Source organism: Monodelphis domestica, chromosome 4, assembly GCF_027887165.1.
Source record: "Monodelphis domestica isolate mMonDom1 chromosome 4, mMonDom1.pri, whole genome shotgun sequence".
Taxonomy (NCBI): domain Eukaryota; kingdom Metazoa; phylum Chordata; class Mammalia; order Didelphimorphia; family Didelphidae; genus Monodelphis; species Monodelphis domestica.
The window spans coordinates 354,922,139-354,988,492 of record NC_077230.1 but is presented as its reverse complement, the minus strand read 5'-3'; the positions used below and the strand labels follow the sequence as shown (position 1 = coordinate 354,988,492).

General features: G+C 39.5%; 3 protein-coding genes across 3 annotated transcripts; 1 reads left to right on the top strand and 2 right to left on the bottom strand.

Moving 5' to 3' along the window:
- Positions 1–2,720: 2,720 nt before the first annotated feature.
- LOC100023877 (olfactory receptor 52N5-like) lies at positions 2,721–4,243 on the bottom strand. Its single transcript, XM_001375265.4, has one exon. It carries the CDS (start codon positions 4,200–4,202, stop codon positions 3,255–3,257), a length of 948 nt encoding a protein of 315 aa, XP_001375302.4. The 5' UTR covers positions 4,203–4,243; the 3' UTR covers positions 2,721–3,254.
- A 6,999-nt stretch (positions 4,244–11,242) lies between these two features.
- LOC100023848 (olfactory receptor 52N1-like) lies at positions 11,243–13,499 on the bottom strand. The gene has a single exon (XM_001375241.4). The coding sequence runs from the start codon at positions 13,454–13,456 to the stop codon at positions 12,491–12,493; it is 966 nt and encodes a 321-aa protein (XP_001375278.3). The 5' UTR covers positions 13,457–13,499; the 3' UTR covers positions 11,243–12,490.
- A 12,046-nt stretch (positions 13,500–25,545) lies between these two features.
- On the top strand, positions 25,546–64,329 carry LOC103106591 (uncharacterized). The gene is made up of 13 exons (XM_007491153.2): positions 25,546–25,682; positions 30,596–31,013; positions 31,504–31,581; positions 32,332–32,559; positions 33,264–33,286; positions 33,404–33,501; positions 35,494–36,037; positions 59,722–60,139; positions 60,812–60,889; positions 61,504–61,731; positions 62,188–62,210; positions 62,311–62,408; positions 63,484–64,329. The coding sequence occupies exons 2-13, from the start codon at positions 30,600–30,602 to the stop codon at positions 64,044–64,046; spliced, it is 2,793 nt and encodes a 930-aa protein (XP_007491215.2). The 5' UTR covers positions 25,546–25,682; positions 30,596–30,599; the 3' UTR covers positions 64,047–64,329.
- Positions 64,330–66,354: the final 2,025 nt, after the last annotated feature.

Here is a 66,354-nt window from a genome sequence, read left to right as displayed (position 1 = left end):
TTTCTAGCATTTAGCCCAGTGTCTGGCACATATCAGGCACTTAATAAATGTTGATTGATTGTTTGATTGTTTGATATTGTATTCAGTGGTGGTATAGTTTATTACGGAGAGTTTTTCTCTTTCCTTGACATAGCAAGAGACCCACTGTCAAAGTTATGGGGACACAAGAGACTAGTTGCATATATAAGCATGAGTTAACAAAATCATAATCCTAAACCTATCAGCCTTGAGAATTAGAAAGTAATCATGGAAGCAGCTAGGTGACTCCGTAGATTGGGAGCCAGGCCTAAAGATGGGAAGTACAAGGTTCAAATACAGTCTTAGATACTTCCTAGCTGAATGAATCTGGGCAAGCTATTTAACTCCAATTGCCTAGCTCTTCTGCCTTGAAATCAACAGCAGAAGGTGAGGGTTTTGAAAGAAAGAAAGAGGAAGGAAGGAAGGAAGGAAGGAAGGAAGGAAGGAAGGAAGGAAGGAAGGAAGGAAGGAAGGAAGGAAGGAAGGAAGGAAGGAAGGAAGGAAGGAAGGAAGGAAGGAAGGAAGGAAGGAAGGAAGGAAGGAAGGAAGGAAGGAAGGAAGGAAGGAAGGAAGGAAGGAAGGAAGGAAGGAAGGAAGGAAGGAAGGAATCTAAACTCAAGCAAAGCATTGCAGAGTGTTTCACCAATATATGAGCAATACAGACTTTTTCAGCGACTGTCTACAAGAACAAGGGAGAAATTGTTCTAGAATTTGGAAGGATTAGTGCCTAGGAAAAATGTATATACATTCCAGAAACAGAGTCTACTAAAATAAAGTTTCATATTTCACAGAGGTCACAGAATCATAATTTTAGAGCCAAATAGGACCTTTGGGAAATGATTTATTCTAACCCCTTTATTTTATACATGTGAAAACTACGACCTGAGACATTAAGTGACTGCCCAAGGTCTTGCACCTAGAAAGTTTCAGAGCTAGGACTTAAACCCAGGATCCCAAGTCCAGTGCTCTTTCCATTAACATTCTATTATTATATCTCTGTAATGGACAAATCATCTGATTTCCAGAAGGTGTCAAATGGTGAACTTATTTGAAAAATCCAGGGAACCTTGCCAAGATGCCTAGTTCAGAGATGGAAAGATAGAAGTATTCAGGCTAGTGGATTGAATGTTCAAGTTTATGCAGAAAATAAAGGAAGGAAAGGAAATATATTTATTTAGTACCTAGTATGTTCTAGGGGGCATAGTGGATAGCACACTGGGACTGGAATTAGGAAGACCCTGGTTCAAATCTGGTCTCAAACATTTACTAGCTCTGGGACCCCGAGCAAGTCACTTAACCTTGTTTGCCTTAGTTTCCTCATTTGTAAAATGAACTAAAAAAAAAGAAATAGTAAATCACTTCATTATCTTTGCCAAGAAAACCCCAAATGAGTTTTGATGAGTTAGACAGGACTGAAAATGACTAAACAACTATGTTCTGGGCACTGTGCTAAGTGCTTTATAAATACTATTTCATTTGGCCCTGGGAGACAGGTGCTATTATTATCCCCATTTTACAGGTGATTGAATTGAGGCAAATAAAAGGTAAGTAACTTGCCCAGGGCCATACAGCTAGTACATTTCTGAGGATAAAATGTCCTCATGTCTTCCCAACTAGTTCTCTATCCACTGTGCCACCTAACTGCTTTTACACATTTTTTTTTCTATGCTTCTATTAATTCTCTGAAAGATTCCTGAAAATGGGACTTTGTTATCAACTACATATGTACTTTTTGGAGAAACTCATACTTTTCAAGACGTGCTTCATAAGCATACAATAGTTATAAGAATAATAAATGCTACATCTAATTTTGTGAGGTTTCTGTTGAAAAATTCATCTCCATCAACTTTTAGCTGATTCACAAAAAAAAAAAAAACCTTGAACAGATGTAAGTCAATTGTATTTATTCTTTATTAATTTATTTCCCAGCTGCCATTTCCATTCCAGGAAATGTACTCTGTCCATCATTCTCATTACTCCCCGACCCCCACCCCCCACTTAAAACTGGAACTCTGTGTTGTGAAAGACTAATTTTCACCTTACTGCTCAAAGCCAGTTCTCAATTTTATCACCATTTCCAAATCAATGTGCCATTATTGTATTCCCAACTCCTTTCCAGTTTTTCTTTATTTTAAATGCACTAGAAACTCCACAAAAGTAGTTATGAAGATCAAACCAGAAAATGTACATAATATGTCATGAATGTGATTATTTTTTTCATTTTAACACTTGACTTAACCAGGTTACTATATTATTTGTGCATAATAAACAAAACAAATTCTATATTTGTTTTTTGCTTAAATAGGAATATGCTTTTATACTTTCATTTCTCTCAGTAACTTACCATTTCCAAAACCTTATACAGTCAACATGAGTTACTTTAAATGTACATCATTATTCAAATAGAGAGCTATTAAAAGCATCTAGCACATAGGTAGATTTAATAGGCTTCTGCTTGATGCCCTTATTCTTGATAAGTTAAACTTCATTATGTCTCCATTTTTTAAATTTGTTCTGATTATTTCGTTATAGTCTTTTGGAAGCATTTGGTTAAATTTTATTGAGTTGTAAGTTGCATAAAGAGGAGAAAACTGGATTTGACATTCAGAAGTACATCTCTTTCTTTTAACAACAAGATTATAGAATCAAACATTTCTCTTGCTAAAAAAAAACAAAAAAATCTTCTCTCTATCTCTCTCTGTCTCTCTCTCCCTCTCTCTGTCTCTCTCTCTGTCTCTCTGTCTCTCTCTCTGTCTCTGTCTCTCTCTCTCTGTCTCTCTCTCTCTGTCTCTCTCTCTCTGTCTGTCTCTCTCTCTCTCTCTCTCTCTCTCTCTCTCTCTCTCTCTCTCTCTCTCTCTCTCTCTCGGTGTCTCTTGTATTTAAAAATATATTTCATCTGAACTTAAGAGAGAGATGGAGTAAATAGATATTTTTCCCTTCTTTGTCAATAGCCTAAGGATGATGGCATGCTACATGTTATTGTTTCATTTTGTTTTTATCTAACAAAACTGGATACAGAGGACTACAGGTGATATATATGAACAATGTGGCAGGACATAGGAACAAAGGGCTGGAGGAGGCATGGTTGAGAATTTCAAATGGTAGGTCCAGTTTGGGAAAATGAAACACATGAAACACGCCAGAAAACTCATAGAGCTAAATTTTAGCAAAGTATGAGTCTCTATTTTCATATTCTATGGTAAATTCATTTTCTATAGCTTTCAAAATATTTCTGCTCACCTCTCCTCACAATGGAAGAACCTGATGACGCTTTCTCGGATCTGTTTGGTCTTCACCCCATAAACAATGGGGTTCAAGGTTGGGGGTAAGAGCAAATAGAGATTAGCCACAATTATGTGGAGAGATGGAGGAATAGTATGGCCCCCAAAACGGTGGGTGAAGAAGGTGAAAAAGGCTGGAACATATGTAATGATGATGGCACAAATATGGGCTGTACAGGTACTGAAGGCTTTCTGCCTTGCATCTGTAGATGCCAGGCTCACCACAGCCCGGAGGATCATGGTATAGGACACAGAGATACAACATATATCAAACACACCAATTAAGAGGGCAACCATTAGACCATAAATAACATTCACCTTGATGCTGGCACAGGATAACTTCACCACCGACATATGGTCACAGTAGGTGTGGGAAATGATATTGCTTTGGCAAAAGGGAAGACGTTTGACCAAGAAGGGGAAAGGTATCATCAGTATCATCCCCCGCAGGAAGGTAGCAAGCCCAGCCTTAGCGATGATGGGGTTGGTGAGGATAGTGGCATAGCGCAGGGGGTAGCAGATAGCCACATAGCGGTCCAGTGCCATGAGCATGAGTACCCCAGATTCCACCCCTGTGAACCCATGAACAAAAAACATTTGGACTAGGCAGGCATCAAACTTGATCTCCTTTAAATTAAACCAGAAGATACTCAGTGCATTGGGGAGGGTAGTGGTACAGGTGAGGAGGTCCGTGAGTGAGAGCATTGCCAAGAAGAAGTACATTGGCCTGTGAAGTGACTCTTCATACTGGATGAGATACACAAGACCAAGGTTACCCACCAGAGAGATGGCATACATGACACAGAGAGGGAGAGAGATCCATATATGTGCAGCTTCCAGACCAGGAATGCCATTCAAGATGAAAGAGTCTGGGGCCACATAGGAATTGTTGAAAACTAGCATGCTTGTCTTCAAGAAGTCCTTGTGGCTTCACGAGAGATTCATTTTCCTTTGGGGTGGTTAGGAAAGAAAATTGGGAAAATTAACATGGAATTAAAAACTTCTTAAAGAATCCAGACATGTTCTTTTCAACTTTAACAGTAAAAAAACATATTCTCAAGCATAGATCAGACCACCTGTGGGAAGGGGAATTCTACCAGATAAAGTTCTGTTCTTTGACCAGAAAAATAGAAATGAAATTCAAGGTTTTCATACCTTAATAATAATTTTAACTATGAAATACTTACAAAATGATGTCCAGAGAACCAATATCTTGTGTTCAAGGGAGCAGGTCCCTTGAGTAGTCAGGAGTACAGGCAGATTGAAGACAGGATCCCAAGGGCTGACTTGGCAAAACATCCTCATGTGAGGCCTTTGGAAAGGTTTAAAGAAAAAGCAACCTGTGGGATAGAAGTGGAGCATGCTATTAATTTGAGAGATATGAGCTCTAAAGGTAAAAGAAAGTGATCTGGGCAGTCAACTGAGAGCATGATCCAGAAAGTCATTGAAATTAAAAAATTGCATCTTTTTTTTGGGGGGGGGGGAGGTGGCCTATACTCCAAAATAGGCTAGTAACTTTTTTTTTTTCTTTTACAATTAGCAAATCTTTATCACCAACTTTGGCTTCTTCACTGTGTTCCAAGCCCACATTGTCTTAACTGCTTACTGGCCATCCACATCTACTGTCAGTGTCCCATTAGCTCCTCAAATTCAAAGGGACCCAAAATGAACTAACTTTCCCCAAAACTATGTTCCTATTTCTAATTTTATCCAAACAATATGCCTATTGTATCATTGTGGAGAACATTTGGGAAAAGATCAGAAGATCATTTGAACAGTTGAGGAAGTAATAAAAGATTTTATCATTGGAGGGTAATTCCATTTGGACACAAAGCATAAATATGAAAGAAAAACTTTGGGAAATAAACCAAGTCTGTCATGGAGGCATGCTGGGAGAACTTTAAATATCTATATAACCACAGAAGCTCTCTCTGACCAAAACAGAGCAGCTAATACTTTCTTGACTTGAATTGGCAGAGGATGACTACAAAATCTTTGCATGACACTGTTAGAAAGGCTAAAGTGAAGAATGCATGAAATTTAAGAAGTAGTTCTAAGAGTAAGAAATATGGGTTTTTCTTAAGCCTTATTATGGGAAAGAAGAGAGTCAAAGACTGATAGTTTAGCTGTGTCAGGGTGAATTAATGATGGAGAAAAGACTTAATTGTGAGGCTTTTATTTTTATAACCCTTGATTTCTCTGGCCTCTCAATTTCAGGATGCAGCACCTTAGGACAAGGACTTTTGTTATCAATGTTATCAATAAACTGGGAAAGGTAGCATGGCGAAGGGCATAGTAGATTGGCCCTGAAATTATGGAGACCTGGATTTACTTCCTGTTTATATAACCATAGATTACTTGATCTCTCAGGGCTCCCAGAAATTTTCTGAGGCAATAGATTATAGACAAATTTGCCTATCTGCTGAGAGTATGGGTAATCTTTTACCTTGGACAAACGAAATCACAAAACTGATTTTAAAAGAACAGTACAAGCTAAAGATTCTCTTTAATAATAAACTAATAAAGAGATGAGAAAATAAATTTCATGGATAGAAATATATTTAGACTCCAGAGCACAGAGCATAGAACTGATACTAAGGCAAGAGTAGTAAGGACTAGATAACTGGAGTTAAGAGATTTGACCAGGGTCACACAGCTAGGAAGTGTCTAAGGCCAAATTTGAACCCAGGTCCTCCTGACTCCTGGCCTGGTGCTCTATCCACTCTGTGCCACCTATCTGCCTCTCCACTGACTTTCAGCCTCAAGTAGTTTGCCCAATTCTTTTCCTCATAGACCAAAGCTAAAAGAAAATCGCATATTTTATCTAGCTCCTGCCTCTAGAGAGAACTATACCTAATTTCATTTAGGGAGAGAAAAAGAGAAATATTTCAGTCTTCCAATCTGTGATCTCATCCATATAGACCTTCCCTCCATTGATATGGACCAAAAACTTATGTTATAAGGAAGAGAACTTTTATGTCCTTTCCTGGATAGTCCCAAATCTGCCTTTTAAGATTACCTATTTTTCTCTGAATCTTGAATCACTGCAAATCCTGTGGTCTTCTTTTTGTTTCTCCTTCTTCATTCAGAAATCAAGACAAACCTCTTCTTGTGCTCAGGTATGATAATGTATGCCTATAGAAATGTCATTTCCCTGATTATTATTCACCTCAGTGAGGCATTGTGAGATTACTTGGGTCATACATTCTGGGCTCCTTGGGAAGGATTTACCTCTAGACCTGCAGTTTTTGAGTTATCGACATTAATGATAAAATGGGATGAACATTTTAAACAAAGATGATCGTCTCATTTCCAAACAAAAATCTCTTACCCTTGTGAAGAAAGAAAACGATGTGAGCACTGTCCATGCCAGGGAAAATATCCAGCATGGTCTGAAGTGGCATCACCTGTCCTTATAGGACTTGGTCTGGAGTCTCTAGCCAATCTGTTTCTTTTTCATCCCAAGAAAGAGATACTCCCTCATGTATTCCTTAAGACTAATGGAACCTCCAGTGGGTGGGGAGATAGGATAGAGCATGGCATCCTGAAGGCTTTGAAAGGACTGATAATGATGACTGATATTTATATTTTTAAATTTGCAGGCATATAAAGGCATATAGGTGCCTTGTGAATATATGTATATACATGTATTTATATATTAATATATATGTGCACATATATATATATAAATCTCATTTGAGCCTTACAATAATTCTGTGTGATATTGCTGATATCATTAATCACAGAAGGGTATTTTTTTAAAAATCCTTACCTTCCTCCTTAGAATCAATACTATGTAAGGGCTAGGCAATGGGACTTGCCCAGGATCACACAGCTGGGAAGTGTCTGAGGCCAGATTTGAACCTGGGCCTGGCTCTCCATCCACTGAGCCACCCAGCTGCCCCCAGAAGGGTATTTTTTGTTGGGAAATTTTCCTGTCTCTTTCCCTCTAATCTCTTTCCACATACCATTAATCAGGTCTACAGGGGGCAGCTGGGTAGCTCAGTGGATTGAGAACTATACCTAGAGACGGGAGGTCCTAGGTTCAAATCCAGCCTCAGCCACTTCCTAGCTGTGTGACCCTGGGCAAGTTGCTTGACCCCCATTGCCTAGCCCTTACCACTCTTCTGCCTTGCAGCCAATACAAAGTATTGACTCCAAGACGGAAGGTAAGGGTTTAAAAAAAAAATCAGGTTTACCTAAAACTCCTTATGAAGACTGAGGGAAATCTCAGAAAATAAGAGATTTCTCTTATCCAAATACCTGAAACCCAATGAAACAAAGATAGGACTAAGAGTCTTGGATGTCCTACTCAGGAAAGCCATAAAGCCCCCAAATGGTAAATTTAATCAATTTCCAGTGGGCCATCTGTGGAGTCAGCTATTTCCCCATCTCTGGATCTCCTTCTTTAAGAAGGCTACTGCAAGAATGTAGGAGTCAATTCAATTTAATTTAACAAGTTCTTATTAAGCCCTAGAGGTTATAAACATAATAGACCCTGCCATCAAGGATCTCACATTTTATTAGAGGGAAACGGCATGTACCCATTTAAGAAAATACAAAATTCATATAATTTCTAGGTGGAGGACATGTCTGTGAAGGGTATTTTATTGACAATAGAATAGGGACTCCAGAAGACACACTGGAAGAGTGGCCTTCCAAGGAACATCCTTGACGAGGATAGGGAACATGGGAGGCATAGGGCTACTATCGATGGGTATGAGGGAACGAGGACAGGTGGGTCAGGGAAGGAAGTTTAGGCCTAAGCAGACTTCAGCTTAGACTCATGGGGATTCTGAGTTTATTATAAGAAAGCAGATTGGTGGTAGTTTACATAGAAGAAAATGGCAATGTTGACTTGATTATCAACTTTTGAGTAAGAGGTTGGGGATGAAAGGTCAAGATTCTGCCTAGAGGTCAAGATAATGGTTAATAGAGTCTTGGGGCCAGGCTGACCATACAGGAGAGAGATATATTTGAGGTCCTCACTCTCCAATTTATTTTCCAAATATCCCCATAATTTTGAAATATAAGTATCTCAAATATCTTAAATACTTTTTCTTCTTTTTAATTCTTTACCTTCTGTTTTAGAATCCATACTATGGATCCATTCCAAGACAGAAGAGTGGTATGGGTTAGGGAATTGGAATTGTGACTTCCCCCAGGGTTCCACAGCTAGGAAGTATCTGAGGCCAAATTTGAACTCAGGATATTTCTGTCCCTAGGCCTGGCTCTCTATCCCCTGAACCACCTAGCAACCCCTAGGCATATATTTCTGACTTTGCTCCAAAGAACCATGAACAATGGAGACACAGAGGAGGTTCCACCTGCCTAGTTCCTGTGCTCCAAAGTAATTTGTTTTTATTTTTCTTTTAATTTTTTATTTAAAAAATATTTTTCAGGGGCAGCTGGGTAGCTCAGTGGATTGAGAGCCAGGCCTAGAGATGGGAGGACCTGGGTTCAAATCTGGCCTCAGACACTTCTTAGCTGTGTGACTCTGGGCAAGTCACTTGACCCCCATTGCCTACCCTTTACCGATCTTCTACCTTGGAGTCAATACACAGTATTGACTCCCAAGATGGAAGGTAAGAGTTTAAAAAATTTTTTTTTAATATTTTTTTATGTTTGCATATTTAATTTTCTTTCCCTCTCCTCTATCCTCACCCCTCCCAGACCCAATAAGTATTTCCACTGGATTATAAAAATGTTATCACATATCTATTTCCATGTTATTCTTTTTTGCAATAGAACAATCTTTTAAAATCAAACCCCCCAGTGGGCAATTGGGTGGCTCATTGGATTGAGAGCCAGGTCTAGAGTTGGGAGGTCCTAGGTTCAAATCTGGCCTCAGATACTTCCCAGTTGTGTGACCCTGGGCAAGTCACTTAACCCCCATTGCCTAGCCCTTACCACTCTTCTGCCTTAGAACCAATACACAGTATTTATTCCAAGACAGGAGGTAAGGGTTTTAATAAATAAATAAACCAACTCCCCAAATCATTTATCCATATAAATAAGTGATAAGTCATTTGTTTTTCTTCTGTGTTTCTACTTCTATAGTTCTTTCTCTTGAAGTGGATAGTGTTCTTTCTCTAAGACCCTTGGGATTGTCTTGTATTAGCAAAGTCCATTACATTGTATTGCTCCACAATGTTTCACTTTCTGTGTATAATGTTCTCTTGGTTCTGTTCATTTCATTCTGCATCAATTCATTGAGGTTCTCAGTTCATACAGAAATTCTCCAGTTCATCATTCCTTTCAGCACAATAGTATTCCATCATATCAGATACCACAATTTGTTCAGCCTTTCCCCAATCAAGGGACATCCCCTCATTTTCCAATTTTTTGGAATTTTCCACCACAAAAAAAAAAATGCAGCTATGAATATTTTTGCACAGTTTTCATTATTATCTCTTTAGGTGCAAACCTAGCAGTGGTATGAATAGATCAAAGAGCAAGCATTCTTTTAAAGCCCTTTGGGCATAGTTCCAAACTGTCTTCCAGAATGGTTGGATCAATTCAAAACTCTACCAGCAATGCCTTAGTGTACCAATTTTGCCACATCCCCTCCAACATTTCTTATTTTCCTTTACTTTCAGATTGTCCAATCTGCTAGGTATGAGGCAGTACCTCATAGTTGTTTTGATTTGCATTTCTCTAATTATGAAAGATTTAGAACACTTTTTTATGTGCTATTGACAGTTTTGATTTCTTCATGTGAAAACTGCCTATTCATGTCCCTTGACCATTTGGCCATTGGGATATGGCTTGATTTTTTTTTTTTGGACAGTTGACTTAGCTTCTTATAAATTGGAGGAATTAGGCCATTGTCAGAGGTTTTTGTTATATTTTTTCCCCCATTTTGTTGCTTCCCTTCTAATTTTGGTTGCATTGGTTTTATTTGTACAAAACCCTTTTAATTTAATGTAATCAAAATTATTCATTGTACATTTTGTAATGTTCTCTATCTCTTGCTTGGTGTTAAATTATTTCCTTTCCCATAGATCTCCCAGGTATATTCTTCTATGTTCACCTAATTTACTTATAGTTTTCTTCTTTATATTTAAGTCATTCACTCATTTTGCATTTATCTTGGTGTAGGGTGTGAGATGTTGATCTAAAACTAATTTCTCCTATACTATTATTCCAATTCCCCAGTAGTTCTTCTCAAATAGTGGATTCTTTTCCCAAAAGTTGGGATTTGGGGGATTATCTAATGCTATCTTGATGAGGTCATTTACCCCAAATCTATTGCATTTGTCCACCCTTCTCTCTCTTAGCCAGTGCCATATTGCTTTGATGATCACCTCTTTATAGTACAGTTTAAGATCCGGTACTGCTAAGCCTCCACCTTTACATTTTTTTTTTATTAGTTCACTTGAAATTCTTGATCTTTTGTTCTTCCAAATGAACTTTGCTCCAAAGTAATTTAGGTGCCATTAAATTTAGAATTCTGAGATGAAATGATCATCTCATTAATTTGCTTATCAATTATGGATACAATTGGCAACTAGTTGGTACAGTGGATAGAATGCCACGTCTGGAATCAAGAAGATTCATCTTCTTGAGCTCAACTCTGGCCTCAGACACTTACTATCTGTGTGAACTTGGGCAAGTCACTTGATCTTGTTTTCCACTTTTTCTTCATCTGTAAAATGAGAAAGAGAAAGGAAATGCAAACCACTCCAGTATCTTTGCCAAGAAAACCCTAGAGAGGATCATGAAGAGTTGATCAAATAACAAAAATTATGGGTAAAATAGAAGAGTCAATAAAGACTGAAACTTTTCTTTTGTTTTTAAATTCAATTTTCTTTTTTTCCAATTATATGTATAAATAATTTTTGACAATTGTTTTCTGACATTTTGCAATTCAGATTCTCTCCTTCCCTCCCTATCCCTCCTCCATGAGGTGGTAAATAATCCAATATAGGTTATACCAACCAGTGTTTTCATGCAATATATATTTTGATAGTCTCCATGTCATGGCTAATACATCACACATACAACAAAAAACTCATGAAGGAAATAAAGTGACAGATGATTGATTTGCTTTGGTCTGTGATCAGATTCCAACAGTTCCTTCTTAGCTGTGGATAGCATTTTTCATCATGAATCCTTTAGGGTTTTCTTGGACCCTTGTTTTGATAATAATAGTTTAGCTCTGAAGCTGAAGCTTTTCTAATCAAAGAACCTCCACAAGAAAGAAGCTGAGCCCACAGTGGACCTTTTCCACATAGTAAAAAGGCATGTTTCCATTGGGATACTCAGAATGTTCTGTGTTCCCTGGTTTTTTTGTTTTTTTGTTTGTTTTTCTAAAAGGAACAGAAGTAGCAGAAGTCTGTATCTTAACATAAATCTCACATCACAGGAAGGATCTTGTAAGACTTGGGACCATGCCTTACTCAGGTGATAGCCTCAATCTGTCTGAAAGAGAGTGTGATAGTGAAAAGGACATTGGAGTTACAAACAGAATATATGGCTTTTAGTCTCAATTGTACCATTAATTAGAAGATACTCTCTTTGGGCATACCATCAAACTTCTCAAGCATTTTTATGCTCATCTGTAAAATGATGCTCATCCTTGTTCTGATTTCCTTACAGGGTTATTATGAAAGATCATATGACATGACAGATATTAAGTTTTGTTTGTTTTTTCCTCTAAAGTATAATCTATATGTATAGAATGTATTATTTTCCCTTTGATTGGTATTTTTTATTCAAGGATATTTTGTTTTCCCCCTTACATGTAATAACAACATTCAGTATTTGATTGGCATTTTGTTTTTTTTTATTTCAATTTATTTTATTATTTTTAAAATTATTATTTTTTAATAACACATTTCCACATTAGTTTTCCAAAGTGATATGATCCATTCTGCCTCCCTCTCTTCTTTCCTTCCCCACTCCTGGAGCTGACAAACAATTCTTTGATTGTCATTTTATTTTATTTTTATTTATTTATTTTATTTTAGGACCCTTACCATCCTTCTTGGAGTCAATACTGTGTATTGGCTCCAAGGCAGAAGAGTTGTAAGGGCTAGGCAATGGAGGTTAAGTGACTTGCCCAGGGTCACACAGCTGGGAAGTGTCTGAGGTCCAATTTGAATCTAGGACCTTCCATCTCTAGGCCTGGCTCTCAATCCACTGAGTTACCCAGCTGCCCTCTTTGATTGTCATTTTAAAGAAGTTCCTCAAATGCTTTGAGAGGAAGCATCTTTTTTCTGAAAGAAGAATCTAATGACACAATTCCGAATCTGCTTGGTCTTTACCCCATAGACAATGGGGTTCATAGTGGGGGGCAGGAGCAGATAGAGATTGGCCATAATGATATGGATGTGTGGTGGTATGGTGTGGCCTCCAAAGCGGTGAGTGAAGAAGGTAAAGAAAGCTGGGACGTAAGTGATGACAATGGCACAGAGGTGCGCTGTGCAAGTTCCAAAGGCCTTCTGTCGGGCATCTGCGGATTTCAGGCTGACCACTGCTTTGAGGATCATGGTGTAGGAGATGGTGATACAGAGGATGTCAAAGCCCCCAATGAGAAGGGCAACCATTAAGCCATATACAGCATTGATCTTTATGTTACCGCAGGACACCTTGGCCACAGACATGTGGTCACAGTAAGTATGGGGGATGAGATTCCCTCGGCAGTAGGGCAACCTCTTGGTGAGGAAAGCAAAGGGAATGACCAGCATCACACCTCTAAGGAAAGTAAGGAGCCCAGCCTTGGCGATGATGGGGTTGGTGAGAATGGTACCATAGCGCAGTGGGAAGCAGATGGCCACGTAGCGGTCAAGGGCCATGAGCATGAGCATCCCAGACTCCATCCCTGTGAAGGTATGGACAAAGAACATTTGAACCAAGCAGGCATTGAAGTCAATCTCCTTGAGGTTGAACCAAAAGATAAAGAGTGTGTTGGGCAGGGTGCTTGTGCACATAAGCACATCTGTGAAGGAGAGCAGGGCCAGGAAGATGTACATGGGCCGATGCAGAGCGTCCTCAGAGTAGATGAGATACATGAGGCCAAAGTTCCCTGTGATGGCAATGACGTACATGGTGCAGAATGGGAGGGAGATCCATCCATGTGCTGCTTCCAGCCCTGGAATGCCATTGAGGATGAATGAGCTTGGGGTCAAGCTGCTGGTATTTGGAACTGACATGCTTGTACCCAGAATGTCATGATATATGGCCCAAAACAGAACAGTCTCTACAAATGGAAAGAAAAGAGGAAGCTAAAGACCTCCTGTTAACTGCATGTAACACATGAAAAAGTAGCTATAATACAGTATACTCTATGAATCAGTCAGTCAGTAAACATTTATTAAGCATCCACTATGTGGCAGGCAATGTAATAAGATCTGAGGATACAGAAACATGTAAAAGACTTGTCTCTGCTCTCAAATAGTTCCCAGTCTAGTGAATGAGATAATATGCAAAGGAATATGTAAAAACAAATTATATGCAGGTGATATTGAATGAATGTATAAATATTAAATATAGCCTGCACATATCTTTATATATGGAGATATATATTATATATAGATATCTTAATTCTAGTCCTTTCTTTCTATTGACTATCTCCAAAAGTGAAGATAATACATAGAAGGAAAGCACTAAAATGAAGATATATAGGATATATTGTAAAATTGTAATTATATCTCAATAAAAATATTATATTTTATGAAGTTTATTAATGATCATTAGAAATCAAGGAATAAAGAAGATACAAAGTAAAAACCACGTGCCCATGGCTGATCAGCCAGTTCAAACACCTGCCTTACCACCACCAAGCTTGGGATTGGAAGTAAAGAGGTGGGACCTTCCACATCCCCATCTAATATCCCCTATCTACAGGAAGTACATAATGATGAGAAGTCAGTGGGCTCCTGGGAAATGTAGTTCTTTTTAGGGTAACAGATTTTCAATTATACAATATATAAATATATATTATATCTGACAAATTGAAGATAATCAATGGAAGGAAAAAACTGGAATTAAGAATGGTAGGGACAGGCTTCCCCTAGATGGTAGGATTTGGGCTGGGACTTGAAGGAAGCCAAAGAGACCGGGAGATATCAGGAGAGAGAATTCCAGGACTTTGGGACAGTCAGTTAAAATGCCCAGGGTAAGGGAATGAAGGGTCTTGTTCAAGGAACAGCAAGAAGGCCAGGTATAAGGACTTAAGAAGACAGGAAAGGCAGGGGGAAAGACAAATTCTAAAGGGCTTTGAACTCCTAAGAAAAGATTTTATATTTGATCTTGGAGATGATAGGGAGCCAGTGAAGTTTATTGAGAAGGGAACAGGCAGGGCCTGTGCTTTAGAAAAGTAATTTTTGGCAGGTGAATGGAGGAGGAACTGGAATGGGGAGAGACTTGGCAGGATCAATCAATAGGGCTGGTTATGTCAGAAGAGAGAAGAGTGTCTATAGACAGAGAGATGTTACAAAGGGAAAATTGTCAAGCCTTGGCAATAGGTTGGATGTGGCTAATGAGAAGGAGTGAGGAACAGAGGGATGGAGGATGATACCTAGACTGAGATCCTTGGTGACTGGTGAGTGATACACACATGTTGAAAATAGACCTATGGGAGAATGGTGGTGCCTTTAACATTAATAGGGAAGTTAGGAAGAAGAAAGGGTTTGTTGGGAGAGAAATGAGTTCAGATTTGGATATTTTGAGTTCAAGATGTCTAAGGGATGCCCATTTTGAGATGACAGATAGGCAGTTGGAGAAGAAAGACTAGAAGTCAGCAGAGAGATGGTTACTAGATAACTACAACTGCCAATCATTAGCTTGGAGATGATAAATGAATCTGTGGGAGCCAGTGAAATCATCAAGTGAAATAATGTGAAGAGGGAAGAGAATAGATCCCAGAATAAAGCTCTGTGTGGAAACCAAAGGTTGATTTCTATGGCCTGGATAAAGATTCAACAAAGAAGATTAAAAGGGGGTTAGTCAGAAAAAAAGAAAACAACAACAAACAAAAAAACCCACCTTAATTGTTGATCATGTTGGCTTTGTTACCCCATCTTTTTTCCTCTTTTTGAAATAATATGAAGTAAGATATTCTTTTTCTGTCTTTTTTCTTTTGTTAACTATTTGCTTTGTTTAAAATGGCTTTATAAAAGGGTTTACCTTCTTTCTTGGAATGGATATTAAGAATTGGTTTCAAGATGGAAGAGAAGTAAGGGCTAGGCAATAGAGATGAGTGACTTGCCACCCCCCACCCAAAAAGGACCAATTATAAAGTGGGAGGAGAATGAAGAAACAGTAATGTCATGAGAGCCTAGAGAGAAGATAGTATCAATGAGAAGAAGCTTTCCACAAATGGCATCTTTTTTCCCAGTAAAATTTGAAAAATTGAAAAAAATTCCTCAGGTTTGAGGAAGGATGAAAAAATTTGGAATTACTGTTGTGGTAATAGGTTAGTGATTTAATTAGGGAAGGGTAAAATAATTACTTTGCAGCAATGAGGGCCCCCGATGAAATTATAAAACAAATTTGTTATGACCCTGTTTGTTTTGACTTGAATTTGTTATAATCCAGTCAGTAGTTTCTTTATTTTTTCCAGCTTTGTTGTTCAGTCATTTCAGTCCAGTTTGACTCTTTCTGACCCCACTTGAAGTTTTCTTAGCAAAAATATTGGAGTGGCTTGTATTTCCTTCTACTCATTTTATAGATAAGGAAACTGAGGCAAACAGGGTTAAATGACTTTCTTAGGGTCACACAGCTAATATCTCCTCACATAATAGAGATGGCTGCTGATGGAGGGAGGGATCCAAGGCTGAGACTTTGCAGAAAATCAACAAACAATAAGAGGTCAAGGCTCTAAGAAAGTGTAGTGTTGAACTGGTTCATCGAAGAAGCAAGATGAAAAAGGGAGAAAAAATGTGGACTGTGGCCTGAGAAAGAACTGAACAGTGGAGGGATTCAAGGCCAAAGCATGGAGGAACAGTGTTTAGATTTGCAAGGCAGAGGGATAGATGGAATGGCACTGCATAATAATTAGATAAGGGGATTTTCTGAGTTCATAAACATTTGTAGGAGATAACAGAGATAGAGTGGAGGGGTAGGTCCTGTAAAATGAGAAATGATTTATGAAGTTGGGATGTTGAAGGAGTATCAGTATGAAAAATGAAGCAAATCCCTACTATCAGGTCAGGAGTGGAGGAGGAAAGAAATACTATGAGCAAGGAATCAAAGTCATTGAAGAAAGGGGGGTGTTTTTAGGGGTCATGAGGTATCAGAATTTTGATTGGGTGGTAGATATGGATTGAGTGAAACTTAGAGAAGAAATTACAGTAAGGATAGTAGAGGGAGAATCAGGAATTCTCAGGAAGGAGCAAGGAATATTCCAATTCTTTTCCCTTGACCAGTGAATCAAGGAGAATGAGGAAAAGTGTGGCCAATTCTGGAAAGGGAGACCAGGGAGGCTATGTTATTCAGAAATAGCCAGAAGATGGAAGGAGAAGGAAAAGAAAAATATTAAAATGAAAACAAGTTCCTAGCCTATGGGACAGGAATTCCAGGGAATACAGTGGAATAGATGAGCAACTTTAGAGTGGGATATTGGGGGGGAATGTGTTGTGGGGAATGGGAATAAGGAAGGGGGTGGTAAGAGATAGGTTTGAATGATACCTCTAGGAGTTCAGAATCATTGGGAGGGATGGGTATGACTAAGGGGAAAGTGCAGATGAGAATCATAAGCAAAGTGCTATGACAGGTCAAGGGAGGTCTGATAATTTTTGTTTGGTTGGTCTTTGACTTTGAGGGTCAGCAAAGACTTTGAAGGAAAGGAAGTATTTGGTGAGGATCCAAAAGAATGGACAGATTGCCAACAGGTAGAAATGACCTAGAGGAAGAAAATTCTAGACCTAGAGCATAGAATAAGCAAGGTTAGAAAAGTTAGGAATACGGGAAATCAAGAGCTGTTTATTTTGGGAAGTACGAGAGATGAGATGAAAAATTATTATAAGATGGGTATGTGATTTGGGGTTTAGGTTTTTAAAAATCGCTCTAGCAAAAATAAATAATATGGAAATAGGTATCAAGTGATAATATTTGTACAACCCAGTAGAATTGCTTGTCGCCTCTGGGAGGGAGGAGGAAAGAAGCAATGAAAGGAAAGGCAACGAATCATGTAAACATGGAAAAATATTTTAAAATAAAAATATTTTAAATTATAAAATAAGATTGGAAATTAAAGTTGTGGTCATATTATGAAGAGCCCTCCCTGAATGCCAAGCCAAGATGTTTGTATTGTTGTTATTGTTATTGTTGGGTTTGGGATTTTTTTGGAGGGGGGGTGGTTAGACAGTTGTGAGCCATTGATATTTTTGGGCAGAGGACTGATATGAGCAGAACTTTGCCTAAGAAGTGTTCATCTGGCCACAATTTTGATAGTGGAATATAACTGGAAAAATACAGATTCAAAAAATCCAGAGGCTATTATAACAGTATAGGCAAATAGCACTGAAAATCTGAATTTTCCAAGAAATTTCCCAGAAAAATATTGGAGTCTCAATAAAAAGATAAAGTATATGCTAGAGTCCTGTCTGAGTTCCACTAAGGCATTCCTCCATGCTTTACAATAGCCTTGAATTCTTAAAATCTATTCCTAAAGAATAAAATTATTCACATTATGTCCTACTAAGAGAAAGGAGTTTCTACTCCAGTGGTGGTCTGTGAACTTCTTCCAGAATCATCCTAGTTCACTATTGAGAAGCTTAGCACAAGGCACTGGGCTCTCAGGTGATAAGAAGGAAAAATAATTCTTCTTAGCAACTTCTCAGATTCTATGCTGTGGCATAAAAGAGTCATGATCTACTGTAGTGTTTAATCAAGTTAATGAATTTACAAATCCTTGACCTAATGCAGAATTGAGAAGACTGGATGTAGAAGGTAAAAAAGAAACAAGAGTCAGAAATACTGTTTTCTAAACAACTAGACTTCAGGAATAATAAATATAAGCTCTTTAACTGTCAAAGATAAACTCCTCAACGTTCGAGTAGACAAAGGCCAGGGGAACTTTCCTCACCTGTTACTCTCTGGCAGGATTGGCTCACCTGTGCTGGGGGCAATATAGAGGGAAGATAACTTTATAATGTTCTGTTCTAAAGTCTTTCCAAAATCCTTCTCATTCTGGTTTGTCCTGTTCTATCCCAAAACACAGACTAGCTGTAGCAAAAGCAAAATTTTCTACTAACCTCTGAGAGCCTTCACATAACAGGATTGATTGTGCTTTTTATGATGGCAGAGGAAGATGCAACAGAACCAACCCTTTTCCCTACTCCATCACATAATGACTTCAAGGCCAGATGGACCATAATTGAATGAGATAGAACCTCAAACTCAAAAAATCAACTCACACTGAAAGTATCAGAGGATAAAATGGGGGGCCTTTGCACATGCCCAGGGCATACTTGAGTCAGGGCTATGAGATGCTCCAAGACTAAAGAAGGCAAAAAAAATCCCTTCCCTAGAGATGGGGCCTGTGGGGACACTGATACTCTGGGGATACATATTGTTTATTCCAGGTTTCCTCACTACCCCAAAGGAAAGCAATGTCCCAATTGCTATTTTTTACTAAAGGGGGAAGGGGGAAGTCAGAATTGATATGCCCAATCTCTATGGGCTCAAATGTGTTTTTCCCAGGATATCTCCATGGCTCAATTGTTCTTGGTGCATATCTATTGTGTCAAGAACCAAGAGGGATTTGGGGTCAGAATCTATTTAAAATCTAAGAAAAAAAAATTCTTCATAAGCAATGATTAGGATTTTGGTTTCTCTTCTGCCTTCCCATAGCAGCAATAATGACCATTGTGGGTATATGGATAGAAAAAGGAGTACTCTGATACCTCACATTAAATTATTGAGTCCTCACACCAAAGCTGTCAGATGGAGGAGATGACTCATTCAATTTATTCAATAAATGAGGAAAGTGATGATCAGAAAAATTTAGTGAGAGGCAGCTGGGTGGCTCAGTAGAACAAGAGCCAGGCCCAGAGATGGGAGTTCCTGGGTTCAAATCTGGCCTTAGACACTTCCTAGTTGTGATTCTGGGCAAGTCACTTAACCCGCATTGTCCAGCCCTTACTGCTCTTCTGCCTTGGAACCAATATACACTATTAATTCTAAGACAGAAATATAAGGGTTTAAAAGAAAAGTTTAGTGAATTGCTTGACAGGTATTAGTGGTAGAGCTGAGATGGAGCCCATTTCATTCTTTAAAAGATGGAAGAAATAGTAGAGGAAATTGCTATTTTGATAATGACTTTGAACTTAAAACAGGATCATATAATCCATGCTCTAGATATGGGAGCAACCTTAAGAACCATCACCTTAGTCAATCCTCTGCGTTATTTAGAAGATGTATATATTTTTATATACAGTCTCCTGGTTCTGCTCACTTCATGTTGCATCAGTTCATCTAAGTCTTTCCACTGAGTTGTGATTTAATTTCATTACTCTAAATCCTTCTGTGTTTTTTTTTCACTTAAACAAAATTTGAACCACTTCTCCAATGACTATTTTTGCTCCTTGTTTTCTTGCTATTGATGAATATATTTTGCTTACTAAATATATGGAGAAACAGGAGCTAAACATACTCAGATTAAGCTAATGCAAACCTCCTGATCATGGTTAGGACTCTCATGTCCCAGAGAAACCAGAAAAAGTATTTTGAGTTGTTTTGTTTTGTTTTTAATCTAATCCACAAAAGGGAATTGTAATCCTAGCCTGCAAATATCTTATGTATAATAAAGAGTTATAACTCTAAACCAAAATACCTCTCTTAATATAAAAGGAAAAAGTGCTTTCTCAAAAAAGGGGGGGGGGGGTTGGCACAGTTAGGTGGCTCAGTAGACAGAGCCCTGGGCCCAGAGTTGGGAGGTTCTGGATTCAAAATCTAGTCTCAGATACTTTCTAGTTATGTGTTCCTGGACAAGTCACTTAACCCCATTTGCTGAATCCTCGCTCTTCTGTCTTAGAGTGGTCACTAAGGCAAAGAAAGGATTTAAAAAAGAAAGAAAAGAAAAATGCTTTCTCAGTCACAACCATGCTATTCCCTACAAATACAGAAATTGCAGTCTCATTTGCAGATGTGGAATAAGACATTCTAGATCCCAGATCTATCCATAAATCCGTGCTAAGCTCACACCAGATTCTTTTGAACTAGTTCACACCAGTGGACTCTGAAAAGGAGCAGATGAAAGCATTTTCTTATATCCCTTCTTTTGGGTCAAGCTTGTTCTTTGCAATTTTACAATATTCCATTTCCACTGTTAATGGCGCTATGTTTTAATGTTTATGTGTTGTAGTTATTGTGAATATACTGTTTTCCAGGCTTTGCTTATTTCATTTTGCATGAGTTCATGAAAAACTTTTTATACTTCTTTATATTAATCTTGCTTCTCCATTCGTACAACATTGCATTCATGTTCCACAATTTTTTTTGGTCAGGAAAAGCCAAATTAATCAGGGCAGTCAGGTGGTTCAATGGATACAAAGCCAGGCCTGGAGATAGCAGTTCTTGGGTTCAAATGTGACCTCAGACATTTTCTAGCTATATGACCCTGGGCTAGTCAGTTGAGTCTAATTAGCCCCCTTCTGTCTTGGAACCAATACAAAGGGTTTAAAGAAAAATAAAGCCAATTAATCAATGGGCATATACTTTATTTCCATGTCTTTCCTACCACAAAAAAAAATTATAAACATTTTTGGTTTTTATGTAATCTTTCTTTTTATTAATGAAATCATTGGGATATATCTCATCAACAGCAGAATCTCTTATTCAAAGGAAAAGGACATTTTGGTCTCTTTGCATAATTACACATTGCTTTACAAAATATTTCACTAACTCACAAACCAGCTCTCTATGAATGAATCAGGGAGTCTATTTTCCAACAACATTCCACTACTGATTAATGACATCTTTTAGCTTCTGGCAAATTTGCAAGGTATGAGGTAAAATCTAAGGGTTGTTCTGATGTGCATTTCTTTATTAGTGATTGTCAGAATTCTTTGTTAACATTTTCTTTTCTTTTTCTTTTTTAAACAAACCATTTCCTTCTATCTTAGACTCAATACAGTGTATTGGTTCCAAGGCAAAAGAGTAGTAGGGCTAGGCAATAGGGGTTAAGTGACTTGAGGGTCATGAAGGAAATACAAGGTCAGATTTAAACCCAGGACTTCTTGTGTCTAGGTCTAGCTTTCAATCCACTAAGCCACAGAGCTGTTCTCATACATTTCTTTTAAACACTCTGAGTTCATGTCTCTAGACCATTTATCTATCTATTGGGAAATAAATAATGTTAATTATTTACATATATCAGATACCAAAATCTTATCAGAGAAATATGACACTAAGATTTTTTTTTTCCCATTTGATCAGATTCCCTTTTTATCCTAGACACATTATATTTTATTTGTGCAATTCTAAGATTTCCTCTCCTGAAAGAGGATGATACTTTGTGGTCCCATCTGGGAGGCTGCTTGGATTATAATCTTTCTCTCTTCTCCACCTCCTGTCCTTATCCTGGGGACCTTCAACTTCATATTGATTCTCCCTTTAACACCCAATTTCATAGTTCTTCACCTTACTTTTTTCACAGGACTCCCTTTTCCACCTTACCTCAGTCACACACAATGATGCCTTAAACCATTAATCTCATCATTAATCACTTCTTTTATCTAATCACAGTCCATTAGCATCCCACTCTTCCCTCTTCCTTAAAAACTTTTTGTTATTCATACCTTGGTCTCCAGTCCCTTAAACCCTCAGTTCTTTCCTAAGCCATTATCCCTACACTAACTACATACTCTTCCTTTCCCCATTTTGATACTTGGTCAAATTCAACCATATTCTTTCTGCTAATCCCTTGTTCCTTTGTCATTTTGCCAATCTTGCACTCTCAGTTCTCAGTTTTGGGTCATTCCAACCTTAACGAACAAAAGCACTAAAACTTTCTGATAGATTCCCTTATCAATTTCTTATATGTGTTAAATTAGGAGAAAAATATTAAAATGCAATCGATATTTCAATGTTAATAAAGTGATTGTGACCATTTCCCACATCTCCATGCCTTTTCACTGGTCCTCCCATCATCCTTGGAATGAGTTCCCTCTTCAACTCTTCTTTACAGAATCTCTCTCTTCCTTCAAGACCCAGCTCAAAACCCACCTTCTACATAATGTCTTTTCTGATCCTCTCATTACTAGTATCTTCTTTCTCAAATTAGCTTTTATTGAATATTGTTCCATTCATTTAATTTGTGGGGGGTATTCAGGAAGGACTAGAACCTTTAGTGTGAGGGCTTGCCAGACCCTTTCCAGGGCTGCTTTTCCTCCTTTGGTGTCCACCTGCCCCCCAGCTCTTGTCTATGACTCCAAGAAGCCATAGCATGCACAGTGGCTACATCCAGGGAAACTATCTCAGCAAATGGGCTAAACCAGGTTGAGGATAGCCTACAGTCCTCCAACTTCTCCTGGTTGGAACAATTTGTTCCAACAGACTTGGAGGCAGCTGAGGCAATCGCTCAGACATCCAAGATGTCAAAATCATCCACTGCATCAGCAGTTATATTGACTTTCATCTCGCCACTAGATTGTGATGACTGGAAGAAAAAGTAAAACTGATGACTTTCTATAATTCTGCCTCCCTTAAATTCAATTCAGTGCAAGTCAAGACATCATTGGTCCTCTTTGAAAACTAAGAATGAACAATAACATTTCATTTCCAGTAGAAAAAGCCATTCACTTTTCTAATGGGGGGGGTGGTGGAAAGGATGAAAATTGATCAATTCTTCCTTTTGTCTATTATCAGTAGATCCATTGGTCCCTTCACCCCATGTAAAGTTTCTATCCATCTTTTGATCCCCCATTTATCCTGATATATCTTTTAAAAGGGGGGAGGGGAATCTGTTGTCCTTAGCTTCCCTTGATAGTGCAGCTGATTCTGAGTTTTAGCATTTTTAATACTAATTTTTATAGGACTGTATCATGTTATATCATCTTTTATTTTGGGCTGCTTCCTTTTTCTATCCATAAAATAAAATTGATATCGAGTGAGTTTCCTATGCATCCATATTCATTTCTGTAGACAAATTCCCATTTTTGTCCTTATCAGAATTGTTTCTCTGGATTTCATCACCCATCCCTCCTAGAATGACATCCCCTGAAGCATTTACTCCAAGAAATATTGTTTCTTCCGAAGCAACTGAAATCTATTTTCAGTTATTTCTCCTGGATAGAATACACTGGAATAGTGGCATTCCTCCAAAAATTCTATCATTTTGACCCAGTAACAAGTTACCCTTTCTTAGTGATAAACCCTTTCCTTCTGTCTTAGAATCAATACTGTGTATTGGTTCCAAGGGAGGGAACAGTAAGGGCTAGACAAATGCCCAGGGTTGCACAACTAACAAGTATTTGAAGACAGATTTGAAAACAGGACCTCTAGGTCTTTAGGTCTAGCTTTCAATCCACTGAGCTCCCTAGTTGTCCCCCAAACACATTATTTTTGGTTTTGGTTAGGTCTAGTCTATGTCTGGTCAGAAATATGATATCTATATTATAAGATGTGATCTAGAAATCCAAATTTCATTCAAAGACAAAACCTTCTCAGACAACCCAGGCAATAAATCAGATCAATAAGGAAAGTCTGTACTAAGCTCTCTTGCTTATTATTATTATTATTATCTTTTTTTATTTTTTAATTATTTATTATTACCTTTTTGGTATGTGTGTCATCTCCCTGTGAGTCACTTTTGGGCTGGAGAACTTTAGCTTGGGTTATAATGGTTCCTCTGATTTTGTGAACTCAAAGGAAGGTGTCAATGTGGAAATCTAGAGAGATTGCCCAGTTTATTTAGTCGGGAGGTAGAAACCCCAGGTTTTGACCTTGTTCACAGGAGAGGTTTCCCCCAGAGGGAAATAGACACCCACTTCAGGTGGGAGGTAGACCGCATCCAAAGTCAAGTAGCTCTTTTGTCTCCAGAAGACTTTCCCAGTTTATCACAAACTCCTTCCAAGGATCGAACTGGAGACCTTCAGTTTACAAGACTGACGCCCTACCTACTGCACCAAAGCTGAAGTGGATGTCTATTGTCTGGAGAAGTGGGACCTTCCCTCTGGGGGAAACCTCTCCTGTGAACAAGGTTTCTACCTCCCAACTAAATAAACTGGGGATCCCTAGATTAACACGTTTTCACAAGGTACAGTTTTTGTTGTTTTTTTATTTCTCTAGCAAGCTATTCATTTAATGTTCTGTACTATGAAGGGGCTCAGAGCTAAGCACCAAGGTGTTAATGAGTCAATGGATTTACTAAGTATTTATTTAATACTTAGTTAATCAATGTTGAAAGACTTTAGAACTCTGATAAAGGAATGAGAAACCCTAAAAAAGAAAGAAGAAATCGATCCATAATTCCATGTTTCTTTCAATGTCATAAAAGTTGAACAAAAATTTAAAAAGTTATAATTTCATAAATCCTCCCCCCCAACAAATCTCTTCAAATAAACTGTAAATTAGGTTAGAGATTAAGCTACTTGTAGAGGGTTCACAAGTTTGTCAAGGAGGAGGATTTTCAAGTCATCCAAGAGTCAAGGACAGAGGAGATGCTTCCTCCAGCTTCTTATCTAAGGAAAGTTTAAGACCTCAAGTAAATTTTCACATCCCAGGGAGGTTTTCCTAAAGGAACACAGACTTTTAGATAAGCAAAATTTGCCAAAGGAATGACCTAGAGTTCTAAATAATAAAAAAATTAAAAATTTCCTTAACAGACACCTTTTACCAAGAGTATTTCCTTTGCTCCTGACAGCCCCCCGCCCCCCCAGAGGCAGGCCCTCTCCCCTCTCCCTAAAGGAGGCCTACAGAGGCTCCCCCAGCTGCTCTGAGGCTTGCAGAGCCGGCCCGCCCCCTCACTGGAACCTTCCCTGCCTCCCTAGTACTCCAGAGGCACTAATAAAAAAGACCTTCCCTGCTGCTCCCACCCATCCCTGCAATCTCATTTGCAGACTTGCCACGGTCAAAAGGAAATCCCAGGAAGGCAGAAAGTTTCCTCTGCTGCTCAGGCTGTGGGAGAAGCCCGGTGGGGCTGGAGCCTAGGTGGAGAAGCTTGTTTTGATTGTATCCAACAATCAGAAGTGATTGTGAACCAGGCAGGCCCTCCTCCCCGCCCCCCCACTCAATCAGAGCCCAAGGCTAGAGAGTCTGAGTCCCGCCCTCTGCACTTGTTATAAAAGGGAGAGGCTGGCTCAGCTCAGTTGCATAAAGCTACAGTGAGGAGTCCTAGAGGCTGCTGAGGCCTCCTGAGGAAGGAGCCTGAGTCCCAGGAAGAGGAGGAGGGCCCCAAGTAGGACCCAGGCAGCCAGAAAGCCTCCAGGAAAGGTCAGTCCCTCCCCCTCCTTCCCCCTCCTTTCACCTCCCTTCCCCTCCCCCTCCCCCAGAAGGCTGTCTGTCAGAGGCTGTATGGAATCTGCTGTAATAATTCTAGACAAGTGAAAGCTGCCCTCTAGCAGTGAGGGGCTGGCTGGGGTTCCAGAAGGAGGGGAGCCCTAGAGCCCCTGCTTGGGCCTTGGGGACTTTCCCTGAGGCCCGTCTGGGAGGCCACTTGGAGCTTTTCCCTGAAGCCCAGGCCCTACAGGCCCTGCAGGGAGCTTCCCCTCCCCCTCTTGGGGTTTGTCTCAGCATTTCAGCTCCTTGAGGGCAGGCAGGGTCTGGCCTGGTGTGGCTCCGTCCTGGGGCTGGCCCTGGGGAGAAGCTCAGCAGCTGCCCAACACAGCAGGATTTACACTGGCCTCTCTGTGGAGGGTTTAAAAACCAGACCATTCTCGGTGTAGGCCAAAGCGGACTGTCTACACCTGAACTCTGCAGGGCCCGGAAGTAGGTCTCCATCCTGGGTGATCTGTGCTGACATGAAACATTGGAGTAGAATAGGTTAGAGATAAAAAGATCAGAATAAATTAATTAGAGCAGAAGTTTGCTGAGGAACCAATAGTTAGTACTGATTCTAAGAGTTTCTTTTAAAAAAATTTTAAATGAAATTTATTTTATATAAAATTTAAATTAGAAAAATTTTATATCTTCAATTTTTTCTTTATTTTCTATCTATTCTATTGATGGGTCCCGAGGCAGAAGAGAGGTAAGGGCTAGACAATTGGGGGTTGAGTGACTTGTCCAGCATCATCCCGTCTGTGCCTGAATGTCTTTTGTGTGTTTTGTCTTCCTCAAATTACAGGTTTCTGACTATTTTGGCTTTCCTGTGTGTATACCAGCACTTAGATGAAAGCTAGTTAGTACTTACTGATTCCTACAAGTAATAGTCAGAACATGAGCTGATAAGTATAGACAGAAAAGACTAGAATCAAGGCTTTCTCAAGGATTTTCATTGAGAAAAATTTATAGGATGATGTTCTAGCAACTTTGGTAAAAGCAGAGTTTTTTGTTGTTAAATAAGGGAATTATGTTGTATTTTTGGGCCCCAGGGAAGGAGCCTGTAGGAGATGTTGAAGATAAGGACAATATTTGGTGTTTGAAGGATTCCACTGGAAAAGGCAGGAGTGGGGGAGTGGAGGATAAGAAAGGTAACCCCGAGGATGAGTCCCAGACCAGGGGCCTGACTTCTGATCTGATACTTCAGGGCTGGAAATCCCTCCAGGCAAAGCTAGAGACTTAAGAGGAGGCAAATTCACACCTTGATAAGAAAAGACCTTGGACTCCACTACTCCTAAAAAGGGGAAGATTCACACTTTTGGGAGGAAGGAAGGTAGAAGTCACAAATTTGTCTATTTTTGAATGGGTCCCCCATTAGCATGGCCCACAGAAGGGCCAAACCAGCCTCAGTGGAAGGTAAAAGGCCTGGGGAAGTCTGAGCACATCTTCCCTGAGGATGTAGATTTGGGCAACCTCAAGACCCTAGAAAGCCAGATTGGGCCTTAGAGAAAGAAATGAGAAAAATTAGAAAAGTGGATGCAGAGAAACAGGGGCAGAGCTACTCCCAGAAGACTTTGAGGTCCAGGAAAGCCACCCAGTATCTTTTGGGGTTTAGGGGAATCAGAGATCAACAGGGTGGGCATAGAGTGACTACAGCTAGGCCAGCCTTTCCTTGGCCCTTGGCTACACCAGATAGTGGTGTGTGTGGACTGATCCTTCTAGGCTATTGGTCATCTTCATCCCCCATCTGAGAGCTTCTTACTGCACATTTTAGAGTATGACTTAGGAACTTGTCTGGTCCATGATGACCGCAATCTAAAAAAATAAATAAAATAAGCTGTAATATGATACATAACTGAGAGCTTCTACTATCACCACGTGATTTTTTTTCTCAATTGCCATGCTGATATATTCCAAATGCTTTCCCCCCCCCCCCCCCCATAGCTCTTTTGTCTTGTATCAGGGCTAGACCTTTGAGGTTAAGTGACTTGTGATTTAGCACAGGGTCACACAGGAACTTGTCTGAGATGTCTACTGAGCTGACCCCATTCTAGACACTTTTGTGGTAGCAACAAGCTTCTGTGATAAAATATTGACCAAGTTGATCACATAAAATGCCTAGTTGGCAAAATATGATTCTGCGGAGTATATTTATATATTTTGAACTTTTTTCCTCTTTTAGAACTACAGTTGTGTGTGTGTTTTGTTGTTGTTTTTTTGGGAAAGAGATTGCTGTTGTAGAGTGGGAAGCCTGTCAAAACATTTCCTAGCAGATAAGGCACTATACTGATAGGGAACCCTTTTTTAAAAACATTCCCCTTCTCTCTTAGAGAGTATTGGTTCAAGGCAGAAGAGCAGTAAGGGATAGGTAATGAGGGTTAAGTGACTTGCCCTGGATTGCTTAACCAGGAAGGATTTTGAGTCCATATTTGAACCCAGAACCTCCTGTCTCTGGGCCTAGCCCGATATCCATTCATTGAGCCACTTAGTTATCCCCAGGTTTTTTAAAGGTTTTCTCCCCTGGCCTCTCCACTAACATCTCTCGAAGTTAGAGACAAGCATGTCCCTTCCTCTATTACTATTACCACTCTGGCTCCTATACCCATGGCTACTGTGGCCTACATAGAGGAGGAGATGAGCAATCTCTTTAATTTCCAAGTTTCTATAGGGAATAAGCCTTCTACTATTCAAAGGAGGATTTGTAAGGTTATTTGGAAGAGTGTAAAGAGTCCTCACCAATTTTTTATTTAAACTCTTACCTTCCATCTTGGAATCAATACTGTATATTGGTTCCAAGACAGAAGAGTGGTAAGGGCTAGGCAAGGGGGGTTGTGACTTGCTCAAGGTCATACCTTAGCTATTTCTTAGTCAAGCTCTTCCTCTACCCCATTAATTGGGGATCAGCTAGAAACTTGGGCCTGGGGTGAGATTTTAAATATGAATCAGAGCCAGTTAGATCATATCTTCCCAATAGCTCTTCTCTCTTTCCTTCCAAATTTCCTTCCAAAGCTTAGCCTCCTCTAGAAGAGAGGGATAGGCCAAGTAGAGACAGTGAGGACCCTTGCCTTTCACCCCCACCCCAATCCAATTTAATAGGATGAGCTTTATGAAAAATGAATTTAGGGAAGAAAATAATTTATTCCATTTAGGTTTATTTACACCATTTAGTTTGGTATATTTTCTGTTATTATTAAATAAATGTCTTGACTATCTTTTACTACCTCCCTTCCTATAATCACTTTAAAGTTACCAAAGAAAAACCTCAAAAACTTTGAAGGAACTCCCAGGAACTCACAAGCACAGTTCTTTATTCAATATAATAAGATAAGTAGGAAGAACTTATATACTAATTACCAAACTGAATAAGATTGGTTCTGTAAATGGCTTATGCCAAAGGCTTTTGTAACAGTTTAAGCACCCTTTTTTCTTTTGCTAAAAAGTGTATCTTTTCCTAATCAACTAAAATTTCTCTCTAAGCTTGTTTTCACAATCTTGCTCAAATTCTGGGATAGGTGCTACTGGAGGAGAGACTGTATATAGTCATCTGTGGAACTGTGAGACATTCATATCCATTATTCTTGAGCAGATGAATAAATTACAATTTACTTGTCTGCTTGTATTCTGTACTGGCTTGTTCTTCTTTTTTTTTTTTAACCCTTACTTTCTATTTTAGAATCAATTCTATATGTTGGTTCCAAGGCAGAAGAGCAGTAAGGACTAGGCAAAGGGGTTTAAATGACTTGCCCAGGTTCACACATCTAGGAAATATCTAAGGCCATATTTGAACCCAGGACCTGGCTTTCAATCCACTGAACTAACTCAGCTGCCCCTCTGTACTGTCTTATTCTTGCAATGGCTAACAAGGACCCTGAAAATTCTTGCAGCAACACATCTTCCTCCTACCTTTCAGGCCTCATAGGAACAATTCTGCCTGTTAGTATTCAAGATGCTTAGGGCCAGAGCTCATAATTAAGTAAAGGAGAACAGGGGATCCTAACTGTGTAGACCAAGGCTCATAATTAAGGAGAAGAGAGGGTCCTATCTGGGTGGACCAGGGCTCATAATTAAGGAGAAAAGGGGAGTCCTATCTGGGTGGACCAGGGCTCATAATTAAGGAGAAAAGGGGAGTCCTATCTGGGTGGACCAGGGCTCATAATTAAGGAGAAAAGGGGAGTCCTATCTGGGTGGACCAGGGCTCATAATTAAGGAGAAAAGGGGAGTCCTATCTGGGTGGACCAGGGCTCATAATTAAGGAGAAAAGGGGAGTCCTATCTGGGTGGACCAGGGCTCATAATTAAGGAGAAAAGGGGAGTCCTATCTGGGTGGACCAGGGCTCATAATTAAGGAGAAAAGGGGAGTCCTATCTGGGTGGACCAGGGCTCATAATTAAGGAGAAAAGAGGGTTCTATCTGGGTGGGCCAGGGCTCATAATTAAGGAGAAAAGGGGAGTCCTATCTGGGTGGACCAGGGCTCATAATTAAGGAGAAAAGAGAGTCCTATCCTTATGAATCCTGAGTTTGTGGTAGAAAGGAAATGTGGTGGATGGAGACAGGAGATTGCAACTTCCTCATCCCATGCACCCCATGACAAAAGACCCTTGGCTATAAGGAAGGAGGTGGAGGTCCTCAGGGGCTCAGCTCTACTTTTTTTGTGAATCCAGAATGGTTTATTTCCAAATAGATATATCAAGTTTCTTATCTACATTTTATGACCTACCTAGCAAATACTTTTGAAACAACAGGTTTAGAGACAACAGGGAGAGAGGTACCTAGGCCTTCTGGGAAGGAAAAGAATGCGGATGACTCAACTCCAAGCAGGATAAATTAATTAATTCTCAGGATGTTTCTCTAATGGCTTCTCTTTTCCAGGAACATGGATGCTGTCACCCTGGTCCGGAGTCTCCAGCAGGAGACCACCTGCAGCATCTGTCTGACGTTCTTCACAAAGCCCGTCACCCTCAACTGTGGCCACAGCTTTTGTCAGTTTTGTCTGACCAAGGACAGGGAAGCGGAGGCCAAACAAATCTCTTGCCCCGATTGCAGGGAAGTATCCCAGAACTTCCCCGGCCTCAATGTGCCCCTATCAAAGCTGGCTGCTGTCTGCAAGAGCCTCAACTCTGAGAAGCTGGAGAACCCTGTGGGACAAACCCGCTGTCAAAAGCATCAACAGGTCCCCAAGCTTTTCTGTGAGGAGGACCAGACCTCCATCTGCGTGGCTTGTACCGAAGCTCAGGAACATGGGACTCACACCCTTTCCCCCATTGAAGAGGCTGCTCAGAACTGCAGGGTGAGTAATAGGGGCAGGCAGAGCTGTAGCTGAGGCCTTTGGCCTGAACTCCTTCCAATTCTTGACACACACACACACACACACACACACACACACACACAGCTATGAAGTTAGCCCTTTGCCTCCTTCAAAGGATTATTGAATGAGACTACCCAGGTGTTGTGAAGAGAATGTGGTGGCTACAAATCATAGAAAGAGACTAGGTTCGAATTTAAAGGAAACCCAGGATTCTATTTGGGGGAGTAGTAGCCCCCTCCTATTTCTCTCTTCTCCCCCCCCCCCCCTTTGGTGTTAAACCTGTGAACTTCACAGTTTAATCTGTCTTCCAAACCACTGGAAATGCCCCTTTAATGATTATTATATTATGAATTATATTATATATTATATAACGAATAATTATAGACCCACAGGCCGTTTTCTTTATCTGTCTAAGACCAAACATTAAGATATCCCTCTCCCTCTCTCTCCCTCTCCCTCCTTTCCCCTGCAGGAGAAACTCCAGAACTCTGTTCCTCATTTGAAAAAGAAGATGAAGGAATTGAAGGAACTTACTGCTTCAAAGAAAAATGTAAGTGTCTGACTCTTTCCCTCTCATTGCTAGCCTGCCAAGAAGCCACAATTGGTCAAGTCAAACATGGAGGGTGCAGAACAAATCACCAGGCTCTATAGATTATATTTTTTTGGTCTCTTTCTGGATAGACAAACTGCATAAGCAAAATAAATTTTAAAGTAATTCAAAATAAAATGAAAATTTAAATATTTCATGTGTAGGTATTATACTTCCTATAAATACATATACATATCTGAAGGAAGAGAGAAAATGACTATCTTGGAAGGATAGGCTCATTGGGGCTAATTTCTTCCTTCCTTCCCTCTTTCCTTCCCTCCCTCCCTCCCCCCACCTTTCCCATACCTTCCGTCTTGGAGTCACTACTATGACTGCTTCAAGGCAGAAGAGTGGTAAGGGCTAGGCAATGGGGGTCAAGTGACTTGCCCAGGGTCACACAATTGGGAAGTATCTGAGGCTAGGGGCTAATTCATTCCTAAGAAACTGGGAGGGTAGGAGGGAAGCTGAAAAGTATAGGAGTGAGCATGATGACATGGCAGAGAGAAAGCCACACAGGCCTTTAACTTAGATAGGAAGGTTAAAAGAAATGCCCAAAGTCTTGGATTCTGTAAAGATGGTTGTTTATATGTATGAGCCATACAAGGCACCTGGGCCAGTCAGTCGCCTGTTGGTGACTGGGAAAATTAAACAGAAATTTGATCAGGATAACAACTTATGAATGCCATTGACCCAAGTTTTCTTTCCCTACAGAGAATAATTCAGTGGAAAAAGTTGATTAGAGGAGAATATTCAAGAATGCACCTATACCTGTATGAGGAAGAGAGAAGATGTTTGGACAGGGTAAAACATGATGAATGGAGGTCTTTCCAGCTAAAGGAAAAGTACTATAACATGATAAATCAACATGTAAAAAACATAGAAGATACCCTCCGAGAGATAGACGAAACAAGACACAGACCTGATTTAGACCTGCTGGAGGTGAGAATTCTGTTCAAAGCTCTCCAGGTGGATACAATGAGCAGGTGTTGGGGGATTGGTTCCATTTGGGCCCTTAGACTTTGGAGACTTCTAGTCTCTTGTCTCAAGGATAATTATATGCTGCTTTTTCCACTAGAAAGGTTCTTTCACTCTGAAGATGTTCTTCTAATCAAAGTTCAAATCTTTTTTTTTTTTTTAATTTAATTTAACCCAAATATACCAGGATTCACTGGTGTCTGAGCAATTGAAAGATGGCAGAACAGCCTCTGGGGCAGCTAGATGGTGATATAGATAAAATGCTGTACTTGGACTCAGGAGGACCGAATCAAAATTTGACCTCATACTTCACCTTCTGCCTTAGAATCAATACTGTGTACAAGGTCTAGAAGAGTGATGATGAGGGCTAAGTGATTTGCTCCCAGGATCACACAACTGAGAAGTGTCTGAGGCTAGATTTGAATCCAGGATGTTCCATCTCTGGGCCCCCAGCTGCCCTTGGGCCTCAGATACTTACTAGCTGTGTGATCATAGACCTGTCTCACACTGTAAAATAGGGATAATATGACCACCTGTCTCTAGGATTGTTGTGAGTGTCAAATGAAAGAATAATTGTCAACACTTAGTAAAGTGTCTACATATAAGTGTCGTTTTTGTGGTTGATATTATTTCTTGATGAACTAACCCAAACTTTGTTTTCTCCACAGGAAGGCAAAGAGCTTTTGCAAACGTAAGTTTCCAGTTGCAGCCTCAATGCTTGTCTAGTTTTGTAATTTCTGGTGTCTTGGTGGTGGGGATGGGACTCTTCCAAAGCAGGGGGGTATAACCAGTCCTTTCTTTTGTGTAGGAGTGAGCTGCAGCTTTCTGAAAGGCCCAAGTCTTTCACTCCAGAGTTAAGAGACTATCCTATCACTGGGGTGAAGGCCATGTTACAGAAATTAAAAGGTAAGACCCTGCCCTTTCCCAGTGACTCTACATGTGGGATTTTCCATGTGGCCACATGCACAGAATTCTCACCCTCTTTTAACTAGTTCCTTGCAATTGGTTTGTAGTCAAAGGCATTGTGGGTCTGGGCATCTACTCTCCCCTAGTTAGTGGGATGAGGTGAGGTGCCACACTGCCCCCAAAGTCCCAAATCATATATATTCCAGGGCCAATAATTCCTAGGAATGGATCTGCATTCCACACTGAACTTCTTTTTCTTAAACCTTACTTTGTCTCTCCCTCTCTCAGGTTTAAAAAAAAAATTGTAATTTTTATTTTCCAGATCATGTCAATATAATTTTTCAATATGTTTTCTGATATTTTGTAATACCATGTTCTTTCTCACCTTTCTACCCCTCCCCCAAAAGATAGTTAATATGACATAGGTAGTATATATGTTTATCATTTAATACACATTTTCATGTTGTGAAAGACACATTGCTTTCACAAGAGAAAAATTCATGAAGGAAATAAATTAAAGAATGGCATGTTTCAATTTGCATTCAGACTTCATATTTTTTTTAGTAAAAACAAGAATTGTATTTCAGTTGATGTGAATTTTTTACACTCTTATATCTGTTGAAGTCTGTACAAACCCTAAAACATTCCTGCATTTTATAATTTCCATTATTAGACATACCAAGAAACAACAGGTGTTACTAAAAGTCATCTATTTAATTTTGTGATAAAAATCATGATTTTAAAAACCAAAATTTTATATCTAGAGGTCCCCTCCCTCCCTTTTGAAATCTAAGGAAAGTTATAAAATGTGTGAATTTGTTCCTTCTGTGGTAGTGGGTATATCTCCTGGAGTTGGACCTTCTGTCTTAATACCTCTAAGGGCAAGGGCTAAGCAAATGGGAGTAAGTGACTTTCCCAGGGTCACACAGCTGGGAAATGTCTGAGGCAAATTTGAAACCCAGGTGTTCCTGATTCCAGCCTCTACATATTGAACTAGCTGCCCCTACAGTTCATTCTTTTTTTTTTTAATTAAACCCTTACTTTCTGTCTTAGAACTGATACTGAGTATAGGTTCCAAGGCAAGAAAAATGATAAGGGCTAGGCAATGGGGGTTAAGTGACTTGCCCAGGATCACATAGCTAGGAAGTGTCTGGGACCACCAGATTTGAACCTGGGACCTTCCATCTTTTGCTCTCCATCCACTGAACCAACTAGCTGTTTCTCTTAAGTTCATTCTTGATTACCTGTTGCTAACTAGATTGTTGCCCCATTCTTAGGGATGACAGTTCTTTATCCACATTTTAATGGCTATCCTAGTTAGCCTGACCCACTAGTGGACCCTGGAATTCTATGAGAATCATGATTCTGACATTTTCAAAAACAGAGTTGCCTAGATGAACCCCCAAAATAGTGACTTCCAGGCCACCTCAAGAGTGGAAAGAAGAGTACTAGAAGCATAAACTGAGATGTTACCTCCAGAAAATGAACAGAAAGATAAAACAAGAAACATGTTAGCCTCTGATAATATCCTATTCAATGTGGAGAGGGGTTGGGACACTCACTAATGGACAGGATTTATTAATTAGATTTGAAGAAAAGTTAAATATGTAAGATATCTGTGATTTCATAGGTATAATTTTTTCTTTATATATTGACATTCTTGGGTTTTTTTTGAATTTATAAACATTTGAAATAATTTTTAAAATTAAAAAAATTTAAGTAGAAAATGGAAAAATCAAGTAATGTTCATTCAATTAACCTGCTCCAGAATAGGTTTCTACACCAGGCCACTAGTGATTATATCAGTGCTAGCCTTGGTGGAAGGGAAGAGAAGGGAATTTAGTTTCGAAAAAGACATCCCTTCGGGAAAGGGATTTATTACTCAACCCTCTAAGGAGCTAAGGATTTGGTAATCTTGCCAAGTCCTAGCAACTAAAGAAAGGCTTGCACGCCTCTCAGGACATTTAACTTTCCTCTCTCTTCTCTCTGCAGTGAATGTCACTATAGATCCCACAACAGCCGGTCCCTATTTCATCGTTTCTGAAGATTTGAAGAGTGTGAGACACAAAGACGACTCTCCGGATCAGTCCAAAAGTGCTGAAAAGGCTCCTTATCATTTTGTCCTTGGCCAGCAGGGGTTCAGCACTGGGATACACTACTGGGAGGTGGATGTGAGTGAGCAGCCTCAGTGGGCACTGGGCATCTCTGTCAAGTGTCTCAGGAAGAGGAAGTCGATCCAGTACACTGTTGGGTATCTGTACATGCTTCGCTGTGAGAAGAGGGGAAATGAGTTTTACCTGGTCGCCCGACCAGGGCTAGTTTGCCAGAAAATGAAAGGCCCTGTGCCTGTCATTGGCGTGTATCTGAATTGTAACGATAGAATTCTCCTGTTCTATAATGCTTTCAAAGCCTGCCTCATCTATGGAATGCACACTGTGCCATTCAAAGAGCCCGTCAGACCTCTCTTCTGTCCTTGTCCCCCGATGCTAGGAACAAAGATTGGTTCCTTGACCATCTGTCCAATGGAAAATAGTATTTGAGAATGGCTATCTGACTCAGGAGTATTCTTTTGTGAAGGAACTCCAGGCAAATCCATGCTCGATATTTATGGTCACTGTTAACTGTGGGGGGAAAAAATTGTGTCACGGGTAGAGACACAGACATAAAAGTTCAGCCTCTGCTGAAAATCAACTCCTCAGGAGAAGCCAAGGAGTTAATTTGCTGACAAGTTTAAGACTGCTTGCAGCAATGCCAGTTTAAAGGGATCATTCCCAAGCGCCTTATTTTTCCATCACTCCCAAAGCATAGTGTGCTGATTTATTATCACAATAAATCCAGCTTGATGGAGTTAATTTCATTCAAGTCACTATCCTGGATTATGTACTTCTATAAGGGGCTGATAGCTCTGTCATGCCAACCCCACCCCCCAAAAAACAAAAACAAAACCACAAAGAATAAGGTAGAATCTCATAATGATGCAAAGGAGTTACAAAGATTTGTCTGTTTGTAAATGCTGGTATTGGTGGGAGTTGATGCCTGGGAAGCAGTTCAGAAAAGCCTACATGAAGGGTCATTCTTTGAAATGGTTAAGATCAACTACCATTTAAGCTTAGATTTGGATGAATATCTCCAAAGTTCGTTTTGGCATAGGTTCTTCAAATATCAGCCTTCTAAAGGCATCCATTTTAATTCATTCTATTAACTCCAATTGCTTGGTGGTTTCTTCTTTTGCAATACAAATCACAATATCTCAGAATCATTGAGTTACTAGAATTAAAAGGGATCTTTATAATCTCTTAGACCCAATTCAAAAAGAAAGGAATCCTTTCAGGAATACCTGAATGAAAGGTGGTCATCAAGCCTCATTTCGAGTCCTGTCCTCCCCCTACACACACACACACACAATGGGAACAATCCACCACTTCTTAAGACTAACCAATTTTTCCTCTTGTCAAGTTTCAATTTGACACTTCACTTCTTGCCACTTCTTAAACATGCCTATAATTCTACTTGAGTCAGACCTGTTTCTCAGATATTATACCATTAACAATGAATAGTTTTCCAAATAATCAATTTTCCACAATGTTTTTGAGCAGTGGCTTATTTTTTAAAAGAAGTTAACATGCAATTTGGGGTGGTAATTATTTGATGCCATCAGTTGTCCCCTATGAGATTAAAAAAATAAAAATAAAACAAAACTACCACTAGTTCTATAAAGAAAATAGAATAAAAATATTTGATTTAAAATATAACTTGAACAAGTTTGTGCAGTTATTTTTATTTGTGTTCAACTCTTCATCACCCTGTGTAAGATTTTCTTGGCAAAGTGACTTGCACGGGGTTGCATCCCTATTAAGGGCAGACACTTCCGGTCAGATTCGAACTCATGAAAATAAGGCTTCCCTTACTTCAGGTCCAGCACTCTATTCACTGTACCATATGACTGCCCAACAAGTTTAGCAAAATATTCACCAAGAAAGTAGCAAAACATTGCCAAGAGCCCCATAGAAGCATGAGTCAACTCCATGGAAGATGATTTGAATTCCATTCAGATTCCTTAACTCTTCATTATAAGAGTTATGTTTATTGTGTATTTACAAGGGAGGCAGAGAAACCAAGTGTACGCCGAAAACTTCTGGTCTTCTCAGTGATTGATATCCGCTTCCTCTGCTGTGCTGGTTTCATCCTGGTCTCAATAGCATTCAGTTCTTCCTGGCCACAACCATGGGGACATCTTCCCCACTCTATCACCTACATACCATTCTTTTAGTGGAATTTCACAGTCTTAGTTGCAAGTTTGTGTATAGACCTTAGGAAAATATGAAAAAAATGTTCCTTAATTGAATTGGTATACTTCAGATATCTAAGGAAAAGGAAACTCTTCCACCTGGAAATTGTTCTCTATTACTGAATCCCTGAAAATTAAAAGCTTTAATTTTTTTTAAACCCTTACCTCCATCTTGCAATCAATATTGAAGGACTATAAGGGCTAAGCAATGGGGGTTAAGTGAGTTGCCCAGAGTCACACAACTAGGAAGTATCTGAAGTCAAATTTGAACCCAGGACCTCCCATCTCTGACCTGGCTCTCAACCCACTGAGCCACCAAAAGCTTTATTTGATTTTTAAATTGAGCAAAATACCTGAAAGTTGTAAAAATTAAATGTATCTCTAATAATAAAAACATATTTATGATGTTTATTAAAGATCATTAGAAACCAAGGAATAAAGGGGGTACAAAATAAAAACCACATGCCCATGGCTAATTAGCTCATTTAAAATCCCTATGCTTAGCTTACCCCATAATTGCTGAATCATCATGCAAGAAGAGAGCTGGTAGGAGGCATTAACTGCCAGTTAAATACCAATCATGATCTTGGCCAACTTTGAGACACAGGAGAGATTATAGGGAATGCTGGGGAATGAAGTCTAGGGTTAAAAATCTCCATTTATACATTCCCCTCTGAGTCCTGCAGAAGACTAGTCTCTCCAGTGGTCTTGTAAACATACTAGATATGAAATTACAATAATTTGAGGAGAAGAGGAAAAGAGAACAAAACCAATAATTGCTAGGCACATTGACAAAAAGCCAGTTGGGGGGGGGGGGGCAGTCCCCTTGTATGTATAAGAGTATACATACAAAACAAATGCATTCAACCCCACACAGTTCATTCTCTGGATTTTAGGAGTTAACAAGCTTCCTTGAAGATCTTTCTCAAACAAAAAAATTTAAATCTTGGATTTTATGAAGATATAATCCCAGCTTCAGGTGTTGAGAAACACCCAGTTCAGCTCAGGATGCAAGGTTGAGTTATGGGGTGTGTGAGTCAATTATCAAAAGAAAAACAAAAACATAAAAGAAAAAAATGGAAGAAAAATTAAACATTTTGGAGAAAAAAAATTCAAAATCAGAATCAAAATATAAAAAAATCTATGTACAAAATTTTGAGTAAGCAAGAATAAATTCATAATAGGACCTTGTATTAGGGTTTAATAAATTTTTAACAGGTCCTTGTATTAGGGTCCAATTAAAGTAATTTCTATCCCACAAATCTGTAAGAATGCAGTAATATTTCACTTACCCATTTGAGGAAGTTGCCATACTATAAGAGAGAAAAAAGGGCTAGATTTTTGTGTGTGTGATAGGGAAGTATCATTCCCTGGTCTGATTTTACCTTCATTCTCAGGGATAAGGTGAGCCAGGATGATAGCCAAACTTTAGTACTTGTCAGTGAGAATTTCACAAAGAATGTGGACACAAGGAAGTCCTATGTCTTAATATATGTCAAGCGTCGACCTCAAGTCTCACACTAGGTTCAAGTCCTTTTGTATTGGCTTAGAAGTTCATCAAAGCCACATTGATCGGTTTGGGCCTTGTTGACTGTGGGCTCCTTGGCACTGTATAGTGGTTCTTTTGTTCCTTTCTTCTAGGATCAGTCACAATCATTAATCACAGTCCCATAACATTTATCAATAACTGGCAGGTTTCCATACACCCCCAACACTTAATCCTTAATTCCTGGTTGCTAGAATTCTAAAGACTAAGCAGGGTAGAGTAAAACTAAAATTCACAAAGTGGTCCTAACTAGATTCATTAGTTATATATTTCTATTTTTACTATTGAAAATGTGGCTCATGGATAATGAACAGATACAATATACACTTCATAAATTTATTTCTTGGATGTAGATTACTTTTTTTCTCATCTTGTTTTACTGTCCCACACCCCACAAAAATGATTAACACTTGACTTGAAGTCAGGAAAACCTAGGAGAAATTTCTTCTTGGTTTATAATTAAAATCTCTAGTCATCCTGAGGGCTGTGGTCATGAATAATAAAATCAAGGTACAAGAGAAAAAGGGGTTATTTTTAAAAAGGGTTGGACTTGGTTATTTAAGAGTTTGGTCACCAGGGATTTAATTACTAAATCCCAAATGAATTATAAAGTCAGAATGGGTCTTATGGTAGTTTATTTTACAATAAAGAGGGAAGATATTAAGAGAGAAAGAGAGGAAGAAGAGAGAGGGTTCAGAGGTCCCTGCCAAGGGAAAGGAGTCTCAAGATGGTGGGCCTTTCCAGAATCTGGTGCCTCCAGAAAGGCCAAGGGAAAAGGAGTCAGCCTTTTTACTCACCATGTGTCAATCCAGTCAGGAGATCATTCTGCCCCTCTTCAGCAGCCTCAACTCAAAATCATGAAGAATTCCTCCTGTCTCCACTTCCAAAGCTGAAGAACTGTCCTCTCACAGGAGGTTCTTCTCCAAGGGTCTCCAAGTCGAACTCCCAGAAGACTCCATTCAGGCCCTTGTCTCTTTCTTTTAAAGAACTTTTTTCTTGCATCACTTCCCCAATGTAAATTCCCCAATTCCACAACATAAAATTTAAATTTAAATCTCTAATAATAAAAATGTTATATGAGGTTTATTAAATGATCATTAGAAATCAAGTAATAAAGAGGACACAAAATAAAAACCACATGCCCATGGCTGATTAGCCATTTCAAAATCCCCACCTTACCACCATCACCACTGACTGCAAGCTAAAAGAGTATGTGGGAGGAGTTACAGACAGGTAAATACCAATAGCATGATCTCACCAACATGGAGACACAGGAGAGATTATAGGGGATTTTGGGAAATACCAAGGACTTCTGGGGAATGAAGTCAAAGCTTCAAAATCTCCATTTATACAACAACTACCAATCATAGTTGATGCTCTGCTCTAGGACAGCCCAGAAGACAGTTAGTAGATTCTGATTTGTTACCCACTATTTCACATGTGGGCCACAGACCTCCCACTAAATGATTAATTGGGATGTTTACACCTTTGGTGATTAGATCTAACATGGGCAGATCTTCCCACTTAACTTTAAGTATCACATTTGCACTTTTTGTGATTGAATCTAAAAACAGGCAGGTTTCCATTCTTATCTAATTATGATATTTATACTTATGGGGATTGAAATCTAAAAATAGACATGAGTTACAATTTAAATCTTTACAATCATGGAAGAGCTAAGTACCTTCATTGTTATAATGGGGGAGAGCTAAATTCAATCTTCACATATGCCCAGTAGGAATTGAAATAGGAGAGCCTTTGGAGTTCTTACAATTCTTCATCAAAGGTCAGTGGTGATCAAAGTGATTATATGCTCAAATAAGCCAAGGATCCAGGACAGCTTCAAGGAGACTCAAGATGAAAAAGGCTATGCACACAGAAGAAACTGATGGAGTTGGAATGCAGTTTGAAGCATACCATTCTTTACTTTATTTTTTCCATGAATTTTTCTTTAGTTGCAAGCAATATGTCTTATTTAAAAACATAATAAACATGGAAATATGTATTGTATGCTAACATATGTACATCCTATATCAATACCTGCTCTCTTGGGGATGGGAGAGGGATGGGAGGGGGAGAACATGGATTACAAAATGTCAGAAACAATTATTAGGAAAAAAAGGATTATATGTATTTGTTAGCTGAATGTGGCCCTTTTTACAAAAACTGACCTTGTCATGTGTTAAGGTAAACCAAACAACTGTAGAAAACACATCCTGCCCTCTCTGTCATCTCTGTTCAGTAGCTTCAACCTTTAAGATGTACCCCTAGGCCAATTATCTATCCCCTTTTATGAGGAACTGCAAAGTCAGCCATTAATCTGCAGTGGAGCTAAAAACACATTCCCCACCAAAAAAAAAATGTATATCATCCAACATGTTCCGCAGCATCTAGTCCCTTGACCTTACTTGTCCCAGGATGTAGCTTCCCAAACTAGCACCATCTTAAAGGACATTTGACAGAGAAGCCAAGATCATCAGAGTGAGCACCACTAGGGAAATAGCTGGCTCCAGAATCAGAATCAGAATTGGAAGTTTCATTGATTATGCCAAAGAACCTCCATGCTATCAGGAGCTTTATCCTGTCTTGACATGATGGAGTCTTTTCTGCCAGCCAACATATCTCATCCAACCTATGGGAACCCCGCCCCCCCCCCAACTCCCCAGGTAGTTCAGGGGAAAGCCTGTGGCATGTAGAGGTGTGTTTTTTTCTCTCATTCACCTGACACTCTCCCACAAGCCTAGTTAGTATAATAAGAAAGTTTATGAGGAGCCAGTACTTTAGCAATAGCAGGAAGATTCCAAGGAAGAACCTAGAAATCATATGCAAATAGTCCCAAAGATAGATCAAAGAAGCATAGTTTAGAAATTTTATCATATTGACAGTAAAGGAAAATAATAAATGTTGGAGGGGATGTGGCAAAATTGGGACACTAATGTATTGCTGGTGGAGTTGTGAATTAATCCAACTATTCTGGAAGGCAATTTGGAACTATGCTCAAAGGGCTTTAAAAGATTGCATGCTCTTTGATCCAGAAATAGCATTATTGAGTTTGTACCCCAAGGAGATAATAATGAAAAATATTTGTACAAAAATATTCATAGCCATGCTCTTTGTGGTGGTAAAAAAATGTAAAATGAGGGGATATCCCTCAATTGGGGAATGGTTGAACACATTGTGGTATCTGATGGTGATGGAATACCATTGTGCTGTAAGGAATGATGATTATAGAAGATTTCTATATGACCTGGAATAACCTCCATGAACTGATGCAGAGTGAAATGAGCAGAACCAAGAGAACATTATATACAGAGAGTGAAACATTGTGGAATCCAATGTAATGGACTTTACTACTAGTAGAAATGCAATTATCCAGGACACTCATGAAGGATTTATGATAAAGAATTCTATCCACATTGAGAGAAAGAACTATGGGAGTAGAAAGGCAAAAGAAAAACATATGAATTATCACTTATCACTTTGTATATATGGATATATAATTTGGGATTTTGGCATTAAGAGATAGCTCCATAATAAAAATGAACAACATGGAAATAGTATCAAGTGATACCATTTGTCCAACCCAATGGAATTGCTTGTTGGCTCTGAGAGTGTGGAGGGAAAGAAAATGAATCATGGAAACATGGAAAAATATTTTTTAAATAACTTAATAAAAATAATTTAAAAAAGGGCTTATATCATATTAACCAAATTTCACATCCTAGTAAAAACAGATGCTTAATCAGGAAAGTCATTTAGACCTTGCTGTCAGGACCTTTTGGTCCTATGATAATGTAAATCTCAGAAAAATTTCAGATAATCTGCAATGAGACCAGCAAAACACTAAATAATATAGATAATTTTTGAGATGATGCAAATGTATAAAAACTTTATAAAGTTTTACTAGGAGGGTTTGGATATATTAATAAATTAAACCTATGATGACACAAGTAAGTCTGTTCCTACAAAACCTTAAAACAATGAGAACTCAAACTCCTACTTCTGAGTGCTCTTCCATCTCCAGTGAGGAGGCCATGTTGTCCAGTGCTCCCAACTCTAATCCATGGTTACATGAGTGGTTATTTGTGCCTTTCACTATCCCCCTCAATCCCTGCTGCAGTCCCCTTTCCCCATTACTGCCTGCTTTCCTTCATCACCCATCCTTTGTCTCCAAAATGGCAGTTCTTGCCTCTTTCTCCTGTATTTTCTGTCGTTTGCCCCAATTCCCTTGGTGCTTTGTTAAAGTGTAATAACAGGCAGCTAGGTGACTCAGTGGATAAAGAGATGGGAGGTCTTTGGTTCAAATGTGACTTCAGACATTTACTCACTAGGTGAGTCATTTAACCTCCATTTCCTAGCCCTCACACTTCTTCTGCCTTGGAACCAATACACAGTATTGATTCTAAGATGGAAGGTCAGGGTTTTTTTTTTAAGTATACCATTTAATAAAATGTAAAATTTTATTAAAGTATAATAATGATAAAGAAACCAGTGTGCCCTCATGATTTCATAAATGTTTAATTTACAGGATTTAAGAGAGAAGGTAAATCCTATATTAATTTTTAAAAGAAGAAATGTACATTCTTCCTGACCAAAAGTAAAAAATTATTCAATAAAGCACTTTTGAAAAATAGATTTAAAAATTAATTGGAAACTGAATACTAACAAAGAATTTCTGAACCAAAGAACAAATCATACACACAATGGATAATAATATTATTATTATTTTAAACCCTTACCCTCTGTCTTAGAATCAATACTGTATATTGGTTCCAAGGCAGAAGAGTAGTAAGGGCGAGGCAATGGGAGTTAAGTGACTTGCCCAGGGTCACACAGCTAGGAAGTGTATAAGGTCAAATTTGAACCCAGGACCTCCCATTCCTGGGCCTGGCTATCAGTCCATTGAGCCACCCAGCTTCCCCCAGTGGATAATGCTATTAAAGAAAATTGAAACGAGTAAACAAAATGGTAGACAGCCAAAGCAGTCACTATTCAGGAGCAATCCAAAATTTGGAGGGGATATAGTTAATCTGGGACACACATGCATTGTTGAGGGAGTTGTGAACTGATTCAATTACTCAGGAGAATCATTGGGACCTATGCCCAAAGGGCTATGAAGTGGTACATACCCTTTGACCTAGTAATACCATTACTAGGTTTGTATTCCAAAGAGATAAAAAAAAAGAGGAAGGACCTATATGTACAAAAATATTTAAAGTAGCTCTTTTTAGGGGGGCAAAGATTTGGAAAGTAAAGAGAGAGCCATCTACTGAGGAATGGCTTAGTTAAACAATTATGAAGCAATGCTATATTGTGCTATAAGAAATGACAAGCAGGAGGAGTTTGGAAGAACCTATAAAGACTTACATGAACTGAAGCAGAGTGAAACGAGCAGAACCAAGAGTACACTGAACAGCTACAGGAATACTTTACAATGAACAGCTGTGAATATTAACTATTTTCAGCAATATGATGATCCAAAACTATCCCAACGGATTCATGATAAAAATGTCATCTACTTTCAGAGAAAAAAGAACTGAGTTTGAATCCAGACCAAAGCAAACTTTTTTTCACTTTCTTAATTTTTTTTCTATTTGAATTTCTTTCCACAAAAGAATTAGTATGGAAAAATGTTTTAGAAGATTGCACATGTAAAATCTGAATGAGATTGCTTATCATCTCAAGGTGGTGGGAAGGGGTTGGGGGAGGGAGGAGGGAGAGAATTTGAGACTCATTATTCTTTGGAAAAAGTTAGACACTTTTTACATGTAATTGAGAAAAATAAAATTAATATTAAAATATTTTAAAAGATTCAGGAGTCATTATCAAATAAGTAGATTTAACAAAATTTCAGATATAAGAGACATAGGAAGAATTTATGAAGTGCTCATTTAAAATACATTATTATTGATATATTCTAAATTTCATTTCTCAAAGTTTATCTCCTGAGAAGAACATTTCAAGGAAGATTTGACCCATTTCAGGATAATTTCCCCCCACTCTTTGCCTGCTAAGGGATTAGACAGATTCTGCTTGTCAAAAAGAATCTCTTCTATTTAAAGAGAAGTCACTATGTGATAGGAAACTCCTGACCTCCTTCTCTTTTCTCCCTCTATTTTTTTGCTTGGTGATCTCTCAGTTCTTAGGGATTTAATTATCATCTGCTGAGCTAAACTCTCTCCTGACATCATCTCACATAGTGAACCATCTGGTTGCCTTTGAGTCATTTCAGTTGGGCCTAACCCTTATGACCTCATTTTGGTGTTCTCTTGGCAGAATACTGGACTCTATTTCCTTCTCCAGATGAGAAACTGAGGCAAATAGAGTCAAGTGACTTTACCAAGGTCACAGCTAGTAAGTCTTTGAGACTGGATTTGAATTCTGGAAGATGAGTAGATGAGTCTAACTGCTTCTAACCCCAGTGTTTAGACTTAAATTCAACCTGTTGAAAACAGAACTCTCTCTCTCTCTCTCTCTCTCTCTCTCTCTCTCTCTCTCTCTCTCTCTCTCTCTCTCTCCCCACTCCTCCACTCTAATCTTATCCTCTTCTTGAGCATCAAAATTATCTTCTTAAAGCACACCCTATTCAATATAGTCTAATGGCTCTTTATTATCTTTGTTTTCCCAACATTTTAGTCATGCCCCATTCTTTGTGATCCAATGTGGGATATCCTTGGCAAAGATACTGGAGTGGTTTGCCATTTCCATCTCCAGTTCATTTTTACAGATGAAGAAACTGAAGCAATCAGGATTAAATGACTTGCTCAGGATCACAAAGCTAATAAATGTCTGAGACCAGATTTGAAGATGAGCCTTCCTGACTCCAGGACCAGCAATCTATCCACTGTGTCACTAGAATCACATATAAAATTCTGTTTGTCTTTTAATGTTCTTCATATTTCAGCCCCTTCTTTCCTATCTTTTTACACTTTGTGTACTATAATCCAACAACACAAGCATCCCAGCTTTTATCTTCCTCAAAGCAATCTTCTCAACTCTAAATATGTGCTGATAAAATTCAACAAACAACTGTCTGAGGGAAAAAAAAAGACACAATTTAAAAAAAAGTTTAGTTTGTATTATTATTAACATTTTCTTTCTCTCTCTCCCACCCTCCCTATCTCTCTTCCTTCCTTCCTTCCTTCCTTCCTTCCTTCCTTCCTTCCTTCCTTCCTTCCTTCCTTCCTTCCTTCCTTCCTTCCTTCCTTCTTTCCTTCCTTCCCTTTCTGTCTTAGAATTGCTACTAAATATTGTTTCCAAGACAGAAGAGCAGTAAAGGTTGGACAACTGGGGATTAAGTGACTTGCCCAGGGCAACACAGCTAGGAAGCTTCTGAGGTCAGATTTGCTGTTGACATTTTCTATACCTCTTTCTTAAATCTTGTCTAGAAGTGTCAGCCACATTGCTCATTTGGCCTGCAATATTCCCAACCATAATCTGCAGTTATTACATGATACAAGCTTGAAATCTACCCCACACCTTGGTACCTATTTCTTTTTCTTGTTCGATGGATACCCTGGCTCCAGGCTGTGGAGTTTTCTCTGGCCCAGCTTCAGCAGGAGCAAAAGCCTGCCAGGAGCCCCAAGCCCATCACACCAGCGCTGGAAGCTCTGAACTTCCTGTGCCAGGATGGGCAACCTTGTAACACTTGCAGTGTCAGCGTTAGGGCAGCCAACCTGGTGGCATTAGCAAGAGCAGATAATTCCATAGCACCGATGCTGAAAAGCACTGAACTATGACTGCCAGCCAAAGGACCAAGGAATACAGGAAGCAAGGTAGGACACAAGGACAGACCACCTTATATATGGGGTCTGTGAAACACTCCACTAAGCTTGGGGTCAAGAGCATGGTGGGGGGAAATTTTATTGCATTTTTTGAAACTAGACCTGTATATGGAGAAACTAGACCTGTTGCTTATAGACCAAATTTGTTTAGTGCTTAACTCACAACTCCTGATTTTTCTGACCCCAAAAAGAACCTTCCAGGGGACCTCAAGATTGCGAATGTGTCTTAAATGGAAAAAGCCATTGTACTAGAATCTTCTTGTTCCTTTGTTTGAATCCTGTATAATATGCAATGTGCAGAACTCCGGGGGAGCAGGGCACTCTTTTTCTTTTTTGAAATTTTCCTTCACCAAATAATAAATTTATTTCTAAATTATTTCATTTCTGGTCTTTATTCTTGGTTGTGATAAATACACAAGGAGAAATATCTATAGACTATTAAAGGAAGCCCATTCAGACAGGGATTTAAAACATGAAATGGAACTGATTATTCTGAATCTACCTACTCCAGGATTTCAGTGAGAGAAGTGCTTTGCCCACCTGAAATTTCATAAGAATGGGAGCTATTATTTCTTCCTTTGGGAACCTTGGCCATGCAGTTATCCTCTCTGTATCTCAGTTTTCTGTTCTTTAAATGGTGGATAATACCTAAGACTGTTAGTGCCTTCATCAGAGACTCAAATGTGATAGGACAGAAGTAACACTCTTGCCAAAACATAGAACCTCATCTCTATGTCAGATAATTTTGTTGTGCTCACTAGGACTAATGGATATATGGTGCAGAAAGGCAGATTAAACAATAGTCTTGTATTATCCTCTCATTTTGCAGATGAGGGAATTTAAGAGAAGAAAGTTTATCCATGTTGCAAAGACAGGAATTTACAGAACTAGACAGTAACTCTGATCTGATTCCAAAGATAATTTCTGTGACACTGTGGTGCCTTCCCTTAGTGATAAAATTATGAAAAATTAAATGATCTCCTTGTATTATCCTCTCATTTTGCAAATAGAGGAATTTAAGAGAAGAAAGTAAATTTGTTTCAAGTCACAAAGATAAGAATTTACAGAGCTAGACAGGAACTCTGATCTAATTCCAAAGCCCAGGCAATTTCTGTGGTGCCTTTCCTCAGTGATAAAGTTATAAAAACCTGGGTTTTGATTCAGTTATTTTTCCTTGATATCTGCTCTCCTGTTGAAATTGTCTTCTGATTCTTTCACCTTAAGTTAGTCCAGGATAGTAATTTTTTGCTGACTTTTTGTTCCTGTCTTCAGATTCCAATTCTTTTGTAAGGGTTCCCCTTTCCCACTGTTCTCATCTGGAATATACATGGGGTCAAGAAGACTCAGAGATTGACTGAAACAACTGAATAACAAGAGAACATAGATATCAGGCTTTTTCTCATCTCTTTGGAGTATCTTTCTGTCTCCTTTGTCCTAGCTTGTTTCTATCCAGAGAAAAGGGCCATATGTGAAATTGCCCCCAAATATATTCTTCTTTTATGTAGGAACCATTTTCATTTTTTTATCTCATTTTCAGATTCTTTAGTCTTATTTCAGGGAAAAGGCAACATTTATATTTTGTCTTCACCTCCTTCAGACCTATAGTCCAGGACAGAAAACACAAAGTTGACTACAAAGGACAACATTCCAGAAGAATCTTCAAGGGAGTGAAATTAGAAAGACTAAAGAAGGGTGGTTTTAGCTACTCTCTTTTTGAGCAATCTGAAGAAGGATAGCAGAAGCTTCCCCTGTCTTCATGGCAGTTGGAACAAATTGTTCTCATCCTCCCCTTCACATGTCTAGGGTATATAACCTTCTAATTCACCACTAAGTCTGAGGACTAGAGGTTGCTCTCAACCTGATTTAGCCCACCTGCCCAGATGGTTTACCTGGATGTAGCTTCTATGCTTGCTACAGTTTCTTGGAGCCATAGGTGAGAGCACGGTGACAGGTAGACACTGGAAGAGGAAGGTAGCTCTAGAAAGGTTCCAGCAAATCCTCACACCAGAGATTCTAGCCTTCCCTAAAAGTCCTGTAACACCCCCTTATAAATGTGATGTATGTGAGAGAGCTTTCATTCATTAAGACTTGTTCAATGTCAAAGAAGTCACACTGGAGAGAAGCCTCATGAATCTTACAAATGTGGGGAGTCTTCTCTGATACGTCAAACTTCATGAAATATCATGATTCATGTTAAAAAAAAACCTTTTAAATGTAACAAATGTGGAAATTATGAAGTGGAATTTCACATTTTATTCAGCATCATTTAGTTCATATGGAAGAAAAGCCTTAAAAATATAAAGAATGTGAGAAAGGCTTTACTTTAGTAGAACTTTATGTGACTTCAAGGAATTCATACTAGAAAGAAGCCTTGTAATTATTGTGTATACTGATATTATTTTTATTTTATTTTTTGCTCTTCTTATGTCATTCTGCAGCAGTTAATATAGAACTTTCCAGGTTTATTGGTATTAATTATACTCATATTTCCTTAGAGTACAATAGTACTCCATTACATTTATGTGTTGCAATGTATTTATCTATTTCTTAATCAACGGACATCTATTTGTTTCCAATTCTCTGTGATTATAAAAAGTGTTGTTATAGAACCCTGATGGCAAGCTCATGGCACACATGCCAAAAATGGCATGAAGAGTCCTCTCTGAAGGTATGCCTGCAGTCGCTTGACACAGTTTGTTACTTGAAAGCCAGAGACACTAGTGTGGAGCCATTCCCCTCCCCCTCCCCTGCCCTGTCCAGTAGCCAGTTGGAGTGCTTCCTCCCTCCCTATCTGGGAGAAAGGGGGCTTGGCAGGCTATGTGAGGGGACATGGCATGACATTTGTTTTGGGGGGTGGGGGTGGGAGCAGGGCCCAACACTCCATCTCTTAAAGGTTTGCCATCACTGTTATAGACATTTTGGTGTCTATGTGGACTTTTTTTCATATCAATGGCCCATTGGCACACTGGTAATTACCAATGGCACATAAGCCTAGTAATGGAATCTTTGGAACAGAGGCTATGGACATATTTTAGTTATTGTATTTGCATAATTCCAAATTGCTTTTCAAAATATTTGTAATAATTCGCAACTCTATCAGCAATGCCTAATCTTTCCAGAATTCCTCAATATTGACTATTGCCATGTTTTGAACTCTTTGCAAATTTTCTAAGTTTGAAAAAAAAAATCTCAGGACAATTTTGATTTGCATTTCTCTTATTAATGATTTGGAACATTCTTTCATGTAGTTGTCAATACTCTATAACTTTTCTTTTGCAAGTTGTTCCTAAACTTTTGACCACTTATCTATTAGGAAATGCCTACTGGTATTATATATATTAATTCTTTCTATATGTTGGCTATTATATTACATCATGTTCCATTATATTATATATATCATATCATATCATATTATATCATATCTCCCATGCCCAATGAATGTAGTGCCTGGCTCACAATCTCTACCCCCTAACTCTTGCCCTCAAACTAGGTGATTTCAACATACATCTTGTACTTTGTCTTACACCTAATTCCATAGTCATCAGCTTATTATTTTCCCATGACCTACCGCTCCATCTTACCTTAGCCAACACAAAGACCTCTCATACCACTAATCTTGAAAAAAAACCAACACAAAACCTCCTTTTATATTTTAGGAACAACTCTAAAACAGAAGGGTTAGTGCTTGGCAAATGGGATTAAGTGACTTGCCCAGGGTTCACACAGCTAGGAACTGTCTGCTAATCCCTAAATTCTTTCCTACACAATATCACTAACCATACTTGCCTCCCTTCTGTCATCTTGACCACTTGATGAATCAGTTCAACAAAACACTCTTCTTTTTTCTTGGGGCCCTCGACCCTTTATCATATTGCAAATCCTGCTCTGTTCTACTAGCCTTGGATTTCCCCCATGATATTCTACTTTAGCTTCTATATATAGGGGTGCAGCTGAATGAAGGAGGAGAAAATCACCAAACCATTGTGACAAAGTCCACTATAAATTTGTTATGTAACCTCAAATGGATCCTCACTGCTGCAAGGCAAGCTTTTTATATCTCCCTGATTAATTGCCTATCCCATTCATCAGAGGCTCTTCTAAACCTTTGCTTTTCTCTAATCTTTCATGACTTTCCTGCTGAATATTCTTTCAAATGAGAACCTTGTTTTATACTTCACTGAAAAAATTGAATCCATTTTCCTCCCTCTTCATCTGCTACCACATATATGCCTTCTGCAACTATGTCGTCCTTCACTCCTGAATCCAGCTAAGAGGTGGCCCTTCTTGATAAGGCAAATTGTTCTAATTTTGCTTCAGTTCCAAATTTCCTTTGAAACCTTTGTGGGGGAGGAGGATAGACATAATTTCTGTGTGTTTAGAGAAAAGATCTTCCAGGGTAAAACAAAAACAAAAAACCTTAGAGGCCACAAAAAAAGAGATTTGGAGTTTGTTCTTAGAGTCCCTCATTGATAACAAAAGGATGAACAAGAATGATTCTATATTAAAAGAATCCTCTGCCATTTTATGGTTTTCCTGCAGACATTGGGAATTCCAATAAGACTAAGCACAAGGAGCTAGGTAGCTCGGTGGATTGAGAGACAGGCCCAGAGATGGAAGGTTCTGGGTTCAAATGTGACTTCAGACACTTCCTAGCTGTGTGACCCTGGGCAAGTCACTTAACCTCCATTGCCTAACCCTTACTGTTCTTTGTGCCTTAGAACCAATATGCAGTATTAATTCTAAGATGGAAGGTAAAGGTTTAAGAAAAAAAAAAGACTAAGCACAGACAAAAATGTTTCCCCAAAGGAATACATCTGACCTCTTGCAACTGCTGTGGCTCTAAGGCTTTCAGATTTTCCTCCCAATTCCTTTCTACCAGGAAATGCAACTAATTGGATTTGTACTGAGTGAATAAAAAAATCTTCCTTAGTGCCTTAATAAGTTTTTTTTTTCCCCTTTCAATTGGACTACTTACTTTATTTGACCTTCTGAAGGGTAGGGCTCCCAAGGAACTCAGGTTGAAAAACTCCTATAATGCTATTCTTTTTTTTTTCTCATGGCACAATGATATTTTATTACATTCATAAAATCTAATTTATTTAGTTTTAATCCAATAGGTGGATACCTCTTTAATTTCCAGTTTGAGCTAGTCTTAAAAAAAAAAAAAGCTACTATAAATATTTTGGGCCACAGGTCCTTTTTCTTTTTCATTGATACTTTTCTGACTTAGGCATAGTAATGGAATATCTGGGTCAAAGGACATTCAGTTTAAGAACTTTGGGGACATAATTCCAAATTGCTTTTCAGAAAGGCAAGACTAACCATAATTCTTGGCTCCTCCTCTAAGTGTACATGTGTGTCTATATTTAGTGTCAAGTGTTTTCCCAGAGCTCCTCCAATATTTGACATTTTCCTCTTTTGTCATATAATAGTTTGATGGATATGAGGTGGACCTTCACAATTATTCTAATCTGCATTTTTCTAATTTCTGGTAATCTGGGAGCACTTTTTTATGTGGTTGTTGATAGCTTGGATTTCTTCCTTTGAAAATGCCCTTTGACCTTTTGCTTACTGGGGAATGGCTCTTATCTGTATACATTTGGATCAGTTCCTTATATGTTCTGGATGTATTATATATGTATTATTATAGACTCTTGTTGCAAGGATTTCCCCACAGTTAATTGATTCACAGGGGTCACAGCTTTAAAAGAAAGATCAATTTAGGGGAGCTCCCACCCCATGACTTCCTACTCCTTATGGCTAGACTGCTTTTTGGGCACAAGTAAGAATCTGCTTTTGGACAGAAGCATGGATGAAGGGCATCAGCTTTTGCCTACTGGACTTTCCTTTTAGAGAAACACTCCTGAAGGCTGGAGTTCACACCTGAGATCAAGCCTCAGACACTTACTAGTTATGACCCTAGGCAATTCACAATGTTTTTCAGCCTTAGTTTGGGAAATAAGGATTGCTGTGAGGATCAAATTAGATAATAATGTAAAGGATTTAGATTAGTGGATAGACTGTAGTAGGTACTTAAATGTTTATTTCCTTTTTTTTTCTGTTCCCACTCTTGATTTATAATGACCTTTAATTTCATTAAAAACTCCATTTCCTTTTCAGAAAAATTGAGATCTAGCCTATCATGTACTCCCTTTTTATATTTCTGGAAGTGGTTTATTTATTCAAATGTAAAACTTTCCATTGATCCCTGTCTATTGAAGTTCATTTTTAGATTCATCTGAAAGCTCCAGGTTGTAAAAATCCTCTTAGATTCCCACTCTTTCATCTACTTTCTTAGCTATCCTTTCCAGCTTAGTATCTTCTGAAAATCTTATGAACATTTACGAAATGTTCAAAGTTTATTGATAGAGCCTATTATTGATCCCTGGGGTACTTCACTGGAGAACTTTTGACACAATGACATAGAAACATTTCTAAATAATGATCATCTAACCAGATTCTGTTAAGTGCTGGTTAACAAATGTCTAAGTACACATAAAAATTCATATTTATCTTTAAAAAAAAAAGAACTTCACTAGTAATGAACCTTGAACTTGGAATAATAGTTTCTCTACAAAGAATTTTTGTGTTTTATTGAAGTGTTTTGGTTCCAAGGCAGAAGGGGCAGTAAGGGTTAGGCAATGGGAGTTGTGACTTTCCCAGGATCACATAGTAAGTATCTGAGGTCACATTTGAACTCAGGATCTCCAGGCTTTAGGATTGGCTCTTAATCCATTATCTACACCCAGTTGTCTTGTATTATTGAGAGTTTCAGAGCTGGTCACTAAAAAGGTGTTAACTAGTCAATCAATTAAAATAATTAAAAGCACTTGAATCATTATCACTTTGAAAGACTTTACAATTAATCAAAGATTTACTACCAGAATAAACAAAGAGCCCACCAGAATGAAGAAGAAACATTCTACACACCTCCTAGAACTAAGAAAAGGTGAAAACTCATACTTCCCAAGACAGCTAATGTGAGAATTTGTTTTTCAGGACTCTGTATCCATACATTTACATCCATACAGATAAAGAAAGGTAATCATATATATATATATATATATATATACATATATATATATATATATAAAGAGAGAGAGAGAGAGAGAGAGAGAGAGAGAGGTAAAAAGAGAGGGAGAGAGAGAGGGAGGGAGAAAAAGAAAGAGGGAGAGAGAGAAAGAGAGGTAGAGAGAAGTAGAAAGAGAAAGAGGGAAAAGAGGGTGAGAGAGGGAGAGAGAGAGGGAGGGAGAAAGGGGGGAAGAGATAGAGAAGGAGAGTGGGAGAGAGAGAAAGAGAAGGAAAGATAGAAAGAGAGGGAGAGAGGTAGAAAGAGAAAGGGAGAAAGAAAGGGAGAAAGAAAGAGGTGAAAAGAGAGGGAGAGAGAGGGAGAAAGAAGAAGAGGGAAAAAGAGGGAGAGAGGGAGGGAGAAAGAAGAAGAGAGGAGAAAGGGAGGGAGAGAGAAAGAGGGAGAGAAAGAGGTAAAAAGAGAGGGAGAGAAAGAAAGAGAGGGAGAGAGAGAGGGAGAAACAGGGAGAGAGAAACAGATAGATAGTAGATAGAAAGATGGATGGATGGATGGATGGATGGAAGGATAGACAGAAGGGCAATGGACAGATAGGTAGGTAGATATTAGATAGGTAAGTAGATAAATAGATTTCTTTGGGTTTTCACATAGTGAGTTTAAAGGAAGGACAGCTTAATTTTTTTAAACTTGTTACTTAATTTTTTTATCTTAGTTAAAAATCAGTTATTTGGCTCTCAATGATATGAAATGTTGGGACCCAGATGCCAAATTAACAAAAAGGTCTTTCCCCGCCCCCTTTCCCCAAGGGAAGTTGGGGAGGGAACAGAGACTTTGTTAAGCATTTATCAGTTGTCAGGTATTGTGCTAAACTTCACCAAGAGTATTTCCTTTGCTCCTGACAGCCTTCCCCCCCCCCCCCGCCCCCCCAGAGGCAAGCCCTCTCCCCTCTCCCCAAAGGAGACCTACAGAGGCTCCCCCAGCTGCTCTGAGGCTTGCAGAGCCGGCCCGCCCCCTCACTGGAACCTTCCCTGCCTCCCTAGTACTCCAGAGGCACTAATAAAAAAGACCTTCCCTGCTGCTCCCACCCATCCCTGCAATCTCATTTGCAGACTTGCCACAGTCAAAAGGAAATCCCAGGAAGGCAGAAAGTTTCTTCTGCTGCTCAGGCTGTGGGAGAAGCCCCCGGTGGGGCTGGAGCCTAGGTGGAGAAGCTTGTTTTGATTGTATCCAACAATCAGAAGTGATTGTGAACCAGGCAGGCCCTCCTCCCCGCCCCCCCACTCAATCAGAGTCTGAGTCCCGCCCTCTGCACTTGTTATAAAAGGGAGAGGCTGGCTCAGCTCAGTTGCATAAAGCTACAGTGAGGAGTCCTAGAGGCTGCTGAGGCCTCCTGAGGAAGGAGCCTGAGTCCCAGGAAGAGGAGGAGGGCCCCAAGTAGGACCCAGGCAGCCAGAAAGCCTCCAGGAAAGGTCAGTCCCTCCCCCTCCTTCCCCCTCCTTTCACCTCCCTTCCCCCCCCCCTCCCCCAGAAGGCTGTCTGTCAGAGGCTGTATGGAATCTGCTGTAATAATTCTAGACAAGTGAAAGCTGCCCTCTAGCAGTGAGGGGCTGGCTGGGGTTCCAGAAGGAGGGGAGCCCTAGAGCCCCTGCTTGGGCCTTGGGGGCTTTCCCTGAGGCCCGTCTGGGAGGCCACTTGGAGCTTTTCCCTGAAGCCCAGGCCCTACAGGCCCTGCAGGGAGCTTCCCCTCCCCCTCTTGGGGTTTGTCTCAGCATTTCAGCTCCTTGAGGGCAGGCAGGGTCTGGCCTGGTGTGGCTCCGTCCTGGGGCTGGCCCTGGGGAGAAGCTCAGCAGCTGCCCAACACAGCAGGATTTACACTGGCCTCACTGTGGAGGGTTTTTCTTAACTCTGGCCTTCCATTTTGGAATCAGTACTGTACTGGGCCTAGGCAGAAAGCGGTAAGGCCTAGACAATGGGGTTAAGTGACTTGCCCAGGGTCACACAGCTAGAAAGTGTTTGAGGCCCAGGACCTCTCGTCTCTAGCCCTGTTGTTCAATCCACTGACCCCCCCCCCTCCCCCCTTCCCTGCTGTGGAGTAGTTTTAAACAGGCTATTCTTGATGTAGGCCACAGTGGAACGTCTTCACGGGGAGCCAGCCCTTCAAGGGTCAAAAGCAGTTTCTAGGTATTTACTACATCTTGTTCTGTGCCTACGGGAAACCTCTTAAAATAAGATAAAGGAGGTAATTTAGTCCCTAGACTAGCATTGAGGATCCAGGGGAAAGGCTTCTTGTACCTACTGGGAGACGGGTGGACCAAGTGCCTGCTGGGTGTGAGGGCTCAGAAAGTCCCCAAATCCCGAGGTGGGGGCTATTGGGAGTTTGTTGAATGGTTGGTGGAGTAGGTGGTGACAGAGGCCCACCTTTAGGGTGCTTTAGAAAGCTCCTTGGGCGGGTCCAAGTCACTAAGCTTATTTATAGACCTCCTGTGCTCTGGGCATTGTTCTAGGGGAGATAAGGGAGCTCTAAGAAAGGTGAAAACCTGGCCCTGACCTCCTGGAGCTTCCGGTCTAATGGGGGAAGACTCCAGGCAAACAGCCTCGAGCAAAGAGAAATGGAGGAAGGTAGTAGATGGAGAGAGAAAGAACTCCAGGCCAGGGGACTGTTTTTGTAAAGGTGGGTGTCCTATCTCCATCCCGGAGACCCTCTCTGAGGTGCCGGACAGGCTTGTAAATGCTTGGGGAAGTCCAGGCCCAGAGAGCCCACATTTGGATTCTAAAGTTGGTTTCCTTTGCTATTCATTCTCTGAGCTTTTCTTCTCTGCCTTTCACTTTTCAAGGTTCAACCAGATCAAAGGCTTTCAGTTCAAATCTGCCCTTCTTGCTCTTTCCCCTCCTTCTCCCTTTTTCTCCTCTCCTTTCCCCCCTCCTCCCTCCTTTTCTCCTTTTCCCTCTATCTTCCCCCCTTTTCCCTTCCCCTCCCTCTCTTCTTTCCCTCCCTCTCCCCCTCCTCTACCCATTTCCTTCTCAAATATTAGATATTTGTTTGCTTATTGATTGTTTTGTGCATATGGTATATGATCTGTGTAGAATTCAGTTCTTTAAGGGCATAAGAGTTTAAAATTTTTTAAAAAATTTTTTAAAGAATCCTTACCTTGATCTTAGAGTCAATACTGTGTATTTATTGGTCCTAAGGTAGAAGAGCAGTAAGGGCTAGGCAGTGGGATGCAAATATTATCTTAAGTGTGGGGAAAAATTCCTTCCCCCAAATCTTACTTTGCCAACTTTTAGAGCTGTGCCAGCCTGGTATGTGTTACGTATGACAGGTCCTGAAGGCTTCAAATCTGGCCCTAGCAGTTGATTTATTGCTTGGCATCAGAGGATCCCCCATTGTAGAGTTCCCATATCCATTTGTGGAGCTTCAGTAATGTTTTGGTGAACAGAGAAACTGGTGATCAGCATATCAAATCTAGAGGTATTCATGCTTGCCTTTCTGGAAAGAGGACCTGCATATAAGCAGCAAGGTGACACAGTGGATAGTGTACAGTTGTGGAGTCAGAAAGGCCCAAGTTTAAACCTGGTCTCAGACACTTTCTAGCTGTGTGACTCCAGGCAAGTCACTTCATCTGATTTGCCTCGGTTTTCTCATCTTTAAATGAGCTGGTGAAGGAAATGGTAAACTACTCCAGGATTTTTGCCAAGAAAACCCCAGATGGGCTCACTAAGAGTCAAGATTTTAATTAAACAACTATAATAATGACAACAATTAATATTGACAATGTAATAATGACATAATAAGTAATGGGAATTATAGAGCTTCTGGACAATTTTTTTTTATGTAATTAGGAATAGATTTGGGAAAAATACAAAGCCCCAGAAGACCTCAAGAATATTTGGAAGAACCTCTGTGGAATATTATTTGAAGGGGCTGGGCAAAAATCTAGATGGGAAAATAAAACCTGGGAGGGTTTTCAGTTTCCTCTGATAACAGGGATCATGGAAAAATTCTCCATAAAGATTACAAAGCCTTTTATGCATATTTTTTCATAGCAGACATATGGTAATATTTTATTACATTTTGTATTTGAAATAATAGGCTCAGAAAGTTATTGAAAAGTCTGCCATCAAATAGCTGCTAATATACCAAGGCAAAATTTGAACCCAAATTTTCCCAACACCAAGTCAATATCACTACATTCATATGGTTGGGAATTCTGTGTTAATTAGGTGGGGGATTCCAATTCACAAAGAGGAAAACTAGGCAAGGGAGTCATTAATGCATTGATTGTCATTTATCCCACCCCTCTGTTTAAAAAAAAAAATCTTTGTCTTCTGTCTTAGAATTAATACTGTGCCTTGGTTCCAAGGCAGAAGATAAGTAAGGGCTCATCAATGGGGGTCAAGTGACTTACCCAGGATCACACAGCTAGGATGTGTTTGAACACTGGCCCTTCTGTCTCTAGGCCTGGTTCTCAATCCATTGAGCTACTTAGCTAACTGTGAATGTGTTTGGCCCTCTGATGCCAAACATTAAATCAATTACTGGGGCCAGAGTTGAAGCCTTTTAGGATGTGTCAGGATTCTTTTTTTTTTTAATTAAAATTTTATTTTAAACTTTGAACAAAGTATTTTTTCTCCGTCTTCTATTGGAAAACAATGAAAAAAAGAAATAATTGTAACAGATATGCATAGTCAAACAAAACAAATTCCCTCCTTGCAATAATTGAAGGAATTAGGGGCAGCTATGTTTAAAAAAAAATGAGGGAGTCAAATTACTATTCTTTTGATAGCCTGACTCAGGCCAACTTTAGTCCTGGAGTCAATAAAAACTGAAAGGAGGCAAATTCACACCTTTAAAAAAAAAAGATTAGGGAAGGGCTAATCTCTTTAAAAAGGAAGGTAGCCTAGTTCCTTAAGAAGCCACAAATTTGACTATTTGAATAGGCCAAAGACAGGGACTAAAGGAGCCTAGAAAGACAATGCAAATGTCAAGAGTCCATTTGAAAGAAGGTAAAATTGCTATTCCTGCCAGGGAGACTTACCCAAGTGCCCTAGCAGGAAAGTAGAAGGCAATTTATAGGCTGGGAGCCCTCAATTTAGTGAGATTCTTCCACCTGGCCTCTCTACCAACATCTGAAAGCTGGTGACAAGAACGTTTTCTCCCCTTCTACCATTATGGCTTCCAGTCCCCAGGACTAATCTGATCAAGACCTAGGAGAGTGGACATGAGGGAAGGGGAAGGGAAAGGGGGAGGGGGAGGGGAATGGGAATAGGAATGGCCTGGAATCTGTTAGTTTCTATAGGGAAGAAGTTTTCTGCTTTGTGCAAGGGATGGGAAGGGAGGTAGAATTATATGGTCATTAGGGAGGGCTTGAGAGGTAGATCAGTCCCCTTTGATATCTAAATAGTTTATCTACATTTTATGACCTACCAAATATAGCAAATACTTTGGAACAGTGATTCAAATTGGGAAAAATTAGCTCTCTGGCATATGTATGTTTTCTGAAGAGGGAAAAAACATGGATGACTCTACTCTAAGCTGGGTAAATTCTCAGGATATTTCTCTGTTTCTCTTTTCCAGGAATATGGATCCTGTCACCCTGGTCCAGAGTCTCCAGCAGGAGACCACTTGTGGCATCTGTCTGACATTCTTTACAAAGCCCGTCACCCTCAACTGTGGGCACAATTTTTGCCAGTTTTGTCTGAGTAGAAGCAGGGAGGCTGGGGTCACACATTTCTCTTGCCCTGAATGCAGGGAAGTCTGCCAGAGCTTCCCTGGCCTCAATGTGCGCTTGTCAAAACTGGCTGCCATCTGCAAGAAGCTTAGTGCTCAGAACCTACAGAATCCTGTGGGACAGCGTTGCTGCCAGGAGCACCAGCAGGTCCCTAAGGTCTTCTGTAAGGAGGACCAGACCACCCTCTGTTTAACCTGTACTGAAGCTCAGGAGCATGAGACCCACACCCTTTCCCCCATTGATGAGGCTGCTCAGAACTTCAGGGTGAGTAACATGGGGCAGAGGAAGGTTTTAACACTTTGATATCCCTCCTTGAGACTTCAAATCTCACCATGGAAGGCAGCAGTAGGGAATAAGAGTAAAAGGTCCTTGGGCTGGAAATCAGGAGATCAGAGTCCTCAGAGGGCATAGTTGTGTGCTTTACTGATGATGAGTCTAATGATGATGATATCTAAATAGATATCAAGCTTCTTATATACAAAATAAAAGGCCTGAAATGAAATAGAATTCATACCTTGTTTCTGGTTAGGGTTTCTCTGGGCCACCTTTCTTTTCTATTCCCCCAAATATATGCATCTCTTTACCTCCTTCTTCAAAGAAATATTGGATTAAGACTATCAAAGTTTTATAGAGAAAGTTGTAGCTAAAAATCTTGTAAAGAGACTAGATTCACATTGAAAGGAAACCCGAGATTGTCACCATAACACCTAGTGTCAATGTTATTTCTTTCATTCCTTTTTTCCCCTTTGGTACTAAAGTTTCACAATTTGAATTCTAATCCGTGTTTTCCAACTCATTGGAAATGTCCCTTTAATAATAACACCACAGCAAATAATTATAAACCATTTCCTTTTGTGAATTTCATTCAAGTTGTCCATGTAAGACCAAATGTTAACCTATCCCTTAATATATCTCTCATTCATTTGTCCATTGCAGGAGAAACTCCTGGACACTATGCCCAGTTTGAGAAAAAAGATCAAGGAACTGAAAGAACTTAATGTTTCAAAGAAGGATGTAAGTGTCTAGCCCCATCTTCTAATTGCCAGCCTGCCTTGGGAATCTATGAAGATGGAGTCAGTCCTAAATCAGTCAAATGCCATTCATTGTATCTTATTTATTTGGGGCATCCAATTCCAGAGCAAATCAGAAGACTTTCTAGGGATAGGAAAAAGCATATATGCAAAACAAATTATAAGTCAATTTAGAATGAAATACAAGTTTAAACAGTTCATGTGTATGTTAAATATATATATACACACACACACACACACACACACAAGTATATGAATATATTTTTTACACATACCCATATGCCTGAGCGAATGAGAAAAGAATAAGATGAGCTCAATGAGGTTAGTTTCCTGAGCATTTTAGGGGAGAAAGCGTGGTGGTATGGCAGAAAGAAGGCAATAACCATTTGGGTGACAGTGACATTGGCAGAGCCCTTTACTTTAGAGAAGGAAATTAGATCTGCCAGAAGTTTGTTTCTGCAAAAGTATTGTCTTAGTTGAGGAAGACACTAGGCTGCCATCTATTGGTAGCAACAAAGAAAATTAAGCCAAGACCTGGAAATTTGGAGAGAAGATACCAAGTTTTGGATGTCACCTAATAAGGTCCTTTTCCTACAGAGAGAAGTGAAGTGGAGAAAGCTGATTAGAGGGGAATATGCAAGAATGCACCAGTTTCTGAAAGAGGAAGAGCACAGATGCCTCGATGTGGTGACAAATGATGAAGCCATGACTAACCAGTTAATGGATAGCTACTACAGTGAATTGCACCAGCATTTTAAAAACATGGAAGATACTGTCCGAGAGATGGAGGAGACAAAGAGAAGACCTGATTTAGAGCTCCTTCAGGTGAGGATTAGGGAAAACTGCAGAGCCCCAGGTGGAGGAGGATATACCCAGGGCAGAAATCCATGAGGCTTCTGTCCTGTTGCCTCAAAGCAGTGTTTAAAAGCCCAATTTGGGCATTGCCCATACTTTTCCATTAATGCGATTCATCCACTCTCAAGATTTCTTTTAATTTAGGTCCTGGTTTATTTAATACCTTTGCTTCAAAATTAACAAAATATATCAGAATTTATCCTTAAAGTGGTAATTAATGGTGTCCAAAGGGTCAAAAGTGGCAATTCTGAAACTGAAATATGAGAATAGAGTTTCTAGAGCAACTAGGTGGTACAGTGGATAGAGAGCTAGACTTAAAGTGCCTGGCACATAGTAGTGCTATATGAATGTTAGATATCATCATCATCATCATTGTTTTCATTATTATTTCTTGATGAACTAAACTAATCCTTTGTTTCCCCACAGGAAGGGAAAGAGCTATTGCAAACGTAAGTTTCTATTTGTGGTCCAGTTGGGGTCTGGTGTGTCATGGTGGCTATGGGGCTTATACAGAGCAGGAAGAGTAACTCGGACTTCTTTTTGGTGTAGATGTGAATCAATGCTTTCTGAAAGGCCCAAGTCTTTCATCCCAGAGCTAAGAGAATATCCTGTCGTTGGGATGAAGGACATGCTAAAGAAATTCAGAGGTAAGAAACTATCCTTTGTCATTTAATCTACCTATGGGATTATCCATGGCTAAATGTGTAGAAGCCTCATGCTCACCTCCAACCTCCTTCACATGAATGAAAGTTAGTTCTGGGCAACTGGTCTCTGGACAAGGAAAAACAGCATGGTGGGTTGGGGGAATCTACTTTTCCCTGATTGGTGGGGAGAGGTGCAAGGGAATCAACTCTTTACCCCTCATCTCACTTTGGGTCACCCATTAAATCCAGACAATCACATGGCCTTCCACCATTCCTAAGGACCCATTTCCCAGTCATTCCTATTTGGAAGGAACTGTATTAGTGAGTGGTTGGACTGCCTTCTGGCTATCTCTGAACCTCTTCTCTCTTCCAGACCTCCAAATTGCACACATTCCAGGGCTAGGTATTCCTCTGTATTCTATACTGTATGTACTTGATTATCTGTGCTGATTATAGATCACTGCCCATCTTCTTGGACTCTTAAAGATCATGACATTTGCTTATGAACATTGTAATGGGTATTCTAGCTAGCTTGACCAGCAGACTCTACTAGAATTCTATGAGAACTTGTTTTTCTGTTAGTTTTAAAAAAACTGAGTTGCCCAATGAACCCAGAAACTGGTGACTGTCCAGGCCACATGAAGAGTGGAAGGAAAGAGTCCTGGGATCTAGAGGCTTGGATTCAAACCTGGTTGTGTTACCTTGGGCAGGTTACCTAACTCCATTTGCCTAACCCTTTCCCTTCTGTCTTTTGTTTGTAAGAAAGGAATGGTTTAAAAAAAATGAAAGTGGAAAGAAGAGAATGGAAGAGTCAAGAAATGGTCATTTTGTTGGCTTGTTTCAGAGTAGATTTCTACACCAAGCCACCAGCAATTGCATCAGTGCTAGCCCTGGTAGAGGGGAGGCAAATTTATTTTGGAAAAAGGAGGCAGTCTTGAAAATGTTAGATTTAGATATCCCTCTGGGAAAGGGGCTTTGAGCCTCTTAGGAGTCAGAGGAGGTGCTGACTGAGCTGTGCTCTTGCACTCTGCACCTTGCCTCTGAGGTCATTTAACTTTCCCCTCTCTTCTCTCTGCAGTAAATGTCACTATGGATCCTACAACAGTCAATCCCTATTTCGTTTTGTCTGAAAATCTGAAGAGTGTAAAACTTAAAAACAACTCTCTGGATCAGCCAGACTGTGCAGGAAAAGTTCAACATTTTATCCTTGGTCAGCCGGCATTCAGCTCTGGTGCCTACTACTGGGAGGTGGATGTGAGTGAGCAGCCTCAGTGGGCACTGGGCATCTCTGTCAAGTGTCTCAAAAAGAGGAAGACGATCCAGTACACGGCTGGGTATCTGTACATGCTTCGCTGTGAGAAGAGGGGAAATGAGTTCTACCTGGTCACCCGACCAGGATTAGTTTGCCAGCTAATGAAAGTTCCTGTGCCTGTAGTTGGCATCTATCTAGATTGTAATGACAGAACTCTCCTGTTCTATAATGCTACCAAAGCATCTTTGATCTATGAAATGCACATTATGCCATTCAAAGAGCCTGTCAGGCCTCTCTTCTGTCCTTGCCCCCCAATGCTAGGAACAAAGATTGGCTCAATGACCATCTGTCCAGTGAAATGTAATATTTGTGGGAACGCCTGTCTCTGACCATGAGCATCTCTTTTTTGTGAAGGAATGCTCAGAAAAGCCAAGCTTCTCACTGTTTATGGTTGCTATAAAGAATAAAAATAGGGTCAACTTGGCAGAGATATTTCAGCTTTTGCTGAAGATTAGCCCTTAGGAGGATCCAGTTTGCTCACAAGTTTAAGACTGCCTGTAGCAATGCCAGTTTAAGGGCATTGAAATATTCTCAAGTGGTTTGTTTTCTACCATTCTCAATGTATAATATGTTGATTTATTACCACAATAAATCAAATTTGTTTGAACAGTTTCAATTAAGTCATTTGTGGAATATGCACTTTCTGTGATACTGATTGTTACTGAAGTTTAATCATTGAACTCTGATCTTTTAGAAGAGCCCGTCTTCCCTAAAAAACAAAACAAACCAGAACAGAAGTATAGTATAATAATGATGAAAATGAGGTGGAAATATGTTTGCTCTTTGCAAGTACTTAGGTTGGTGGGCATTGTTTTCTGGGAAGCAGTCAGAAATGTCTGAATGGTTATGAATGAATTACTAGTGTTTAAACTCATAGCACTTTGGGTTGGTAACCTTAAATTCACTTGTGGACATGTTTTTTAAATGTCAGCCTTCTTAGATGCATCCATTCTGTTCCTTTCATTAACTCAAGATGCTTTGTGGTCCCTTTGCAACAGAAAGTCACAGTATCTTGGGAATCACAGACAGGTTTCAATTGCCTCCTAGATCTAACTAAAAAAGCAAGGGAATCCTTTCAAGAATACCTGAAAGGTGGTCATCTGAAGTCCCTCTCAAAATGGGGGCAATTCTCCACTACCTCAGACTCAACCTTTTGCTTGTATATATCTCTAAAAATTTAGGAAGTTTTTCCTGATACTAAACTTCAATATATCAGTTTAAGGTCTCTAGCCACACTGTATGTGCCACTTCTTAGACCAGTTGAGGTCAGGTTTCACAGATATTGTACCTTTAACAACGGATAGAAGGGGAGCTAGTTAGCACAGTAGGAAAGAGCTGGACTTGGAGATGATAGGAGTTGGGTTCAAATGTGGTCTCAGATATTTCCTATCTCTGTGGTCCTAGACAAATCACTTAAACTCTAACCTAGCCCTTGCTGCTCTTCAGACAGGTTTTTAAAAATTTATATATCCGTCTAAAATAATATATACACATATTTTTATTCTAAGAAGACCGAAAAAAAATTTAAAAACCCAACAACAATGAATTGAGTTTTCAAATAATATAATAATCAACTTAATATGAGCAGAGGCTTAGTTTAAAAGGTAAGCATATAATTTAGGGTAATGATTATATAATCTCATCAACTCCTTTTAGGTAAACAACTACCATCAATCAGTTTTACTAAGTACCTAAAGACATTAGAATAAAATAAATTGAATTAAAATATGTCCCAACATGTTTACGTTAATCAAGAAGGTAGCAAAACCGTTCCTAGTAGAGCTGCAAAGAGGTACAAATCTCCCATTCCAAGAGTAAGGATGACTTGAATTCCATTCAGACTTCTTAACTCCAGCACAGAGAAAGAGAGCACACTTATTTTGCCTTCCTCAGGGAGGGGTAGAAATGAATATACATTGAAATCCTCAAGTCTTAGTGCCAGTCTAAAAATTGTTGACAGATCCTACCTCTGTTGTGCTGAGATCATCACCTCAATAGAATGATAGGATTCAATTCTTGACTGGGACCATGGGGTCATCATCTTCCCCCTCTATCACTTCCTCATTGCATTTGGGGGCTGAAGAGGTAGATTTTTCAGGCTTCACTGAGTAAAGATCATCCAAAAATATTCCTCAAATGAATCTGTTTTGGCCATGAGCTTTTTTGGAAATGGAATCCATGTATGTGCCATTTTATGTGGAAGTTGTTTGCCAGTACCAAATCCCTTTGATAATTCCAACCCTAGAGAACAATTGTATAAAGGCGCTTCCTAAATTTATAAGAATACATCAGAGGACAGAATTGGAGATGAGGGGCCTAAGGGAGAATCTAAGCAGTCTAGACAGTGACAGTGAATTCCCTTCAGGATGAATTTCCTTTTCATTATTGAATTTAGCTTCATGGGGTAGTAGGGTAACCCCTTCTGTTTTGGGGGTCCTCATATCTGTCTTTGGTCTCTGAAAAGGGCACTGGAGTTGGAGTCAGAAAGACTTGACTTCAGGTTTACCTTAAGAACTTTTTTAGCTGTGTGACCTCAGAATGTATTTTTATGCCTGTACTAGGCCTCAGTTTCCTCATGTGATAACATGGATAATAATAGTCCCCACCTCATAGTGTACAAATCAAGCGAGAAAATTT

What these genes read in the sequence shown, in the direction of transcription:
- LOC100023877 (XM_001375265.4), bottom strand. Translation starts at nt 4,202, where the DNA reads ATGCTAGTTTTCAACAATTCCTATGTGGCCCCAGACTCTTTCATCTTG.
- LOC100023848 (XM_001375241.4), bottom strand. Translation starts at nt 13,456, where the DNA reads ATGTCAGTTCCAAATACCAGCAGCTTGACCCCAAGCTCATTCATCCTC.
- LOC103106591 (XM_007491153.2), top strand. Translation starts at nt 30,600, where the DNA reads ATGGATGCTGTCACCCTGGTCCGGAGTCTCCAGCAGGAGACCACCTGC. An exon ending in CTGATTTAGACCTGCTGGAG is followed by an intron (nt 32,560 to 33,263) that starts GTGAGAATTCTG and finishes TTTTCTCCACAG; the next exon opens with GAAGGCAAAGAGCTTTTGCA. An exon ending in CATGTTACAGAAATTAAAAG is followed by an intron (nt 33,502 to 35,493) that starts GTAAGACCCTGC and finishes TTCTCTCTGCAG; the next exon opens with TGAATGTCACTATAGATCCC.